The sequence below is a fragment of the Phragmites australis genome, chromosome 8, assembly GCF_958298935.1.
Source record: "Phragmites australis chromosome 8, lpPhrAust1.1, whole genome shotgun sequence".
In the NCBI taxonomy this organism is placed as follows: Eukaryota; Viridiplantae; Streptophyta; class Magnoliopsida; order Poales; family Poaceae; genus Phragmites; species Phragmites australis.
The window spans coordinates 34552956-34625044 of record NC_084928.1 but is presented as its reverse complement, the minus strand read 5'-3'; the positions used below and the strand labels follow the sequence as shown (position 1 = coordinate 34625044).

At 43.2% G+C, this 72089-nt stretch overlaps 1 protein-coding gene, 1 long non-coding RNA gene and 1 pseudogene across 6 annotated transcripts; 1 reads left to right on the top strand and 2 right to left on the bottom strand.

The window, feature by feature from the left end:
* The first annotated feature begins 23673 nt into the window (after positions 1–23673).
* Positions 23674–25291, top strand: LOC133925994 (uncharacterized). The gene has a single exon (XM_062371728.1). It carries the CDS (start codon positions 23957–23959, stop codon positions 25145–25147), a length of 1191 nt encoding a protein of 396 aa, XP_062227712.1. The 5' UTR covers positions 23674–23956; the 3' UTR covers positions 25148–25291.
* Positions 25292–40728: 15437 nt separating this feature from the next.
* Positions 40729–48946, bottom strand: LOC133927216 (BTB/POZ domain-containing protein At1g04390-like; annotated as a pseudogene).
* A 1338-nt stretch (positions 48947–50284) lies between these two features.
* LOC133927217 (uncharacterized) lies at positions 50285–54460 on the bottom strand. 5 transcript variants are annotated; one of them, XR_009911303.1, is made up of 5 exons: positions 54081–54460; positions 53663–53789; positions 53466–53589; positions 52721–53265; positions 50285–52412 (listed from the first exon to the last, which is right to left on the bottom strand). It is a non-coding gene; the product is annotated as an uncharacterized LOC133927217 (long non-coding RNA). The 5 variants fall into 5 exon arrangements; XR_009911304.1 differs by having other exon boundaries at positions 50285–52386; XR_009911301.1 differs by having other exon boundaries at positions 50285–51838.
* Positions 54461–72089: the final 17629 nt, after the last annotated feature.

Below are 72089 nucleotides of genomic sequence, written 5' to 3'. Positions count from 1 at the left end.
AGTACCTTTTATTCCAATTTTCAAGCATCTTTATGTCAGAAAGTACAGCCACCATTTACAGACACTTTGCGTATTTGACCAAAATACATGTATAAAGCACCTCGTTCTACCAGCACATCTCTGATCTCTTCTATATGACAAAGATTTGTACTACAAAAGCTACTGCTGAATTGCTCTGATGTCTGCTAGATTTTTTGAAACCAAGGTTGCCACTTAAACAATGTGAAGTAACCCCTGGCATTTAGCCATTTAAAACTGATAAAGTAAACGGGCCAAATCAGGAGCTAGTCTTTGAGCACCAGGACAAGACTGTTTGCCACTTGGTGTATGATATGGTTTGGTACTCATCGGCAGGTATATTCACACAGGAAGAACTCAGCTAATGGATGGTAGGTCGCACATGATGAGGGATGAGAAGAGAATCATTTCCAGATATGCAAAATCTTTTGGACCAATGGAGCCTGGAAATGAGAGTCAATGCAGTTAGGTGGGGGCATACGTGTGTGTGTGAGACTATATATGAATGAATAATGATGAAAAGCATGGAACTGTCATTCTGAAGGTTCATCCATCCATAGCTTGCTTACTAGTTGTAACCTTGATTTATTTTACTTCATTCGGGCAGATCATTTTTTTTCTATGCCACTTTTCATTTCAAGAAGGCATGAATTAGCCCGGTCAAATGATGCCAAGGTCGCAGTTGGAATATTACAGTTTGCATACATCTTTGTCAATAGCAACATATTTGAGAAATGGAACATTAGCAATACTGCCAAAACTCCTCCTGGTTTTGGGCTCTTATCCTTAGATGCATAAAGATATTTAATAATTCATAGGCTGTGCATCAGCAGTGGCCAGGATTGATGCAAAGACAGAGCTCAAGATCTCTACGATCAACTGATGGTTATTGCAAGGATAATATACTGGCTCTTTTATTAATAATGAGTGTACTATGTATGATATGACAAATCAATTCTCTCTCTGTCTGAGTCACCTGTAAGCTCAAGCGGACTTTAATTATTATATCTCAAACACAGATCCATCACTCTCTAGCAGTATTATCCAACTGTAGGTTTGGCAAACTCTGATCCTGCAGGGTCACTTGATTATTTGGTACCAGTGTAACAGACAACGACTGTTACCTACGCAGGAGACCAGCTCGACGATGCGTCTATGAAAGACTGAAAACTATAAGACTCTTCTACTTCGATCCCAAACTCTGAAATAGCTGAAATTGGAATATGAAACTGAAGAGGAGTCCGTCGTAAAATATAGAACGTATTAAGATTTGAAAAAATCTTTAAAAGTATATTTTAACCATTAATTTATTTTATAATATATTATTAATTTCTACAAAATCAATATCGTATTAAAAGATCTATGAAATACAGATTTATTAATATAACTTTTGTGCATTAAAGCATACGTATAATTTGACTAACTGTTGATTAAAAGTTACGAAGTTTGATTTTTTCAAATACTAATATATTCTATATTTTGGGACGATGGAGTACAGTACAGTACAAATTATTTGGCAATCTAGGTCTATTCAAGAAATAACTTGAGACAAAACTACTAACCTATACACACTGAAGTCTTTTGTTTGAGTGACTGTGCTTGGCTAACAATGATGCCAAGTCGTTAGTCTTTCTTCAGGTTCAGGGGAAAGAACAAGTGGCATGTTGCAACAGAAACCTGAAGCTGCCTGAAAGAATGTGGGCACAGCATGGCGCCAGTTCTGAAGACTGCCTTCCACACGAGAAGCTTTTCTATCACAATGTCGCGTTCGTGCGCCGATGAAAAACAAGGCATTTATTGGTAGAAAGCCGGCTGCAGGTTGCCTAATCCTGTAATCTGAAATGTCACATCTCTAGTCCTCTCTCCTTTCTCTGAAAGAGAAAAATTTGGCGAATGCTGAGGTCTCTCGGGGAAAAAAAGGAAAATTTGTCAAACAAAACAAATGAAAGGTTGAGAAAAAAACTCGACTTATAGGAGGAAAACAACACATGACATTGTTTTTAAAGGTCGAGAAAAGACATCAAAGATCCATCACCTAAGGTGGTATAGCTGAAAACGATTTCACGACCGCTCAGAACCACACTAAAGCGACACATAATGAGACGTTTTTTTAATGAGAATTAAATTCAAGCTATGGTTGGTAGCACCTACGTGTGACTTACCACCCTACGAGTGACACATAAAGAAGAATCAGCACTCCTCACCATTTGCAGCCCTACGTGTGAAAGTTCTTGATGTTAGGTGCCTACCGCCTTGAACTACTGACCCTGTCAATTCAGACAACCAGATCAAGCTCAAAGTACCTATCAGATGACATCACCATTCTGTAATCCAATCCTTCACTCCAGATGCTCTCTATCCAGAAAGCACTGCGCTTGCAGTCAGAGCATATAATATGACTGTATCAGCAAGTTGTTGACATCTACATGTTTGTTCTCCTGTCTACCCCAATCATCGGTGTCCATGCTTCGGAAGAACATTTTCTAGAAAAAAAAAAAATTTAGGAAAGAGCTTCAGAAGAACATTCAGTGATGCAGGTTTTGCGCCCCAGCTTAAGGCTTAAGCTCGCAGGGGGTTGCTGAAGAGCTGAGTCTGGGTCGATCACGCACCAGCGATTTGGGCTCGCTCGAGCAAGAAAGCCAAAGCGATCGCGATCGCGATCTCGATCTCGATCTCGATCGATCAGTTGCCCGCGATGGCGGCATGCAGCAGTACCTTGTACGTGGGGAAATCCCCCGATGAATCATGCTCTCTTGGCTACCTGCAATTTTAGCAGTTCTCTTGACTACCTGGGAGCTGGAGCTGGGCTACATCGGAACGTGAGGACCAAAGATGAAAGATGGGTCCAAGATGATAATATTTCAACGGACGGCCTAGTAAAGCCCGTAGCCTAAAGCCTAGCAATACTTGCTGCCTTCCTCTGTTGCGATTTTTTTTATATTTGTTCTTTAATATTTGCAAGAATATATACCTGTTTGGAAAAATAGTAGAAGTAGGCTACCGTGTCTATCCATTGTGTGAGATCAAATTCTCGTCCGATAAACAGACGACACCTTGTGAGCTCTGCCTATCAGGTAATAAAAAACCGATAGACATACAGAGCCCACAAGGTCTCGCCCGTTCAGTGGGCGAGATCTTAATCTTGCCTGCTGAACGAGCGAGCTCTTGTGTTAGTAGGCCCACAAAAATATATCGCCCACTGATAGGATAAGTACTTTTTGCATACACTGTTCACCCAGCTATGTCTCGTGTGTATGTTTGTGTGTTTCCATATTTTTAATTTAAATATTGATTTTATCTAGGAATATATGAGTGGTTTAAAAATTCTAAATGTTTTTATAAGAAAATTAGAGCCGACTAGCAACTTATTTTAATTGGTTTAATAAAAAACCTAAGCTAATATTTAATTAAAATTCTCCAAAACACCCTACTTTTATAACTTATAGAATTTTTAATGCCTTGAGTAAATTCCCAAAAATCAGGAAAAATTCACTAATATTCTTATCATATGATGTACTAATTTATAAAAATATTTTTAATCCTAGATTATTTGGTGAAAAAGTGAGTTACTTTGTAATGCTCCATTTATTAGTATTTTACAAACCTGGTAGCATAGCCACTAGACGTAGGTTAAAATGCATGCCATATTATTACATGTGTCACAGTTTACCGTGCTAACATATTTTCTTCGTTGTTCCATGTGTAGAGATTGACGATCTCTGGGAAATAGAGGCACATGATAGCTACATGAAGCTGCTTAGTAGGGACGTTAGTTAATTCCTTGGGTACGACTTCATCTTTGGACAGATTGTCGAGCTCGGTGCGTCGCAGCTACCAGGCGTGCCACTTCTAGGGACTTAGCCCTCCTAGGACGAGTACGCCACTCCACCGCCCGCTGACCGACCTGAGCGGCCGCTCATTCCATCGGACCGTCTGACGTACTCACCTCATCACTTTTGAGCGAGGAGGCGCAGGGTCCCTAGGACAGATGCGACCAGGGGTCTCGTACCTAAGAGGAGACGTAACCTTTAGGATTGTATGTCATTGTTAGTTTCACGGAGTTATATACTAGCACTTCGTGTTACTGTTTTATACGTACTTCGTGCTAGTATTTATATTATGTGGTTGTCATATCATATTGGATATTTATGTCGGATCTTTGTTATTAGCCATGTTTCTATTAAATGTGTTCTCAATCCATCCCAAAGCATAGCATCGTGCGTTCATATCCCCTTTCAAATCGTTCACTTGCAACTTTCGAAATAAAAAGCCTCCGCATAAAAAAAAAACCCTACTACTATAATACTTGCAACTACAATAAAATGTTACATGACGGGATACAATTTGTTTAATTGCGAACAACACGGTACAAGAAAATATAACAAAATGCTAAGGTAAACATTTTAGCATAAACATTATGGATGAAATGGCCCTTGAAGTTGTCTGTGGCCTTATCTCCCGATTCATCCAATAGTAATTGTATTCTGAGGATTTTGATCTATGTTGTGCTGGTGTATATGGAAAATAATCAAAGTTAGTATCCCAGTCATTTGCCCCGTCGTCCAAGAATTCACAACGACGTGGAGTTCTCTGAGGAGTAAGCATGAAATCATCATCGTCAGAACCAACCCATTTGGTTGTGGCGAAAGTGGTAGAAGTAGGTCCTCTTGTGGTGGTTGTCGAATGACCACCTCTTTTACGGTGGCACAAACCACCACCTCTATTGCAACGGCGTGAAGGTCTTGAATGACCACCTCCGCGTCTCCAGTTATGTCTAGTTAGACAGACGTCACTGACGAGCAGATGCATCCCTAAAAAGTTCTTGATGGGTTGGCCCAACAACCCTTCATCATGAGGGAATACCTAGCTAGTATACAAAAAGTGCATACAAAAATATAAACGTGTCGTAGAAGTGCAACCTAACAAATAACTCAGACATGTAATAACGATGAACGTACCTTAATATGCTCATCGTACGGCTGAGGGTGTATAAATATAGTATGTGCTCGCTTGCTAAAATATTTTGCTATGTCGAGAAATTTGCACACCCTGATATATCTCTAACGACACTCTAACAAATGCATCTTTAGGTCCATAGAGGCCACAAAGCTTACCATTCGCCGCCATTCCTCTGTGGTGAAATATGGACAACGGGTCATGGTTTGTCATTTTGACAGCACTTTGTTCAGATTCTCCTCCTTGAACACATCGTCACCTTTTGCCTAGGTCTCCCTCGTAGTCTGTAGGGCTATCATTGAGAATTTGAATGTTCACGAGAAATATCTACTTGAGGAGGCAGCCATGGTGTGGTATTAAGTATCAGATGCTAGTGGGTTTTTAGAAAATTGCGATGTCATGACCTTCTAGTTGCCTCGACCTCATATTTTATAAGTAAGGACTGATGATGTATGGACCAAGTGTAGTTATGTAATTTGGATATAGTGCATGCATTGGATGCCTTCCTGTAGAGCGGTCACTAGACTCTGAGTAGTCAGCGGTCATTTCGCTATGAAAAGGTGGCAGCGAGAGGTTACGTCAATCTGAAACGCTGACCACGAGGGATCGCATCTCCCTGAAAAGGTGGTAGCGAGAGGTGACTTCAATCTGAGAAGCTGGTAGCGTGATGTCACATGGGATTAAGAATTACAGTAATGATATTATAAGTAGTAACGTTTGAACATGTAATACATTAAAAAGTAGACGTGTCGTATATACCCTTTGTCACGTAGCTGATGAAGGCTGATCATCGGAGGGAGATATGAATATGTGGGGTAAAAAGGTATGTACAATAAAGGCCGGTGATAATTCATTTGAGTACGATTACATAATACAGTAACACTGCCATACAGTACAAATGCCAAAAAGTTACAATTTGATGTTCATGATGTGAGAACTAAGTTGTATTAGTTATGTATTACTTATATTCCTGATGTAAGGACTAGACGATAATTTATGCATAATAGTTATGTTTGATATTTGCAATTTTTAATGTGTTTCCGCATTGTTGGACGGGATTTATCATTTTACCAATACATTTTTTCTAAGCCCAATACTTTTATAGGATTCTCTGCCTTCCATGTAGAGGCAACAATAACTACTTACAGAATGACATGACCACATCAAGCAGCAACTCTCATAGAAAATATCTGTCAAGCATCAATGCCACAACTTTTCTAGCTTTTATAGGGAATCCCATGCTACAGCCCTAGCCATACCCATGTACTTAGTCTACGCACCAGCCCCCAGCCACCATAAATAACCTCACCCTCAACCATGGATAGACCACTCATTCCTCAGCTCTCTCAACTGCAATATCTTCCTCAGCTCCATCAAACCCACCCAAGAAACATGTAATGTTTATCAGTATATGTAAACTTCATACCGGGTTATATGATATTTGTGCTTCATAACTACTATTGTTCGATAAATTATATTTTGTATTCTCACAAAATCACTTCATAAAAAATTCCACACACTTTTACACCAACTAAATAAAGAAATATCGATAAAATAATATCCAACTAAAATTAAGGATAGAATGAACCGTTCGGATAATTGTATGCACAGCTAACATCTTTCGCCGAATGAATGTGCAATACTTTTTAATTTACCGAATACAAAATTTATATTAAAAAACTAATTATACATATATTTTTGTAATTAAATTAAATCAAATATATCGCCTGGTAGGTGGACGATACAAATATGTCGTCCGTTCAATGAGCGAGATCAAGTTCTTGGCCGTTGAATGAGTGAGATATTTATCTCTTCGGTTATTAAATTCGCTAGGAGCTAGGACACACAAAGTCTCGCCCATTCCTTATTCTCGTCCGTTGAACAAGTGACAATAGTGTAGACCTTATTATTTTTTCAAACTATATATATATATATATAATCCTCTGTTGCTCCCTTGCCATTTGTAAGGCCCAATTCAAAGAGTAAAGACTTCCGGATGATAATCCTGAAGATCCATGCCATGTACAGTATAAAACAGTACCATTTTCTCCACGTACAGTACATCACTGTGGAGTGCATCACATGGCAAGAGAGCTCGACGACAAGACAAAACCAGGAGAGCAGCGGAGCACTGAAGATTTGCGCCATCACCAGAAGCATGCATTACCGCCTGCCGTCCTGCCGCTGCCGGATGGCGACCAACCGGCGTGCAGTCCTACGAGCCTACGTACGTTACAGCAGCATGCAGCAGCAGTGCACTGTACCGTACGTACACGTACGGCCGTCGCAGTACTGTACATGTTACCTGGCACTGGCAGCTGCAGCCTGCTGCATGCATGGGGCAGGGCAGCGAGACATAAAACTATTCGCCAGCGATAAATGGAGAGGTCTTCGCCCCGTCCAGACAACACTGTCTCGATCGCCAGCGGCCGAGCGGCGAGCGAGAAAAAGATAACCAGTAGTAACTCTCGTCCTCGTCAGCGACGACGTCCAGCAGAGCAGGCCGGCCGGCCGGCTTCAGAAGCAGATCATAATTTTTAAGCTTCTCAGTTTCCTGATTGGCGCTGCACTGTGTACTGTACTGTAGGATTGCTCAGAGCTCGCATGTGAGATCCAACGCCGGGCCGAGTTTCCTATTGGATCGTATCACATATCCACATGTGACACACAGGCAGAAAATGCAGAGGGGGACCACGGTTCTCCAGCCGCTGCAGAGGGAGAGCCCATCTCACGATCTTAATCTAATCGTCGTCGATCCACCCCTTGGCTTCGTGCCGTTCGCGTTTGATCAATGCCAATTCGCGTTCGATCGATGTGTGTCGTGTGATCGATCAAAACTTCCGGAACGATCGAGTGGACAACGGAGGAGGCTGCTGGATCGATCTCACATGGCGAGCGCGAGTCCCGACGCGATTTCTTGTGCCCGGTCGCAGGAGGACGGCGCCGTTCGCGGCCATGCAGCTTGCAGGAAATGGTTGCCGAGGAATCTTGTCGGCGGGCACAGCTGGACGCCTGCACACTTGGCTGGCTCATCAGATGCAGAGCTCGTTGGGTTCAGGCTGGTCCAGTGCACAGTTTCGGCCTATGAATCCGGCACATGGCTTGGGTGGCCACGGATACCTAGCCTACGCAGCTAGGCGTGTATCATATGGTGTGTGCGCCAGTGTATCAGAATCCGAATTGAGAAGAAGAAAAAAAAACTTGGCTTGGATCCAGGCCACTGAATCAACTAGATGAATAGTATATACTACAGCCTAATCATGTCATCAAGCTGCTCTGTAGTTCTCGGTCATTAGTGTGTTGTGCATCAGTCAAATTAAAGGTTGTTGCATGTATGTGGATCTCTTGTTACTCCCTCCCTTAACAATGGAAGAGGTACAAAGCAACTCTACGTGGACTTGTAGATGCACGGCTTAGCTCAGCCATCTATAATTTCATGTGATGCAATCTCATCCGTTGATTAAGACATCGATCATATCATTTTCTTTATCTATTTTTTGAACATTAAGCATGAATCTCAACGCAAAAAGAACAAACATGAGAAGCCATGCGTGAGTGGTAATTTTCCTTCCGCCAGGGAACCCAGGATGGCAATGCTATTTTAGAGCCATTGAGTTGTCACACCTACACTTGCATTGGGAGTTCATGCTGCTGGTTATACGTACGTGCTAACTTGGCCTGCACAGAATTTCTCTCCTTCAAGTTTTTTAAACGGTCTAGGTGCTTTTTTGTACCGCTTTTGTAAAGGCAAATACAGGAGCAGGAGGAAAAGCTTCACAATGAGGCCAAAAAAGAATTTATCATGGCAACTTTGAGGGTTTCAGATAAGCTAGTTCGAGGGACATGGATATCAGGGAAAGAGATTAGCACATGACGCGTCCATGTTCTGCAGCCTGAAAGTGTGGTTGTCCCTTTTGAGAGCACGCAGTGGGTCAAATCTAAAGCATCTCTTTCTTATATCTTTTAACCACAGAGATCACATGGATGCGAGGGCAAAAATATTGGCGTGTAGGGTGGCTAGATGCATGTAGAGATAAAGATGGTGCACAGGTGAGACATGCAGGGGATTCAACTGCTTTCGGTCCTCATGCAGCACAAGGCCGTAGCAAATATTTTAAGATGCTGGTCGCCAAAAGGATGTACATACATACACCTTGGTCCGGAGTCCTGCACAGCTTCACTCACCTAGAGTGGTACAAAAGGCCAAAGGTTTGGTTCTTAATTCATTTTGGAGAAGTTGTATTTCATATTCTGGTTACTGTTCTTTTGGATTAGTTGTCAAATGGTTGCTGGTTTTCAGTGAAGAACGGTATATACTCCTGGACTAGTACTCGATCGGCTCTAGTGGTAGCCTATTCGAACTGTCTTGTCAATTGCTGTCAATGTTGCAGTTTAGCAAGGAGCACTGCCTCCATCATGTATAGCTGTAGACAGTACACTCTACGTACGTCCCTCTTCGTATCATATACATGCTACCACACACACTACAGTAGCATACAAGAGTACAGTTATAACTTATGAATGATTAAACCGTACCAAAAACATACTTCCATATATAATTCAGATAAACCCACACCCAGCTCACATAATCTCTTGAACATTCGTCGTATGGTCATAACTAGCAAGCAAACAAATTGTTAGATGCGCAAAATTGGTTTTGACCAACCAAAACCTTGTTATTTTTGTTATGCAGTAGTATTAGCATACTCCATCCATGTGATTTGGTCAAAACGTTGGTGTGTACGTACGTCTTTGTTACTGCGTCGAAGCTTCGCAGGAGAACAGCAGCTAGCGGTCATTTGACTTTCTTTTGCATGATTCGTATATATTTTTTGGTGCTACTGCATTCCTGTAATCTTTGATCGAATGAAGGACAAGGTAAGCGGCTTGTTTAGTAGCAACGAATCCACTGTAGCGTGTTTCGTTGAGTTCTAGGTGATTAGTGTCGACAGAAGTACCTTATCTTTTTAATAATGAAATAACTTAAAAGTATTATAGCATCTACATCTGATAATGTATCTAGCCAATTATTATTATAACCTTTTGCTACAACATAGACTTCTTTTACCTTTAAGATTACTTTCTCACTTATTACATTAGAAAGACATATGGTGTAGACTCCGTCTACAACATTACCACCTAACATGCTTGATATAAGAGAGACAAAATGACCATCACTATTTAAAAAAATTCTAATCTATTATTGAACCTCCACCGCTTGCAAAGATTTCCATTATAGTGGTCTCCAAAAATCGACACGTAGTTAGCATATTGTGCCTCACCTTCTCCTTTTGTAGTAAAATTCAGAACCTCATTCAGTAAATACCCCATAAGCATTATAAGAACTAGTCTACCTCCATAAGACAAGTGTTTACCTTTCCAGGTACTTAGTTTCTTTTCAAAATTTTCCTCCACCGATTAGCAATCGTTATTACATAGTGTTTTATGATGCATTGGAATACCTAGGTACTTAAAGGGGTAGGTTCTCATCGCACATCCAAAGATTTGCGAGTAGTTGTCCTCAAATTCTTTCGTTTCTCCATAGCAGAATAATTAACTTTTATGAAAATTGATCCTCAAACCAGATAGTTGCTCAGATGCACAAAGCAGTTGCTTCATATTCTTAGCTTGTTCTAGATCATGGTCCATAAACAATATTTTGTCATCCGCATATTGAAGAATCAATAGACTCTCATCAACCAAGTGTGGAACTACCCCTTTAATTTGTCCATCTTCCTTAGTCTTGCAATTAAAATTGTCAACATATCGACAACAATGTTAAAAAGAATTGTTGAAAGTGGATCGCCTTGTCCTAAGCCTTTCTTAGCCTGAAAAAAAACTGACATATATCATCATTCACCCTTATGCCTACACTACCTCTAGACACAAATTGTTCTATCCAACTGCATCACCGTTATGAAAATCCTTTCATTCTTAGTACTTGTTGCAAAAGGCCATTTAACCTTGTCATATACCTTTTCAAAAACTAACTTTAAGAAGAACCCATTCATTTTCTTCCTATGCATTTCATGAATAGTTTCATGTAAAATCACAACCCCTTCTATTATATTCCTTCCTAGCATGAAAGCGGTTTGTGTTGATCTTATTATATCATCAGCAACGCTCTTCAAACGGTTTACTCCTACTTTCATGAAAATTTTGAAGCTCACATTTAGTAAACATATTGGATGGAACTATTGTATTTTTTATGCATCCTTTTGTTTTGTTAACAATGTGATAATTTGAAAATTAAGGCTGTAAAGAGGCAACCTCCCTTTGTGAAAATCATTAAAAAGTGCCATTAGATCACCTTTTATAACTTCCCAAAATGTCTGGTAAAACTCAGCTGAAAAACCATCAGGTCTCGGTGCCTTATTATGCTTCATTTGGAAGACCACCTCTTTGACCTCATTTTCAGTGAATATTTCTATTAATATCTCATTATTAGTATTGGTTACATGCGGAATATCATCCCTCAAAGTCTCATCCAACGCAAAGTTCCCATTATATGGAGGACCAAAAAGACATTTGTAATATTGGGTAATATATGCTTTTAGTTGTCCCTCACCTCTAATGATCACCATGTTCAAGCTGATTTTTTTTTTTGATTTCCAATATTTTTCGTTAGCTACCAATTGAAAATACTTAGTATTACAATCCTCTTGTAACAAATTTGTCGTTTTGGAGCGTTGGTACCATTTAATTTCTTCTTCCTTTAAGAGATGAACCAGTCGTTCCTTCAAACAATGTTTAAGTTCAACTTCATGTGGTTGAAATATTGTAATCTCTGCCTTCTTATCTAAATCGTCAATACGTCTAGGTAGTTCTTGTTTCTCTTTTTTGTATGTACCACTGATATTTTGGACCCATCCTCTTAAGAATTGGCGAAGCCTTCTAATCTTATTTTGCCAAATTTCAAGAGGCGATTGACCCCTATGTTCTCCCTTCCACACCTTTTCTACAATATCAAAAAATCCTTCCCAGGTAAGCCAACCAAATTCAAGTTTGAATCTATGTTGATTTACACCCCGAGTAGCATTTCCAGTATTGAGTAATAAAGTGTGTGATCTGAGATTTCTCTTGTCAGGGTCTGCACACTTGATCTTAGAAATTTGAGTTCCCATTCTATACTTACAATAATCTTGTCTAGCTTTTCATATGTAGGAACCTCCCGTGTATTAGCCCATGTGTATTAGTGACCTGATAACTAATTCTCCCAAATCCAAGCTATTAATAATCACACATTAAATAAAAGGCCACTTGTTATCATATCTACCATTAATTTTCTCGTCTGGTTTTCTAATAATATTAAAATCCCCACCAATCAATATAGGTAATGACTCCATAATACAAGCATGGACTAACTCGGTTAGGAAACTCTCCTTGTACTCTAGTTGGGCAGCTCCATATACTGCAACTAAAATCGATTGAAACCCATCCTCTTTATTTCTTAGCTTAAACTTTATGTAAAAGTCACCATGAGCAATAGTTCTAATGTCAAAAACATCTAGGTTAACCCCTAGGAGCATCCCACCAGAACAACCATGAGGTTTTTCCCAACTCCATAAAAAATTCTTCCCCCCACAAATATGTTTTAACTCAATCTCCATAAAATCCTTCTATGTGTCTCTACTAAACCAATGAGCTGTAACAGCCCAATTCTTAAAACCAAGGAAATTTAAAACTTTTTCTAAAGAAAATAATTTGCAAAATTAAATAATCCTAAGTGCATATATGTGTATATATTTGATTGCTTCATTGATTGCTTGATTTTGTGAGCTAGTATGTATATATGTGGTATATATGTTGTATAAGTATAATATAGATGTATATATATACGAGAGGAAAAGGAAAAGCTTTTTTTGCGCTAAAAGGTTGATGCCCAACTCTCTCTTTCTCTCTTCTCTCTCAGCCCAGCTCATCTGCCGGCCCAGCCCGCTCTCTCCTCTCTTCCCTCCTTCTCTGCTCAGCTCGGTAGCGCAGCATAGTAGCAGTAGCTGGCCACCACTGCCCGCATAGTCGTCGTCGTGTCTGAGTCGGAAATTGACCACCCAACTGCCCAACGAGTTCACCAGAGCATCTAGAAGCTAGAGGCCACGCCGGTTTTGCTATAGCTCGAGCCAATCATGAGATGTGCACTTGAGTTCATCGCCGGTCGTACGAAAACTCAATCAAATCCGTGAGATGGAGATAGAGATGAGATACGGATCAAAAGAAGGAAGAAATCCAGGAGTCTTACGTGAGCTTTTGCCCAAGAGATAGAAGCCCGAGCGCGTTTGTATCATCGGAGTCGAGTTTGGATCACCAACACCGCCCCTTTTCAAAATCCAAAATGAATTGGAGATAGAAGAGCTGCCTGCCTATATATATATAGGTATCTATGTGTGTGTGTGATACTACGCCCTCCCCAGATCATCCCGAAGCTTTTACCCAACTTTTCACCGAGAGATCGGCGCCGTTGAGCTCCTAAGCTTCAAGCCACCCTCCACCGTCGCCAACCTCTCTGGAGCTTCACCACTGCCGACGTGTGCCCTAGATGCCAATGTTCAGGAGGAGCTAGAAGGTCTGCAGGATCAGGATTTTGAAGACCCAACTGAGTTCAGTGAAGGCAAGTTGTGTTCTTGATCATATATATCCTAGTTTTTAAAATTTTTTGTTTTACAAACATGCATACTAATAATTTTATTGAGAATCCTAAGAGTTAGGCTTTATTCTAGTTTTTCCTTATCATCCTTGTTGCCATAGTATGGTTTTGGGTTATGGAAGGGTAGATGATGCTTAGCCTTGTTTTGGGATAGAAGTCATGATAATTGTTCCATGAACATGATAATGGTCCTATACAACAATGATGAGATATGATGGAATAATTTTTGTAGCAACATGGTATAGGAATTTGAGCATGTAGCATGATCAGTATGTGATGTACGGTTGGAAAAGTGGTAGTCTTCTCAAATCTAAGGATCGGTTCGTGGGGTGATCTTTCTGTGTTTACAGTACAACTATAAGCCTGGTATAGGACAGACCTAGCCAAGTAATTTGCTTACTCTCAGCATGGTGTAGACCAAGCAGAAGAGTAGTGAATGGACGTTGTCTTGGGATCTAAAAGGCGCAAGAGGGGGCTTTCGTGTTAAGGTGGAATCACGAGGCAGTGAAATCTTAGCGGGTAGATATGTGCTTAGAGGGGGCATTGTAAAGGCTTTGTAGTGGATTCCTAACACATACCTCAGTAGTGTATAAGAGTTCTCCATCGGCCAACGGATGCTCTGCAAAATGGAATGGAACGTCTTGTGGATAAAGTACAACATCTGTAGAGTTAAAAACTTAATATTCACCCATGCTTACGATCTTGAGCGGCACTGAAAATCTACCATGATTATAACTTGATGTTTTGGTTAGTCGGGTCAACTGTGATGGTGTGAACTATGATTGAGGGTTCAACCTTAGTGGATGAAACTTTGGTTGAGGTGTTGGTTAGTTGAAAGTCAAGATGGATGGAATCTTGAGTTGGTTTGTTATTCACTTAATAATGATTTTTTAAAATGTTTTTACTTAAATGATGTTTTATGCAGAGGAGCCATTTAGCCATATTCTTGTTAAAGCATTCATATGCATACTATTTTCTTCACAATTTGTTGAATACGATAGGTGCTCATTCTTGATACCATCAAATACTCAGTTGGAGAAGATATCGAGGAGTACGCTGAAGGTGGATCGTTCTAAATTGCTTTCTACGTCGATGATGCATGTGGAAGAGTCGTAAAGGATTAGAGTCTTTGTAGTTTGTTTATTTATGCTGTAGTTTATTTGGTTCTTTGACCCTTGAAGGTCACTTTTGTAAGACGGTTAATTCGATTAATTATAGATATTGTAATGATTATCATCAGTGAAGTCATTATGTGTTGGGATTGACTCCTGAGCTCAGCACATAGATGAGATTGGTTTGTTTCTTGAATCGGACTCAACCTGAAGTCTAAGTGCTCCTCTAGTGAAATATCAGATAAAAAATGAGACTTAACTAGATCACGAAAACCTTGACATTTCTAGAAAACACCTTTCATGATGAAAGTTGTACTTGTTTTTTGACAGGGACACCCTTTTATGGTTTAACCTTTTTAGGAGAGTTGGATTTCTTTTTCCTAGGGACGGCTTTAGAATCACAAAAATGACTATCATCATCATCTATTACCTCCTCCATCAAGTCCCCACACAGATAACTAAGAGCATCTTTATGTATACCATCCTCCTCCAAATCACTTTCCTGCAAATGTATATATTTGTCCTCTACAAAAAGTTTATTTTTAGGATTTACTGCTAGCCTATCTCTCTCAATAATCTTAATTTGATTAATTTCAACGGTTAAATCATGATCCACAGAAACTCCTTATTTATAAAAATTAGAGGAAATACGCTTATCTGGAATTGAACGAATTGAGTTTTTATAAATACCCTCCATCGATGTGTCTAAATTGCGAATAGCCACCAAATGAGAGGCTCTAGAGAGGGAATCTTCATCGGATGTGTTTTGGCGACGCTTGCTCCTACACTCCAGCAAACGTGCAGACCCACCTCGACGAAGCACAGGAGTTTTCATTGCCTCCTTCGACTTTGATTCTTCTCATGTTTCTGCTGCTCTCCATTGTGATCAGTACAGTCTGGTTACAGTAGCTCCAGCGCACAATGTTGCAGCTTCTCAGAGCAAGACTCTTGCCTTTTCTTGGTTGTCACCTGACCCACAGATGCTTCACTAGTTTCCTTGGCATTGTTTGCCTCTCTATCATCCATATTGTCATCCTCATTTGCTGTGTTTGCATCATCATCTCCATTGGGGTTGTCGATGTTCATTTTCTTCTATAACTATGTCATAAAACCTATCTCCAATGACTACACTAATGACCTTCGGGACCAAATCTACATCGAGGATAGCAACACGAATCCTACCAAAATTGTTTCTCGCTGTCGTCACCATATAAATGGACAATGTAACTCCAATCAATGAACCCACTGCCAGCATAACAGAGAATGAGTTCAGCAGCTTCTTTGGTAGGTTAGAAACCCGGACCCATGCTTTTGTTAAATCAAAACCATCATCCTGTTCATGCCCTTCCTCAAAGTGTAGGCATATTCCATCCTTTAGCCTAGCCTTGCCAAAAGCAAGCGTTCTTTGTAAGTCTGCCTTTGAGGGGAACTTCACCAAAAAGCTATCATCTTCATGTGGCTTAGGTTCCCATGAACATTTAGCATGCACAAGCCTTTGGAGCTGCAGTACCAGTTGATCCACTGTAAGCTTTCCCCCAACCACCCTCACAAGAGCAAATCTACTATCTTTCTTCGCTTCTACAACTGGTGCATGAGGAATATGGTAAAATCCTAAACCGTCAACTGCATAGCCCACTGCTTGAGCCACCATCTTTGGGCCCTTTAGGATACTGCATCTATGAGTAACAAGCTCATTACTTTCACAAATTTCACATGACAAGACCATTGTGCAGTCTGCCATACCATGCTCTTGTGATAGCATCTGAAACAAAATTTCAGTTTGAAGTAGTGTTACCCGTCACCTATTGATCACTTGAGGAACCACCTCTACCTTGCTCTTGCCAAGAGTGGATGATCCTTAGGAATAACCTCAAGCGTAACATTTGCATTGTTTCTTGCTGCTTCAAATTCCTCTCCTTGCCCTTGGGAACCTTGTTGTCCCCCCCACAGCAACCTGCTGATGAGCAGTAGGCACCTCCCTTGCCGCTGCCCCACCCTCTGGTGCATAAGCATGTCCACCCCCAAATCGGCCACCAGCATAACCATCAAGACCAGCCCTGCCTCAACCGACAAAACCAATGCCTCCTCCATGTCGACCACCATATCCTGGTCGACACCCGCCGAAACCCCGCGCACCCTGATGATTGTAAGAGTTTGCGCGAGGTCACCCTCGACAGCCATAACCAACATAGTCACCACGTCCAAAACCTGCACCATAACCCAGGTAAAATCCCGACATGTCACTGTAGTATCCACCAAAACCACCATCATTGCCATGTCCAAAGTATCCTCTACCACCATTGCCAAAGTCAGATCCCTGATTCATGCCACCACACCTGGCATCAACCCCTCTCCCATTCACAACCCCACGGCCAGCAGCACCTCTCTTTTCCACATCTTGCGCCATTGTTCTCCGCACGACCTCTGCGTAACTTGGGCAATAGGCAACAGGAAGAACAGCCACCGTAGAAGGATGAGGGATATAAGGTTGTGACATGATTAACGTGGGTAGTTGTTTAGGTCTTCCTGGTCGCATGAAAAGAGTTTTGAGGCCAGCCAAAACATGAAAGAAGGCCATCTTGCTTCCATTAAGGACCAACACAACCATTAACGAGATTAGCCCAGGTTGAAGCCTAGGACAACGTTGAGACTCATGTTTTGAATTTGGCATCTCCAGCTCCTTCGGTGCATGCAAATCATGATCCACTTTTTTCTCTCGTATGAATACGAAATTTGAACTTGTGGTCATGCTTGTGTCTCCTGCAACATCGTCATCTCTGTTTCTGGTGATAACAGCCTGGCTGGAGTCACCAATAAAAGATAGAGGTATAGAACATTATCTCGCCATCACTAATCATTTATCCCGGACAATTGCATCACCCAAAGTCTTTGAAGGTTAAATTCGTGGAGGAGGCAAAGGACCACACCATGGCCTTAAGCTCTGATGCTGTTACACAAACGTATGCGCATGCGTGCTAGCCAAAGAGCCATTCTCAGTTACACCCGGGCAAGATTCGGACAACTGAATCTCACTTGCTTCCTGCCACAATTGTTCCTCAGCGACGAGCACCTCCGTCATCGTGTAACAAGCCTTTACCGCCGTATGATAACTTCCACTGACGTTGGTGTTGCAATTGCATCATCATCAGACCTTCCATCCCGTCGATTATCCTGCCAACTATGAGCTGGTGTACGTACCTCATTCGATGGAGACAAAGTACTCACCATCAGGCTCCGTTCGTGGCGTCCGGGAAATCCCAGCCACCTCGAGAGTCTTCCTGTGACAACAGAACCTCCGATGAACAGAGTTGTTGAAGCGTTGAACCCTCAGGTGCGCCGCACCCTGGCGGGCCGGTTGGGCGCTGCAGGTGCACTGCCACCGGCACTGGCACTAGCTGATGGACGTAACCTCGCTACCGCCGTGCGATGGTGTCATGTGTCACAAAAAGGGTTGTCAAGACAGATAGCACATATCCTAAACCCAGATGATCACAATATGCATAATGAACTGTAATACTATAATTTATCACGCTTCTTAGAGTTTAGGCGCCTAAAAATGCTGAAGATCTGAGGTGACAGTGTGAACACCGACAAGTTTAGGGGAGTGAGTTATGGTTTGGGGTTTTGGGGTTTACCGGCGACTTCGGGGGTTAAAGGGAGGCTAGGGTGACGACCAGACCAATGGTGGTGTAAGGATCAGAGACGTCCTAAGAAAGGGGTGAATTAGGACACTTAAAACTAATCGTCTCCAAAAACTTCACAAGATAAACTTATATCAATTTTTATCTAAATGTGTTATAAATTTATCTAGTGTGTCTACTCTACCATTAAAAAGAGATTGCAATCTATATAGAAAGGTAAATTGCAAGCAAGTAAATGCGGAAACGTAAACAAGGTACAGAGAGCAAATTCGGCACAATGGATTTTTATTATGTGGTATCGATGGTATAAACATCACCCCTAGTCCATATTAGAGATCTACCAAAGATATACTCTCGGATAGCACCCAGTCACAGCTCTTGAGCCGCCAAGGCCTCATGTGGGTAGAGTCACCAATGCCTCAAGTGGGTAGAGCCATCAAGCCACCAAGGCAAGACCTCACCATAAGCCTCTCTTCTGATCACTTGCTGTCATCTTCACTTCAGAGCTTGAGTCACCAATGCAAGAGTATCTGCATCCCTATACAAGAGTCTTGCCGCTGCTCCACACTAAGTTAGAGGGTCAACAAGCTTGAGCCACCAAGGCTCAAGGTTCCGGCGAGTCACCAAGACTCTAAGGTACTGGTGTACCACTTGTTACAAGTTAGGATCACTTTTTGATCCCCTCTCTATACAGCAACACCTAGACACAACTCTCTCTAGGTCTATTTACACTAATCACTCTCTAATCATGTGATTAATTATCTTGGATGATCATATTAAGTACTTTGGTAGCTTGGATGTCTTCACTATTGTATATTAGCTTCCTCTGTACTCCAGCACCTTCAAATGGTCTAGTGAAAGGGTATTTATAGTCTTAACCCCATAGACTAGCCGTTGCCCCAATAACTCAACTTTATTGTATACACAGGATGATCCGGTGTAAACAACATTGCACTCACCAAAATATCCAACGTGTACATCATCCCAAAAACTAGCCGTTGGAACCCCACTCAAACCTTCTGTGAACACTAGATTTTCCGACGTGTTCACCAGACCATCTGGTGTGTACACTGCTTCTGCCAATCGAACCATTTTCTTCTCTGCACAAAATACTCCGGCGTGTATATCATCAGTGCACCGGACCATCCAGCGTGTTGATCTTCAATATTTATCACTTGCAACCTTCTCTACAAGAAATACTCCAGCATATTCAATTCCATATTGCTGGACCATCTGACATGTACAGTTTTTCTCCCTATTGTCAAAAACACTCCGGCATGTATTGGCTTCATGGGCCAAATCTTCCGAGGTGTACAATTACCATGAGCTGAAATGATCTGACTTGTGCAATCTCCTCTACGCCGGACCTTCTGGCGTGTTCACTTTCTCTGGGACTTCTCTAATTTGATCAATTTTCGTCCTGGCTTTGGTGACTTCTACATATATTGCATCTATGAAACCTACTAAAGCATATACTTGAAAAATATGTTAGTCCTATTGACTATGTTATCATTAATCATCAAAATCATGCACATACCCTAAATATGATTACTACAAACTCCCCAAGGACATGTTTGCTACAGGTAGCCTACAATGTTGTAAGGTGACGGCACCGGCGTTAAGGGCGGTAAGCTGGATTGGCGGTGGGGGCGATGAAATCGGAGCGGTTAGTGTGGTTGCGGGTTGTGGATGTGGATTTGGCAGCACGGTGCCGCGGGAGACGGATGGGAGGAGGGGCAAGGCGAGGGAACGAGCTGCACATCGTGAGGAAGAAGAAGCACAATACATGTTTGGAAGAAGAAGTATTAAGGAAGAAGAAAAGAGCAGAGGCGTTGAATCAAGATCGGACGGTCTACACCAATCACCTCAAGATAACACGTTTTCAGGAACTTGATAAATAGCAGTCCCATACTTCATCGAAACTTTGACTTCATTCGCGGAAAAAAAAAGTAGCTACATGATCGAAATAGAGTTAAATTAGATCCAAATCCTCTAACTTGGAAGAGTGATTCGTGAGTGGTGAACAGTAGCCTAACATCGGACACTGCAGCAAACAGATTGTAACGAGTCTACTGTTCACACAAAACACTATAGCATCAAATCCTATCCATCCATCTCAGATCTAATGGCTCAAGGTAGAGTAAACTCACACTCTACCGTGAAGTCAGAGGATACCATTTCAATCAAATTAACGCAGACGGACAATCAAATGAGCCAGGTGTTGCGCGTGTCGTTCATTGCTACATGCGTCATACGTGGTCAATGTGGTGTGACCATGCCTGCTGCTTGCTAGCGCGCTTGCTGTGGCCAGAGCCCGGCCTTCCTCGCTTGCTCTCTAGTGGCTGGGGCAAGCATGCCCTGGCTCGGGTACTGGTGGAACCCATACATACCCCGCCAACTGGCGTGGTCACCGATTCGTCACACCATCAGCGATACACCATCTCGTTAGATTGGACCCCCATCGGTTGGAGCCAGAAAGCCTTGTTAATGCTGCAGCAGCAGCCTTTGTAGGCAAGTATCGAATGGAAAGAGATTTTTTGATGTAATTGCATCGTGACGTAGTTATTAAATATAGATTAATTTTTGTTAGATCTTATAGGTCAGTAACGAATTCACACTGTACAATCACCTCACATGGGAAGCCCCGGTCCATGGGCTGTGGGTACGTAACGGCTATGTCCACATCGCACTTAACGGGTACGTCCAGGAGGACAGCAACAAGAAAGGGAGCCGGCTGCCTCGTCACATCAGTGGCCACATGACCAGCATCGTACGGCGGGCATGAGGCCATTCACATTGCTAGATTCCGCGCAGATGTCTACCCGTATTGCCCCTCGTCGTCTGCCTCCTGCATTCTATTCCCTTGTTATGCCACTGCCATTGTTTTTGTGCCTGGTACCACAAGATAGGGAGCCGGCTACCTCGTCGCATCAGTGGCCACACGACCAGCATCGTACGGCGGGCATGAGGCCATTCACATTGCTAGATTCCACGCAGATGTCTACCCGTATTGCCCCTCGTCGTTCGCCTCCTGCGTTCTATTCCTCTGTTATGCCACTGCCATTGTTTTTGTGCCTGGTACACAAGTACCAGCGAGGAAAACAACAAGCAAGGGCAGGACAGTCATTTTCGCGGAGGTTCAAATGATTGCCGCCTCTCGCGCCAACCAGCCAGCCAGGCAGCTTCTGTGCTGAGCATGGAGCGCCTGCCAACGCACATTGCCATCTACAGGCCGCGATCTCGCCTCGCCGCTCGTGATCCTGACCAGAGATTTCAATTTTATTTTATAATTTATTCGTTCACCGCCAAGACACTGAAATTTATAGTTTTTCATCATTTACTCTGTGGATCTCACGTATCTATGAAAGAAAATTTTAGAATTAGATAGTTCGTGCAAAGATCCATCAAAATTTTGGCAAAATTTAAATTTGAATTTGGCGCCGGGAGGGGGGAGGGCTCCCTCTCAGCTCTCGCCCCTGTTTTCGTTGACTGGTCTCGCTTCTCGGTCTCGGACGTGCTGCTGGGCGTGGGCGCTGACGAGAGCTTTTCAGAGCTGATTTCCGTGAAGGATACCCGCTAAAGATGGACCAGAATACTGCGCCGGCCGGCTCGGAGTGTGCGCGGTGGCACAGGGGCTCGGCTCGGCTCGGGCGCGGGGTGGTCAACGTGGGGGATCGAGGAGGCACGCGAGCAAAGCAAAGCAAAGCGATCGACAGCCGAGAGCGCCTTGTTCTTGGTCTGCACAAGCCGTCAGTTAACGAAGCTCGGTGCTGTCGAAAACCGCACGCACTAGCGTAAAAAGAGGTCACGACTAGATACACTGTGCACTCGACGCCAACAGGAGGAGGATGAAGCTACCTTGGAAAGAAGCAACACTGAAACGTTGGGCCCTGTGGCTTGAACCAGCTGGGTCGTAGCTTCTCGATCCGGTCTTGTTCACCAGTGATTTCGCCAGGTTGATTTGTACTCTACGGACAACTAACTTTTCAAATTTCCTATATAGTGACGGATGCAGACACAAGTATATGCAGTGCAGAGCTAAGACAGCTGCAGTGCCTCCTTTGAACTTTGCATTTGCACCGGAAGATCCGTGATTCTTTGGGACGGCAATCATACAGTACTCACTCAGTAACTTCCAAATTGTATGCGCTCCCAAAATCTAAACATGGAGCTACATCCGCCCTTTTTCTGTTTAGCTCGATCGCGCACTGTCATATATATAAAAACACACCCGTGCTGCGGCATTCAGATGCGTCTTTTGGCCTGCCTTTTAGTGTTGCTCATGCGCCATGCATGCAGTTGCCTCCAAAGTTGTGAGTATATAAAATTCACAAAGCTCCCTGCCAAAGTTCTGAAACGGTGCAAGTGCATCGCCCACCTGATCCTGTACTGTACATTTTACAGCAGGGCGTTTGCGAGGAAGATTCCTAAATTCACCCAAAACAACCCACATGTACTTGGGGAGTAATATAAACCCTGTGTCTTCGTGTAGAAACAAACCACTCTCGTGATCCAGTCGTTAGCCTTATAAAAAAATGACGGAAATCTGGCAAGAGCTCCGCCTGTCATTAAAAAAACAAGTTTTACAACGACAAAGCCCCCTATTTGCCGAAAGTTAGTGAGAGATAAAATGTAGGCATGACCCAAACCTAGGAAAAGTAAGGTGGTTATTGCATTAGATGGCGACTCTTATGTACAAATCTAGCCTGAACCCCATCGTCCAATTTTACCCTTATCCCACTCGCTATCTGCAATCTCATCTCCGATCCATGGAGCACCAAACGTTTCTAATATCTTTTAATTTCCCGTTGCCGTAAGCCATGGTCCTAACGAATTGAAATTCCATTATTTTATAATAGAAATAGGGTCTCCCCATATAAAAAAAAAGCACCAAACACATCTCGCCATTCAGATTCCACATTGATAGGGTATTCAAATCAGCCAGCAATTACAAACGCAACACAAAACTATTGAACTATAATCCCCATGCTGATGACAGCAAAGGCAACTTCACATGAGGTGTAAACACACGAGTTATCTCGTCCTCTCGTTCGACCATCCCTCTTACCTAATATTTATTTATTTATTTATTCTCTCATTTATTCCTTGATTTTTCATCCACTCTCCCATCACAAATCTGAATTTTTTCCCTTCCGTTGGTGCCCCTCCCTCTGCAATCCCCTGTGTCTGTATCACCCCTGGGCGGTGCCGTTACAAAAATAAGCCCGGAAACCGACGAGCTCCCACCACCCCCTCCCTCCCTCCGCTGCCTCTGCGCGCACCCGGAACGCCCTCCTCTCACGCGTCGACCATCCCAAGGGCCAGCGTTGCCGCCTGCGTCTGCGCCTGCGCGGCTCCATCTGCTTCCACGAACCGGCCTGGGCCTGGTCCCCAAACCATTATGCGTTTTACCCTTACCCGCTCATATATACGCGCCTTTACCACCGTTACCCGTCTCGCATTGCTCTGCTCTGCTCTGCTCCCCGCCCACCAACGCCACAGGATTTCGGGAGTGCCGTACCAGTTGGAGTGCCACTGCGTAGTGCGTAGTGCTCTGACTTTGATGCGCTTAGCCACAGCCGGACATGGCCTCCGCCGTCGCGAGTAACCTCCCTGCCGCCGCACCCCCCGCCGTTTCTTATGGCTGGCTCAGTCCGCGCGTCTCGTTCAGCCGTGATGCGGCGGCTGAGGAGTCAGTTATGCCGTCTCCGGTTGTGGGCGCTGTGGCGGTGACCACGGTCACGCCGGAGCCCGCGATCTCGAAGGACTTTATTGACTTCGAGTTCAGTCTTGGTGGCTCCGCCACTATGCTCCCGGCGGACGAGCTGTTCGCTGATGGGAAGCTCCTGCCGTTGAGAAAGGCGGAGCCTTTGCCGGATCCGGAGGCCGCGGCGCCCCCGCCGGCGCAGTCGGAGACAATGCTAGCTCCGACGGAGCCGATTAAACCCCTCCGCGCCTCCGCGGTCGCCGCGGCCGATGGCGCCGACCCCTACGTGTTCTCGCCGAAGGCACCCAGCTGCTCGAGCCGGTGGCGCGAGCTGCTTGGGCTCAAGAGAGCGGCCGCGCAGAGCCCGAGCACGAAGCCCTCGCCGTCACCAGCGGCAGCGAAGACCCCCGCGAGGGCGACGAACTCGGCGGCGGCGAGGTCCCTCAAACTCCTCCTCCAGCGGAGCAATGGTCGCGCATCGGGCGCCGCGGTGTCGGACCTCGCCTCGGCGCCGCTCCTCCGCGACAGCTCCGACTCGGAGGCGTCGCTGTCCCTCGCCTCCTCCCGCTTCTCGCTGTCCTCCTCATCGTCCTCCTCCGGCCACGACCACGACGACATCCCCCGCCTCTCCCTCGACTCCGCCGACCCCAACCCTCCCCGCATCCGCCTCGTCTGCTCCACCCACCAACGCCACTCCACCCGCGCCGGCTGCAGCCCCTCGCCCCCACCGCCCCCACGCTGCCTCTCCGTGGACTCCCCGCGCATGAACTCGTCCGGCAAGATCGTGTTCCAGGGCCTGGAACGCAGCTCCAGCTCCCCGTGCAGCTTACACGCCGCGTCCAAGTCCCGGTCCCGCGCGGTGGACCGGTCCTACTCTTCCGGCGTCCGCGTGGCACCGGTGGTGCTCAACGTGCCTGTGTGCTCGCGACCGGTGTTCGGGTTCTTCAAGGACAAAAAGGAGTCCATCACAGCGAAGGACTCCACAGCGGCGGCGAGGTCCCGGTCGTCGCTGGGGCGGAAGGCGCCACCGCAAGGGTGGAGCGGCGAGCTGCCGAGATCCTCCGGCTAATTTGACTCTGTTTGACCGGGACCTTGTTTGTCTCGTTTGCAAAAGGGTTGTCATTATCAGAGGATAGCTTGGTTTTAACTGATTTTTGTTTGTTCTTTGAAGATGCTGAGAAGGTCTAATCAATTAACTGTTCTTCCTTTTTTTTTTTTTGCTCGACTGTAAATTTCGAGTTTTGTTCTGTTTTTTTTTTTTTTTTTGCAAGAACATGAAAAGATTCCCAGAATGCTGTTGTTGAAAACCTTATGCTCCAGTTACACTGTTCAGATCGGTTACTGTTCCTCTGGTGGTTTGAAGTTTGAACAGCATGCAAACCATGGCAGCATTTTAGGGCAGAGCGATGGAAATCCGTTCACCTGCAGCAAACCCTCGTTGTCTGCGCTTATCTGCATCGGAGTCAGCAAATGTCGCCGGCAGATGACGGACGGTTCTGTCGGTTCAGCGAAGCGTAGGCAGAGACCAGCCAAGCCCGGTTGGTCCGATCAGACCGGCCCCGGCCCCGGCTCCGGCATGATCCGTTCTGGATCCAGGCACTGTGCCGCATGTGCCCGCCTCTAAGGACGTGTTTGGATCAAGGTTTCATTTACCGACCGGAGCTCGGTTACCGAGCTCCGGCGGTAACCGAAAATGCGCGATAACCGTGGTTACCGGTCAAAAATTCAAAAAAATTCGGAGAAAATTCATTCGGCAAATTTTAAATTTTTGCGAAAAAATCATGTTTTTGCCCTCTCGGTAACCGAGCGGTTTGGGTCGGTTACCGAGCGGTTTGGGTCGGTTACCGAGCGATTTTCTCGCATTTTTGATTCGGTCGGTTACCGAGCGGTTTGGGTCAGTAACCGCTCGGTTTTCTCGATTTATCGAGCGGTTTTATCGAATTTCAGCGCAGTTCAACAAAAAACCTAAAAAAGGGTTCAATCTTGTAAAATCAATAACTAATTCATCTGAGCTTCAAATCAAGTGAAACAAATTTTGTTGGCTTCCTTGTAACATGATCTACATGATAAAAGTATTTATACTCATAAAAAAGTTCAAAATTTTCTGTGAGAAATTTTATTTGTTAAACCAAGGTAAATGCATAGTTTACTCTTTGCTAATCCAAAAATCATGAAACTAATTTTGTTAGTCTTCTTACATGATCCTATACCTTTTAAAAATATATGAACTCATGAATTAGTTATTGTAACATGCATGATTGTGTAAATGTGTTGCGACTAGATTAATTCATAACTGACCCATCACACCTTAAAAATTAGTGAAACCACTTTCATTAGCTTATTTATATTATGATTTACATAGAAAAAATAATAGTAGACATGAAAAAATTAATTACAGTGATGTTTCTTAACATATTCACTTTATGCTTGTGAACTTTGTAAAAATCATAGAGAATTTAATAAAACTCTAAATAAAGTGAAATCAATTTTAAAGATTCTCTTAAAATACGTTTTATACAAGAAAAATATGTGTTTGCATGTTACACTTTTCCTTAACGTGAGTTAATAATTGAGCCGCGCGCTTCAATTTTTTTCATTTTTTTCAAACTTTCTCCCTATAGAATATGATGCAAACGACATTATTTTTGAAAAAAAATTTCACAGAAGTTCTTAGAATTATGTCTAGTTTTTTTAAAGATTTTTTTTGAATTTTTTTAAATTTTTTTATTTTTTCGAATTTTTCGAATTCAAATTTCGGTTACCGAGCGGTTTTTGAAACCGGACCGGACCGGGAAGGTCGGTAACCGCGATTTTTGAGCGGTTACCGACGGTTTTTTGAACCCTGGTTTGGATGGGTGGCTCAGCTCGTGCATGCATCCGTCGAAGCAGAACACTCACAGAGATTTTTGTTTGGATGTCTGGATTAGCGCTGGAGTCCTGCACCCGCTCATACAGCTGTATCCGTCCAATCAGACTTAGGGAAACATCGAAATCGGTTGTTTCCGTCGGACCTGGTTGGGAGATGTAAAATATTGTGTATATGAATTTTTTTATTCAACTTTCAATTTTATTTAGAGGTCTAAAAATTCTAAATGTTTTCGTGAGCAAATTAGAGGCCACTAACAACCCATTTTAATTAGTTTGATCTAAAAAGCCTAAGTTAATATTTAATTAAAATTCTCTAAAAATCATAAAAAATTCACTAATATTTTGATCCTGTGATGTACTAATTTATAAAAATATTTTCAATATAAGTTATTTAGTAAAAAAGTGAGTTTCTTTGTAATACAACATATACTCATGCAGACAACTAAACACAATCTCTTCTCAATCAGACCGAACACATGTAGTCAACCAAACAGACTCTACTACATCTTCTTAGCATATCTCAACTCAACCTGTATAACTCATACAGTCAGACTGAGAGTATACGAACAACCAAACAGACCCTAAATATTTGCGCAGAGGCATACGCCACCGGTCCCTTTTTTTTCTCACGGCAAAGGCGTCAACGCGATCGGCGCGGCAGGCACCGCTGAGGCTACCCGCCCGTCCGTTGCCGCCACGGCGTCACACCAGAAACCAACGCCAAAAGCTTCGTCATTTCACTCGTGCTCACGCGCGTCTGGCTGGCCGCTCGGTCGCCGTCCGGTCCGCCTCCCGATCGAGCTCGCGCGCTTCGGTGATCGGTGCCGTGCGGTCAGCGCCGCGCCGCGGGGGCCCGTGCATGCGCTCGCGTCGCCGCTGCGCGCTCTGCGTCTGCCGTGTCACGCTCACACCCCTCGCGAGGATGGCGACGGACTCGGCTGATCCGCTCGTGATCGGACCGTTGGCTGCTTGCTTCGTCTCACTCTCGGTCCCTGCTGGGGCTCGGTGATGCGGTGGTGGTGATAGCCCGGGATGTGCATGGGCGCGGCGTTCTCGTCGTCTCTTTTTCTGCAGCGGTGCAGGTGCGTAGGCCACAGCACAGATTAATGGGCATGGACCGGGGCCTACAGTTGCAGTGTTCCAGAGATGCCATGAGTGTAGGTAGTGTGGTGCAGCTGTGCGTTCTTGGTGTAAGTCGATCCAGTCCATTGATGGCATGGCACAGAATATCTCTGCTATATGATGGGTGTATATATGGTGAGGTTATACTCGAAGGTAACGTATAGTCTGCAATGAACGAGTGTAAGAAATCAAGTTGGTATGTGCCTTAATTTTTTTTTTATGAGTGATTGATATTGTTATTTATTTGGTTTAATGATTTTCGGTTTTGCATGAGTTTTGATGTGATTTTAATTGATTTAAGATTTTATTTGAGCATATTGATTATGGAATAATTGGAATTGGAGTTGGAGATATGTGTTTGCTTGTCTCATAGTGTGCAAGTGATGGATTCAACTTGACGGTCGACGGCGGGATGATCGGGGCCATACGGAGTGCTTGGTGCCAGACGATCAAAGAGGCCAGACGGAGTAAAGGGTGATCCTAGCTGAACACGTGGAGGTCAAACAAAGCATTAAAGGCGGATGGAGACGGCGTGTTGACAAAGTCAAGCGAAGGGGATGTCGGTAAAAGTGACAAGACGACCCAAGGGATCGGGAGTGGGAGAGACTTGCTGGCGGTTAGGATTGCATGACGGAGTACACGTATCGACATCGAAGCGTTTACTTAAGGTGTAAGTAAGGCGGTGAGTCACGCTTTGAGAAGCGTGCAGGAGGTTTCGCTGTTTGGCGTCAAAACCGTAGGAGGACTGGAGGAGTATGTGGTACCATCGCGAAACTTGCGTCGAGGCGAAGCTAAGTCATGAAGACGCCGCAGTCGTCCGATGAATGGAGAAGAAAATGGACCAAAATACCCTCAGTGGTAAATAGGAGTGCACTACAAGAGAAAGTAATATTTTAAGGAAAAGCTAGGAAACTTAAGTGCCAAGTTTCCTAAGCCTATAAATAAAAGGATAGGGCTAGAGAGAGTTTTGAACCAGCCACTTGAGAACCCTTGTGCCACCCATTTGAGAGCCTTAGAGCAAGGGTTTTAGAGGAGAGAAGGATGAATGCTTAGCTTATGTAATAGGTAAGAGTTTTGAGAGATAAATCTTTGTAATCCACCTAAAATAGGGCTGACCTCTTTGAGTAATTAAGTTTATGTTTTTGCATGTGCTTGAATTCCCCTCCTTCTAGTTTCCCTTTATTGGTTCCCTTGCAAGTTTGCAAGTTTTTTCGGTTTTTGATTTTGATTTTCGTTTTGGTTTTTGGGCTGAAATTTCAGCACCTTGTGAGATCATTCTTTTTGTTGTTAGAGACATAAAAACTCACATACGAATGTATGCTCATGGGTCTTGAGTACCCTTACCTCTAGATCATCAGCTTGGAGAGGTTCCTTGCTCGGAGATCTTTTCCTTGAGCTGTAGTTTTTCACCTTTGCAGGGTTATTTTTCTTGATGCTAGTGGCTTAAACACTAACATACTCATGTTTTTGAGCGGGTCTTGAGTCCTCTTACCACTAGACTATCATCTTGGAGGATAACCTTGTTCGGTGTCTATTTTCTCTAGCTTCTTTAGAAGTTGCGAGTTTTTGTGCACAAAGACATATGGAATGGTCTTGAATAGAACCTATGGTTCATATTCCATCTGTGGAGTCATATTGCCATGAAACTAGTCTTATTGCTTTGTCTCTCTAATTCTTTTGCTTCCGCTTGAGTGTTTTGAGGTACGTTAGGTGAGAAATAGGAAAAGACCATCTATTTCGAAATAAATTTATTGAGACGCCTATTCACTTTCCTCTAGTCGTCATTCTCATTCTTACAGTGAGAATTACTGCTAGCTAGCTAGACTTCTGAATGAGCTTAATATGAGTAGCGTCATCGATGAACTTTCTATCCAGAGGGCTTATGGGAGTGATTGCAATACCGGAAATAAATTATATGCAACGGTGTTACATATATCTCCTCATATAGCATCATTGGATGGTCACTACTTGTTCTTAACGTAAATTTAAAAACAGTGAATTTCATTCAAATAGAAAATTATCATGTGCTTATTACTTGACATTTATTATGATTAACGTGGAGTGAATCTTACTACTACTTTGAGATTCACGTTGAAAATAAGTAACGGCTATACAGGTGGTGCTGTATAAGAATCCATCTGTAGCACGGTTGCACAGAATTTATTCCCCCAGCTGATTGGCGTGCAATATGCATTTGCTGATTGTGGCAAACTCAAACAAATGGAAGAAAAGACCAAACCAAACGTACTCCGTCGAAAGCTGAGAGCCTGAAATGCACAACTTGGCATGTAGTGACGACTGAGACCAAAGCGGAGCCATCATGGCCTGAATATAAAGCTGGGGAAATCATCAAAGCCACACCTGCGAGTGAGCGATGAATTCAGAGTCTGTGCCCCGCTGAGAACGCTCGCATTTCCGGGCGCGCGCGCCAGTTTTTCGCCTGCGCTGCGCAGCTGAGCCTGAGCGCCCCGCTGCGTCCACCCAGCACCTGCAGTAGTCGCCTCGGCAGCCTTAGGTATCTCTAATGGTCACATGGTCACAGGTAGTTATTATTATTTAGTTGAGAGAGTATATTTTTTAAAATTTATATAGATCATATCATTCACAATTCTTTATATCTCACGGTGAAAAAAGGTGCTGAGATGACTTGCAAATACTAGCTTTTTATCTCTTCTATTTAAAAATTGATACTTGCTCTTCTCTCTGTAAAATATAAGAAATCATACTAGTTATAATATTAACAAGTACGTTATCTCAGCTAAGATAGCAGTTATATTCCACCATTGAAGATACCCTTATCCCCCGCTGCGCCGTCTGATGCCGCGACGCGACGGCCATTTGACGGCCACCGTCCCCGCTCCCGCGCCGTGACTTGCTGCCCCATCCCGGGGAGGCAGTGCCCCTGACCGCCTGCCATAAAATACTTAGGCGCCAGCGCCACGCTGATTAAACAAAAAAACCAAGGTTAATTAAGAGCAATTATGTCGCCGAAGTTGGCAGCGACCAGACTGGTGCTTTGTTTATTGAACGCTAGTTTGGACGCTAGCGGGAGGAGGGGAGGACAACCTGTCCTGGCCTCTGCTAGACTGCTGCTCCTGCTGCTGCTAATCTAGACTGCTGCTCTATTTAGTGTTGAGAAAATGATCAATTCTATAACTATATATGGTAGTTATTTGTTCACGTCCGTTGGGAAGATGTCACTCCACCGCACCCTTCAATTTGTATCTAATTCATTCCCTTGATTCTTGAGTTCTATTCTCTATTGTCTCTGTTACAATTACACTGCAACACGTAGCAGTAGTGTCCGTTGTGATGCGGCTGGCGAGCTGAGTGGTGAGCTGGATTCAACTTCAACTGTGCCACTGCAGCAGGTTGGGTCGTCGATCCTCAAATCTTTGCAGTTTTTTGTGTACCGAGGCTCTGTTTGGAACACAATAATTTCAGAGGAATCCTGGGGCCTAGGTGAGTAAGCATAAACATCTGCGCAAGAATATGATTTAAACATTGTTGACACATCCAGTTCACAGAGGCCAGCAGGCTTAATGGATCTGGAGAGATCAGCATGAAGTCTGTCAACCACTGAAATGACCTACTATGTAGGTCTAGCTCACAGTAATCGGTTATAGTACACTCGTTTTTTTAATCGACCTTAATAGTACGCTCAGTTTTTTGAACGACCTTAATACTCCTTTTAGTTGTAAATATAAGTCGTTTTAGCATTCTCAACTATTCTCTGAATATAAATCATTCTCGAACTTCTATGCATTTTTTCTTTTTTATTCTTATTTAATAAATACTACCACTCTCTTAAATGAATGAGTTATCTTTTCTAATACATAATAAATGAAGGATAACAAGATCATTTGATCTACTTTCTTAATTCTTGTGCATAAGTCTAAAACGATCTATATTTATCACTACCGGAGACGGCGTCTTTGCCGAGTGCTTTTTATCGGCAAACATCTGGCACTCGGCAAAGAATCTCAGCAAGGTTTTAAGCAACTTCTTCGAAGATTCTTCGGTTTGCAAGCATCGTACGTGATAACTTGCTTAAAATCTTCTCAAATTTTTATGACAGCCTCCACATATGATATCATGATATCTTGACAAGTTTCAAGATTTTCGGACTTTGTTTGCTTTTTATACAATTTAAAAACAACTCGATCGCAAGTTCGTGGTCATGTTTCGTGACCTTGATATTCGAAATTGGTGGTATGTTCCTGGATACGGCCTCACATTATACTAAATAACATGAATATCATTTTTCCATTCATTTTTTTTCATTATTCGAATGACTAGCAGTTATAATTTGAATTATCCAAGAAAATTCAATTAATTGAAATGAATTAAAGAAATATAGAAAAAGTCCGAGAAATGTGCCACATTGGAACATGGAGTACCAGGTACTGTATGAGAACTGTAGGAAAAATTTGGAGGCCAAAAGGGGGGAAAAAAATTAGGGTTTGCCGAGTGTTAAAAATTACACTCGGCAAATACCCTCTTTGCCGAGTGCCATAAGTCTGGCACTCGGCAAAGCGTGTCTTTGCCGAGTTCCATACTTCTGACACTCGGCAAAGACCCTGAATTTTTTTTAAAAAATCCCGGTTTTCTTTGCCGAGTGCCAGATCGGGGGCACTCGGCAAAGAATTTGCACATGGTTTTAAAAAACCCCTCTTTGCCGAGTGCCAGATCGGGGGCACTCGGCAAAGCAGGGATTTAAGTACCCGGCCCAGCCGGCCCGCTCGCACGCACGCACGCACGCACGCGCACCCGCCGCCGCCGCTGCCCGCGCCCGCCGCCGCCGGCCCCTGCCGCCGCGCCCGCCAGCGCGCCAGCGCCGCCCGCGCCCGCCGCCGCCGGCCCCTGCGCCGCCGCCGCCGGCCCCTGCGCCGCCGGCCCCCGCGCCGCCCGCGCCCGCCGCCGCCGGCCCCTGCGCCCGCGCCGGCCCCTGCGCCCGCGCCAGCGCCGCCGCGCCCGCCGCCACGCGCCGCCGGTGGAGGAGGAGAAAGAGAGGAGGAGGAGGAGAGGAGGAAGAAGGAGGAAGGGAAGGAGAGGAGGAAGAAGGAGGAAGAAGAAGGAGGAAAGAGAGGAGGAGGAGGAGAGGAGGAAGAAGGAGGAAGGGAAGGAGAGGAGGAAGAAGGAGGGAGAGAAGGAGGAGGAGGAAGAAGGAGGAAGAGAAGAAGGAGGAGGAAGAAGGAGGAAGGAGGAAGAAGAAGGAGGAGGAGGAGGCGCTCCGGTCGTCGTTGTCACGTTCCCGACGTTTCCGTATCACTAGGTATGCCATACCGTCGTCGTCGTAGTATTACTAATGGTTGCGGTAGTAGTAGTGGTAAAGTAGTTGTGGTGGTAGTCAAAGTAGTCGTAGGAGTGGTTGTGATATTGTTATATATATGCGGTTGGATATAATCTTGTGGATGTCGGCCATCGTGCCGTTCATATATATGTGCATGTCGGCTATCGTGCCGTTGGTTTTGTTGCAGGTTTTGGAAACCTCACCGTGCAGGGGAGGTGCTGCCGAAATTTTGTATTAACAGTTTTATATTTCTTTTTTGGCAGAGAAGAGCCAGTCGGAGCGGCGCCGGAGTACCTCGGCGACCCCGATCGCCTTCCTTGGCGCTGCGAGACTGCCTGCACCACGTCGCCTGACTCCACCGCCACCCTAGGTATAACCCCTCTTTCCGTATCATGTTGTAGATCATGTAACCCAGTTAGGCGTCTCCCGTTCGAAAGAGATACGGTTGGAAATATGCAGATATTTGCATATCTAAAACCGTATCTGTTTCGAATTGTCCACGTTTTTTGGACAGCACGCGGATGCGTAGGTGGGGTTAGTTTTCATGATCTGCTCCGATCGGAGACAGAGTTTCGGCATCATCTCCCTGTTGTTCTCCGGATACACACTCTCCCTAGCAGGACGTGTATTTGGAGAACAGCGGGGAGGTGCTGCCGAAATTCTGTCTCGAATAGGAGTAGAGAATGGAAACTAACCTCATCTACGGATCCTCGTGTGGGATTAGGACCTAACCTCACCTATAAGATAGTAGGAACGTCGTGTAGATGCAATTGATGTTTATATTACTCGCCGCTATATATGTTAGAGTATGGAGGACCGTGAGTGGATGTACACGGGCCGCGCAAGTCAGGGTCAGGTCACCAATGAATGGATCGACAAGACCGATGCTTTCTTGGAACGGGCATTTGGCGTGGCTGCTAAAGGAGCGAGTAAAATTTGCTGTCCCTGCAGCAAATGTGCAAACAGGAAAAGACAAACGAAGAAGGTAATGGGGGAACATCTTTGGAAGAATGGATTTACGGCAGACTATACCCGGTGGGTCTACCATGGTGAAGCCGATCGTACGAGAGAGGAGGTGGTGAGGCCACGCGTCGAGGATTATGATGCTGAGGCCGGGGTAGCAAACATGTTAAATGACTATCACGAGGCACAGTTCGCTGAAGGACGTACGGAGGAGGAGCCAGAGGCAACCGCAAAGGCGTTTTACGACATGTTTGCCGCGGCACAGAAACCCCTTCACGGCCAGACAAAGGTTTCTCAACTGGATGCCATTGGACGCATAATGGCGTTGAAGTCCCAGTATAGCCTGAGTCGAGACGCCTTCGATGGTATGTTGACAGTTATTGGCAGCCTGCTTCCGGAGGGTCACCTTCTGCCAAAGAGCATGCACGAGTCACAGAAACTCCTTCGTGCACTTAAGATGCCGTATGAGCAGATACATGCTTGCCCGAAGGGGTGCGTCCTATTTAGGAAAGAATACGTGGAAGCAAAGTACTGTCCAAAGTGTAAATCATCTAGGTTCCTGGAGGTAGATTCTGGTGATGGCCAGAAGAGGCAGCTTGACATTCCCGTGACAATCCTACGGCACCTTCCGTTCATACCGAGGATCCAACGGCTATACATGACCGAGGAATCCGCGAAACAGATGACATGGCACAAAAATGGCAAACGATACAATCCTGACAGGATGGTACATGCATCCGATGGTGAAGCATGGACCCACTTCGATGGCATTCATCATGAGAAAGCTAAAGAGGCTCGTAATGTACGTGTTGCGCTGGCAACAGATGGGTTCAATCCTTATGGAATGATGGCTGCCCCATACACATGTTGGCCCGTGTTCGTTATCCCCCTCAATCTCCCCCCCGGCATATGCTTTCAACGACAGAACGTATTCTTGTCGTTGATAATTCCTGGACACCCGGGGAATAATATGGGTGTGTTCATGGAGCCTGTGATTGATGAATTGGTCCGTGCTTGGGAGGAAGGGGTATGGACATACGACCGAGCTACAAAGAAAAACTTCAAAATGCATGTTTGGTACCACTACTCCTTGCATGACTTCCTGGCGTATGGGATATTCTGCGCCTGGTGTGTTCACGGGAAGTTCCCATGCCCAGTATGCAAGGAAGGTCTGAGGTTCATTTGGTTGCAGAAGGGTGGCAAGTATTCATCGTTCGACAAACATCGGCAATTCCTCCCTCTTGACCATGCATTCAGACGAGACATCAAGAACTTTACGAAAGGTGTCGTAGTGACAGACCCTGCACCACCGATAATGACTGGTGCCACGGTTCGTGAACAGATAGATGGTCTCGTGGTCAATCCAGAAGGTGGTTTTGTGGGATATGGTGAGCAACATATGTGGACTCATAAGTCGGGCTTGACTCGGCTCCCCTATTTCGATGACCTTCTTCTTCCACACAACATTGATGTAATGCACACTGAAAAGAATGTTGCCGAGGCACTTTGGGCAACAATCATGGACATTCCTGACAAGTCAAAGGACAACGTTAAGGCTAGAGTGGATCTGGCAACGATATGCGATAGACCAAACCAACATATGAAGCCTCCTAGTCGCGGCAAGACATGGAGAAGGCCTAAGGCCGATTTTGTCTTGAGCAAGCCTCAAAGGAGGGAAGTACTAGAATGGATCCAGACGTTAATGTTCCCTGATGGGTATGCAGCTAATCTGAGGAGGGGAGTGAACTTATCTACTATGCGAGTCTTAGGGATGAAGAGTCATGACTACCACATATGGATTGAGCGGCTTCTTCCGGCGATGGTTCGGGGCTATGTCCCTGAGCATGTCTGGCTAGTGCTAGCAGAGTTGAGCTATTTCTTTCGCCAGCTTTGTGCCAAGGAGTTATCTCGGACCGTGATTGCTGACTTGGAAAGAATGGCACCTGTGTTGCTCTGTAAGTTGGAGAAGATCTTTCCACCCGGCTTCTTCAATCCGATGCAGCATTTGATTTTGCACCTCCCGTACGAGGCACGAATGGGGGGGCCCGTGCAGGGCCGTTGGTGCTATCCAATCGAGAGATGTCTAAAGGTTCTTCGAAAGAAATGTAGAAATAAATGCAAAATCGAGGCTTCCATTGCAGAGGCATACATTCTGGAGGAGGTGGCGAACTTCACAACAACATACTATGGTGACAACCTCCCTAGCGTGCATAATCCACCCCCTCGTTACAATGCTGGCGAAAATGAATCGAACCTCAGCCTTTTCCGAGGCCAACTCGGAAGCGCAAGTGCATCGACCCCCAAGACCTTGAATCATGAAGAGTGGCACCATATCATGCTATACGTGTTGACCAACCTTGACGAAGTGGCACCGTACATGCAGTAAGTTCTCAACGAACTTGTTAAATACGCCATCACTATTCTGCATCCAACCCCCTTGTTTCTCGTTGGTACAGGGAATTTCTTCATGAATTCTGGCGTCAATCAAGGGATCCTACCCCGCAGCAGGTAGATACCCTTCTTAGACAGGGTGCGGGAAATGGAATGCCCGATTTCATTTCTTGGTTCAAACGGAAGGTACCGTCCAATTTAGCTCGTACGTAGTTTGACATTCCAAGTTACTCGTATGTGCGAATAATATAACGATGTATCCTGCTTGAGCTTGCAGGGCCAGAGGGATGCGTCTATGTGTGCCGAGTTGAGACAGGTTGCCGATGGCTTTGCCTATAGGGTCAGGTCATTTTCTGGTTATGACGTGAATGGATATCGCTTTCGCACAACAAGCTACGAGCAGAGTCGGCCCAATCGAAGAACCACAAGTTCCGGAGTTTTTACGCCCGGTGTTGATGAGGTCGAGTATTATGGAAGAATTGAAGAAATATACGAACTCAAGTTTCATGGTTCCAAACCTTTTAATCCCGTCATATTTAAATGCCATTGGTTTGATCCTGAAGTAACGAGGCGGACATATTGTAATCTTGGGCTAGTCGAAATTCGACAGGATTCTGTCTTACCAGGAGACGATGTCTATATTGTGGCCCAACAGGCCATGCAAGTTTATTATCTCCCATATGCGTGTCAAACCATAAGGCATCTTAAGGGTTGGGATATTGTGCACAGGGTATCGCCACACGGTAAAGTGCCTGTCCCAAACGATGAAGATTACAACTTAGACCCAAACACATATGACGGAGAGTTCTTTCAAGAAGAGGGACTAGAAGGGAGGTTTGAGATAGACTTAACTGAAGCGATCGGAATGGAAGTAGACAATGAAACGGTTATTGAAGAGGACGTTGGAGATGAGGTGCAAAATGTGAAGGACTTACAAATGCTTGAGCGATTACATTTAGACAATGACAATGGCAACATTGCTCATTCGGATAGTGTTGATTATTTCGACATGATTGATAGTGATGATGAGACTTATGATCCAGCTAATCCCGATCATGAAGATTATTTCTAATACATGTAATACTATGTTATTTTGTAATTACGTTTTGTTTATTTTGCATCTCTTTCTAAGTACTTCCTGTTTATCTGTGCTTATTGGTTTACTCTTTTTAATTGCAGGTGATTGAACAAAGATGGTGGGCGGTGGGATGAGGAAGCTAACGTCCTTGTACCGAAGGACAAGGAGGAGCAGCCGCAGGAGGGAGTCGTCGCCTGCCGCCCCGTCGCGTGAGGAGGAGGAGGAGGAGCAGGTGCCCCAGGAGGACGCCGAGGAGGCGCAGGAGGACGCGCAGGAGGAGGCGCAGGAGGACGCGCTGGAGGAGGCGACAGCAGGGGGTTCCGCTTCCTCTAGTTCGTCCAGCGTCTACTTGCGAGGTCCCGCGAGCCTCCCTCAGCGACCGATACCTCGTGAGAGACGCCCGCTGATTCGACCCGAGGGGGAAAAGTAAGTAACTTTAGATGTTATCACTACTTTATATGATATGTTGAATATCAAAATAGAAATTGGACGATTGTTAATCACTTGGGCAGGAACTGGACGATTGTGGCGAGTGGAGGTGCTCACACACGCCAAGTCAATGGCATCCTCGGTCTTCTGTGCAAGGAGCACTTCCCTGGCCTGGTTGAGTACGCCGGAGTGACGGGGCCGGCCTACTCGTTTGACCACTACGCCGCCGCCCCCGATGCTGCAGATCGGGCCCACAGGGTATTCAACAACAAGGCGGAGCGGGTGAAGCAAGAGCTGTGGGTAAGTCTTCCTCGCACTACATTGCTCAATACATCGTATTTATTTGACATTCTTGAAATAATGAATGGATACATCGTGTTTGTATGCAGGATTTCTTTAGATGCCAGGACGGACATGAGGCCAGGGCGGATGCGGTGGCTACCAAATGCTGCAAAAAACTCGTCGTGGACATGCATTACGAGGCGCGCATCCAGGCCGTCGTAACTTACCACGGGACCGTCGTTGGAACGAAGGTCACCAAAAGGGACGCAAGAACCATGACGCTGACCCGGGACCAGTACCTGCAGGTAAATACAGAACATTAATACTGATTCCTTTTGAGATTAAGTAGGCTTAATTTCATCTTCTGATATGTCATGTACTTGATGGCCTGTAGATGATTCCTTATTGGTGCGCCGCGCATCCCCAGTGCTGGGAACAGATGGTGGACAAGTGGTGCTCACGCGAGTGGGAGGAGACGCACAACTTGTGCCGGGAGCGGCGTTTGATGATGCCAGGTGTAGCACACCATCAAGGCAGCCGCAACCTCAGCGGATACGCAGAAACATGGGTACGCGAATTCATTTATTTATTCTAACGCTCAATTCTGCATGATTTCTAATCATCTTGCTGTTTTTCTCGCAGTCGGCGTCACATGGTGGCCAGCCTTGCTCCATCTTCAAGGCATTTGCTATGGCCCACAAGGGCAAGGCGACGTCCGACGTCGACTACAACCCGGAGGACGGGCCCGAGGCGTACAGCAATGCGACCGTCCACAACCGCCTTAGTGAGTACACATCGATGGCAAGGGAGGTCCATGGGCCAGAGTACGATCCGAGCACCGAGGACCTTGATGGAGAAGTCGTCATGAGGGTGGGAGGAGGCAAGAAGCATGGGCGATACTGGATTGGCGACGGCGCAATCGACTCGGCCGCTACTCCCAGTCTCTCCCAGATTCGAGCAAGCAGCACGAGCACGAGCCCGGCCATACGACCTCGGAAGGACACTTCACACCACCGGGTGGAGGCACTCGAGGTTATTCCTGGTTTATTCGTCGTTCATTGTTTTTTTCATACCTTTCCTTTGCATTATTGTAACATTAGGGTGAATATATTGTAGGCCCAGCTGGAACAAGAGAGGAGGATACGGGAGCAAATGCAGGCGACGATGGAGGCCGAGCAGCGGAGGATGGTGGAGATTCTTCAGTACATGCAAAGTATTGGCGCCGCTACGGGTGTGACTCCGCCACCTTCGCTATTCGCTCCACCTCCACCTCCACCTCCTCACTATTCTACTCCTGTGAGTATAAATGTTTTAGTTTGTATGTTCATGCTTACGGTCAGACCTAGTGGAGTATGAAAATTTTATTCATGTATGGTATATATTTATCTTGTCTCACACATGCAATCTCTTCTCCTTTGTGCAGAATCAATCGGCGGCATCGAACGATCCTCATGCTTCAGCGAATCATTCACCAAATCAGTTTCATTGACCATCTTGGTGATGATACTTGTAGTTGTTAATGGTACTTCTATTTGCAATTATGGTTGTAGATGATGGAGCACTTGGATTACTTGTGAACTTATTTGTGATATATTGTGAGACATGTGATGTTTGTGATATATATGTGTTGTTGGTGATATGTATGTGCTGTTGATGATATATATGTGATGTTGGTGATGTTTGTTATATATATATATATCTGTTTGTTTGGATGGGATGTCAAAAACAAATAAAAAAGGCTGTTTTCAGTCACTTTGCCGAGTGCAATGGCCATGACACTCGGCAAAGAGGCCTCCGCTTTGCCGAGAGCCACGGTCCAGGCACTCGGCAAAGATGGCCTGTTTGCCGAGTGTCCTCCAGGTGGCACTCGGCACAGACGCCACCTTTGCCGAGTGTTTGATTCATTGGCACTCGGCAAAGCATTTGCCGAGTGCCCGATAAATTGCACTCGGCAAAGAGGTCTTTGCCGACAAATTTTTTACCAAGCGCCCTTTGCCGAGTGTAGCACTCGACAAAGCCTTTGCCGAGTGTATATCGTCCTTTGCCGAGTGCCTGAGGCACTCGGCAAAGAAGCTGTCTCCGGTTGTGTATAATCGGAGAGAGTAGTAACAGGCTAAGTGTACTGCCGACATGGCAGGGCTCTTGTGAATTGCGACATGTTGCCAGCCAACATGGACACAAATGCTGTGTATACCACCACAACAGGATGGCCATTTTACGCGTCCATAACGTACTGTACAATCTCCGTGACAAACATGCAATGTACGGACTCAAGCGATCTTGCTAAACTTATTTCGTGTACCTTGTCACACATAGTGCACGATGACAGGTGCAACAAGAGTTCAGTTACTTTCCACCGCCGTGCTGCGAATACCGAACATACTCTGTTCGTAGCATGTTGAGCACGTCTTCATCGAGCTGTTCGAGCTGACCTTCGGGTAGAGATGAGCCACGCTGCTGATGGCGGCCTCCACCAGTTCCCACTGGCCCAGGTTAGCTGTGACGCTGATGAACTCGACAGATGCAGTTGTGCTAGAGTTCAGGCAGGAGGTAACCACTTCAAGGCTCTCTTCCTTGACTCCATCCAGGAACCAGAATTCAGCCAGAGATGACAGCTCTGCGTAAGGTCTCAGATGAGATAGTTGCTCTTCTACGCTCAGATTTTTCCATCGGCAATCCGGTGCAACCCTGGGCAGCTCGCCTGAGTAAAACCAGCGGACTAGTTTATCCAACGCGTCCCACCCGAGTGGAACTCTGATAACCTCTGAGAAGCTGCACGTATGTTTCTAATCAATCAAATGAAACATGAATGATACATGAAATACCCTTATAGATAACTAACAAAATGAGTGTGATTCTAGATATTGAGAAATAAAAGGCTAACCTCTCATGCATCCCAGATTGAAATAAAGCACGAAGGTAGTCGCAGCTCATGCACAAAACAATTTTATGGCTATGAACATGTGGAGTCAGTTTCTTCTACTTTGTGTCCTTTGGGATAAGAAGAACAAATGTAAATGGAAACTCGTTAATGTGTATGGAGCTGCTCAAGATGAACATAAGCATGAGTTCCTATCTGAACTTGCACAATGTTGTACCCAGTCTGATCTTCCTATGATGATCGGTGGTGATTTCAACATTATTAGATATTCATCTGAGAAAAATAAACCTAACACTCTTTCTACTTTCTCTCATATTTTCAACTCTATCATCCTTGTGAGTGAGCTCAAAGAGCTGCATATGCATGGAGGGATGTTTACATGGTCTAATAATAGAGAGAATTCAACTCTTGAGAAGCTTGATAGAGTTCTGGTTAACAATGACTTGGAACAGCTGTATCCATTGCTGTCTGTTCAAAAAATCCCTAGAGACATGTCTGATCATAATATTCTTTTGGTGTCTTCTCCTGTTTCAAATAATATCAAAAGCAAACAGTTCAAGTTTGAACTTTGCTGGCTTGAGGTTGAATCTTTTCAGAAGAAAGTTGGTAAAATTTGGAGTGAAAAGGTTGATGGTAATAGCCTTGGTATTTGGATTTCCAAATTGAAAAAATTAAGAGCACACCTTAAGGGTTGGGGTGGCCATCTGGCAGGCCAAATAAGAAAAAGGAAGGCTCTTCTTAAAAGTGAATTAGAGGATATTGAAAAAATGGAGGAATTGTCCGGTTTAAATGGGGTCATTGCTAAGCGAAAAATTGAAATTCTCACTGATCTCCACAAGATATATACGGATGAAGAGCTTTATTGGCTTAAGAGATCTCATGCTAATTGGCTTTTGAAGGGGGATAATAATACCAAATTCTTTCATAGCATTGCTTCTGGTAGAGTGAGAAAGAATAATATTCTATACTTGATGCATGATGATACCAAAATTTATGGTGATATTGAATTGTTGCAACATGTTACCAGTTATTATAAAGAGTTGTTTGGTCTTGCTGCTGAAAATTTTTGTCCCATTAACCCTGCTTTATGGAATGAACAGGAGAAATTAAGTGTTGAAGATAATAGATTTCTTGATGCGTCTTTTTCTGAAGATGAAATAAAAAAGGCTCTATTTCAGATGAAAGAAAACAAAGCTGCAGGGCCTGATGGCTTTCCTGTTGAATTCTTTCAAAACTGCTGGGATATGATTAAAGGGGACTTGATGAATATTTTCAAGGATTTTTATCTCGGTAATCTTGACATAAGTAGACTCAACTATGGAGTCATCACTCTTTTGCCTAAAGTACCTGGTGCTGATAGAGTTCATCAGTTTAGGCCAATTTGTTTGTTAAATTGTTCTTACAAATTGATTATCAAAGTGCTGACCCTAAGAATTGAACCTTTTATGGATAAGCTCATAAGTAAATGTCAAAATGCCTTTATTAAAAACAGAAACATTATGGATGGAGTTATGGCATTGCATGAGATCATGCATGAAACTAAGAGAAGGAATGAAATTGGAATTTTTCTTAAGCTGGATTTTGAAAAAGCTTATGATAAAGTCAACTGGGACTTTTTATTCCATTGCTTGCATATTAGAGGTTTTAGCAACAAATGGCAATCTTGGATCAGGAATGTTGTGCACAATGGCACACTGAGCATAAAGATGAATAACCAAATCGGCCCTTACTTTAGAAGTTACAAAGGAGTCAGGCAAGGTGATCCTTTGTCCCCTTTCCTATTTAATCTTGTTGCTGATTGTCTAGCCAAAATGATCTATGCTGCCCAGAAAGCCGGAAGTGTTGGGGGCCTGATCTCTCATTTGGTTGATGGAGGTGTTGTTATGCTCCAATATGCTGATGACACCATTTTGTGCTTACAACATGATGTTGCTAAAGCCAACAATCTCAAGCTTTTGTTATACCTTTATGAACTTATGTCTGGTTTGAAAATCAACTTTCGGAAGAGTGAAGTGTTGGTCATTGGAGGGGGCTCTGATATCATGAACTGCTATGCTGATTTGTTCCACTGTCAGATTGGTTATCTGCCAATTAGTTATCTTGGTGTTCCTGTAAGTCCTAGTAGCCTTCACATAGTTGATTGGATCCGAGTGGAGGAGAAAATTTTCAAAAAGCTTGATGCTTGGAAAGGTGGAATGTTATCCATTGGTGGGAGAATCACTTTGATAAATGCTAGTCTCTCTAATGTTCCTACTTACCACATGTCAATGTACTTACTTTCTAAAACTGTTATAGCTAATATTGATAAAGCTAGAAGGAAGTTCTTTTGGCAGGGTGGTGGAACCAAAAAGAAATATTACCTTGTTAAATGGAATGTCATTTGTAAACCTAAGAAAAAAGGGGGTTTGGGTATTAAAAATATTTCTATAATGAATATTGCCCTTCTTTGCAAATGGTGGTGGAAAGTAGAGAAGAAAGAAGGCTTATGGCAGGAGATTATTAGAAAGAAGTATCTTCAGTCCTGTGTTTTTGCTGGGGTTAAACATAAGCAGGGTGACTCCCCGTGCTGGTATGACCTTCTTAAGGTCAGAAGGTTTTACCTTCAAGGGAGGAAGATCAAAGTAAATAATGGTAGAAACACAAGATTTTGGGAAGATGCTTGGATCATGCCAAAACCTCTGTGTGATCTTTTTCCTGTTCTATATAAGATCTGTGATGATTGTTATATTTTGGTTAACAATGCTTTTCACAAGAATTGGGTTCTGACTTTTAAGAGATGGCTTTCCACTGAACTTCAGTCTCAGTGGAGTTTTATTCGAAGTCTTTTAACCCCAATTATTCTAAATGACTATGATGATGAAACTGTGTGGGCTTTGGAGAGGAATGGCAATTTTTCGGTTAAATCTATGTATAATTGGTTAGTGAGAGGATCTCCTGATATATCTTTCAAACATATTTGGGGTGCTAAATTTCCTCTGAAGATCAGAGTTTTTATGTGCCTGTTAGAACAGAATGCCCTACTTACTAAAGATAACATGTTAAGTAGGAATTGGTGTGGTGATGGAACTTGTTATTTTTGCACCCAACAGGAGTCCTATGTGCATTTGTTCTTCTTATGTCCAGTAGCTAAGGCTTGCTGGGGTTTTATTACCCTATTTCTGGGTGCTGATTCCATCCCTAACTCTGTCAATCAGTTCTATAACTGGATTAACACCTTTTTACCTCAAAACAAAGATTTTCATGTGGTTGGCTTGGCCGCAGTTTGCTGGGCCATCTGGAAAGCGAGAAATCGTGCTTGTTTTGAGAAACGTGTGATAAAGGATCCTAGTGAAATTATTTTTCATATGTGTGCCTTTCTGAACATCTGGGCAGATCTCCTGAAGGGGCTTGGCAAAGATGATCTTATGCAGGGTGCTCAAGGGCTACTTCTTACAGTTTTGAATGCACTTGCTGGGCATCAGCTTCCTGCTCCTAGAACCCTTCCCAGCAACCAACTGATTATCTCGGAAGAGCAGTCTGATGAAGATGAACCAGCTACTGGAGATGATGCTGAGGAGACCCAGTGATTTATGCAAGTTTTTCTCCTGTGTGCGGATCTATTTTGGTCAACGGGTCTGTAACCCATTTTGCTTTTGGATATATCTTTAGTCCTATCAGTGGTGCTTTGTGAAAACTGATAGCTTCTTTGTTCGTACTGATCGTCTCTGTTAGCATTCTAGCTTGCTCATCTTATCCGTCTGCCTGGCTGTAAGATACTCTTTTGTTGGTTCCGTTACATAGTAATGGAGAGGGATTCATTCCCGTTATAAAAAAAAAAAAAAGAACATGTGGAGTCGATAATTGGCATGAGCCATGGAGACACTCCATTTTGTCATTTGATTGGGCCTCCAAAATGATGTCCCTGAAATTAACATGAATCAAATAACTCACGTAATGTACTATGGCCTACTGGCTAACAGGTTAGAACAATATAACAGTGGAATATGCTTACACGAATGAATGTTCAGCTGGTTCAAGTGCTGCAGTAAGATCATATCTGGGACAATCAGAGTTCCATCTGGGTTGCACCTTCTGAAGCATCTCTTGCAATGATTTCAAGTGACAATATTTCGCAAGTGTTTTTATGGGCTTAACAATGTCATCATCTACCGTGACAAAACCAGCGTATGCATACTCCAAAATTTTCTTCAGGGCATGACTATCTACATGATCAGACATTCGAATATAATAAAGTGATCTTCTGGCCTGTTCATCAGTCAACTTTCCATCATCGACGACAGATTTTGTGGATGGCAACAACTTAGGACACCTTGCTGATAATATAGCTGCATGAGCATTCAGAGATACACCGTTTGCAAGCAACAGTTCTAGGTCAACTAGCTCATTATCACATAATGCACTTCTCATCTTCCCTCCCAACTTGCTTGGAAAACCACAAAGGCCAAACAAACTCAGAATATGTGCAATATATGACTTGGGTCCTGGGCTCAAGTTTTGAGCCAAGGCATGTTCAAGGACTCTAATCAAACCTTCAGTATAATACTCTCTGCAATCATGGCACACAATCCCCGAATCCAAATTCCTTTTACAGTGAACACAAACAAAGCTGGTTCTCCTCAGCAGATTATACAACACCATGAGGCCATAAAATAAAACAATATTTTCACCTTCACACTCTTCAGCGAGATAGCAACATGAACTTCGATCAAAACAAAATTGCAGATCAGAACTGATGTTTGACCTCGTAATATATAAATTATTGTGCAGACATTCCTTTATAATGGTGGATAGTACATCTATAGCATTCCTCTTATTGGGACTATGGTTAGATTGTACTATCACCAAGCATGCTAGATTCATGAGGTTGGTCATTATTTTGACACAGTCAAATGATGCTGTAATATTTCTGGTAACATTTGATTCTAACGATGACAATAGAATGTTCAAATAATCATCACCTAATGGTAAAACAACCACAAATCTATAACTTGCCTCAGAAAAAACGTATTGGCTGGGAGACAGAAGCATCATAAGAACTGCCCTCAAAGCCGGCTCCTGCTCATCTTTGGAAAATTTTATGGCGCTGTTTCGGTGCATGAAATCTGTTGCCAGCGAGCTGCACAAAGAAGCAGGCAGTAGCGCAAATCAGATTACAGGAAGAAACTGTAAGTTCCTAACAGTACTCAAGAAACATTATAGGGAAATAGCATTTTCGAATGTGAGAGTACCTAGAACCTACCAAGCACAAGATATTAGCACCTGCAAGAAACAATTTTGCTGTTTCCTTACAGATAGATACTCATTATTACAATGCACTGCTAGATATCCAAGTATATCCCATACATAGGGATGTATATTCATAACATCTTTGGAATCTATGTTGAGCATCTCGTCATGGCACAAAATCTGATGGGCTTGATGTGAAGAGATGCAGATCCCAGAAACAATCTTATATAATACTTATCAATAGCATTAGACCAAAAGCATCTATGATGATTCCCAGAATAACGAAGGACCAATAATGCAGTACGACATCCCTCTGTTACTAATGATTTATCATCAGTGTCAGACATTGCTTCGATTATGCCTTGAACAATAGGCTGACAATGTGAAGTCATTAACAGATTACAGCCCTTTGAAGAGCTCTGTTGACAACAAATCAACTTTCAGATTACTAAAAAAGGAAAAGACAACACAACACAAACATAGCAGATATGTCATATTAGTCAACCATCAAATTTCTGTCAATATAACTCTTACCAGAAGGACTTGGCAGAGCTTCAACGCTTCAATCCTAGTAACACTAGGATGGGACTTCCCCATAAGGTCACTAATCAGCCATCAACTCTTCATTCTTGAGAAGGATCATCGCTCCATTGCCACACAAACCTGAATTACATTTACAAGTTTTCAGGTATTCAAAAGGAAACTGAACAAGAAGAAGCAAAAATCTTTGCAAATCTTAACAAACAAGTCAAAGAGGATAATTATCAAACAGATGTACCTAGAGCAGCATACAGCTTAAGAATTTTTGCAGCAACTGTTGTTTCGGTGCAATGACAGTACTGTGCCAGCTTCCCCTCAGGTTGCAGTTACTCCACACGTGGTATCTCGAAGACGGCCAAATCCATAATATGATTCTTAGCAGTGATATCATTTCCGTCAGATAGCTTAGTGGATGGACATCATGGATGTAATTTTGCAGAGCTGAAACAATACTTGCAACTGCATTGGTTTTCTCCAGAGCCTCCCAAATCTCTGTCTGAGTTGAAGCTCTCGCTGTCACTAGGCTGTTCAATATGCAACTCATTGCACTTGCACATGACATAGGTATAGGTAGCTATCCCGTAGACAACTGGCACGAGAGGGATGAAACCATCTCCAAAATTGGGGATTGGCGAATATAATTGCCCATACCGGAAACCAACTTTAAGCTCACATTTGCTGCTTGGGTCAGAACTGAAACGTTCTTTGTCTTAAGAATACCGTCCAATGCGACGATTATATCTGAAATCGACTCCTGTTTAACGAATAATATGGTCACAATCAAAGCGCATGATTTTTAAATGTTCGCTGTTACACATACTACTCAGGAAGAATACATCATAAGAAAAACAATAAATTGACTCAGAAAGAGACGGTTAGAACAGCTGAGCCGGTCCTAGTAATACAAACCGAATCAATGGGGTTTACCTTTATAGGAGGATGCCTCAGCATTTCATTCGATAGACAACCGACAAACACAGCAATAGCCTTGAGTGCATGAGACTGTATCCCAGCATCACCAGACTGCCATTTCTTAGCACCGTGTCCATCAGACCTGACATATGCATAGAAGATCAGAAACAGAGCGAAGAACACACACCTTTGCGAAATTAAAACACAACCCTTCAATTCAATCCTTTTTGTCTGTCATTTGATTCTATTTTTTTCTTTCTAAATCATAAAATAACTATTTTCCGTGTGATATTACCAAACAGCAGTACGATTCTAAACACATCCGTTTAATCCTTTCTCGTTTTGAACTTTGGGTTAGGTTGCCAAGCTATTCATCATCAAAGTTGCATCTCTCCCCAAGTGACTGAACAGGAGCTAACTAAATCACCGGCGCGCACGCTTGTTTATGTACTGGAGAAGAGCTAGTTCCTCAGCACGCTCGTAGAGATGCTCGAATCCGGAGGAGGAGGAGGAGTGTGCAAATTAGTAATTACTTGGTGAGGCCGAGGCCGATGGCGTCGTGGAGGCCGGTGCGGAGGGAGAGGGCGTGGTCCGTGAGCAGCTGCTCGGCGGCGGCGGCGGCGGCGGCGGCGCCCTTCCTCTTGCCCTTCTCCCTCGCGGACGGCGACGGCCTGGAAGCGGAGAAGGCTGGTCGCATCGCGCCGCGCCGCGTTGAGACTCTGGGACTCGCTGTCGCAGGAGCACGACGGAGGAGGAGCGAACTCAGCGAAGTGCTCTTCTAGCTCGGTCGGGAGGCGGCGGTTGGGTTGGGCCAGGGAGGAGAGGCAAGCAGGCGTAGTTGGGCCAGGAAGTGTTCTGCAATCTGTTTTTTTTATTTCCTGGAATTTTTTTTTTTTTTTGTTTCATAGCAATTTTCTGATATGTTTAATTTTCTGTAATCTGTCTGACGCATTTTTTTTGTTTCAGAATTATGTTTTTTTGTCTGACTTTTGTCCGCATATGACATGTTCAGTTACTAGTCTAGGTGGTTAGATAAAGATCTTTGTTAATTTTGTTTCTTAATTGTTATTTCCATTAATTTGTTGGTACCAGTGATTAAGTTATCAATCTTGTATATCGAGGAAAGTATCATGAATATTACTACGTAAATGTACAAGAATGTATTATCGCTTATTGATCGTACTTATCATGGAACTCATATGTGCTTCTGGACCATTATTATTTCTGCAGTTATGCAGTAATTAAGGTTATGTTTGGCAGAGATCTAGCTCCGAGATTCATAAATGATTTAGAGTTTGTAGTGTAAAATAAAATAATTTGAATATCTATTTCTAGTTCAACATAAGAATAAGATGTCTCAACAAAAAAACCTCGATCTGTCTATAACTCAAGCTCTAAAAATTTATAGAGCTAAGGATGATCAACTTTAAGAATTTTTGGAGCTGGAGCTCAGTCAAACAAGCTCTAACATGAGTACATGACAGCTCCAATGTTCTTGCTACTGTTTTTCTTGCTAATGCTTCTGTCATATTATTCCAATATAATATTGCATCTGAAATTTTTATGTTTTGGTTCAATCCAGATTCAGTCAGATTTTGTATCGATAAGAATTATCAAATGATCAAACTCGGGTGATAATGATTCTAACGTGCTGACCCTGCAAACTTGATGAAGATCACGAAGATCTATTAGCCAGATGCCTGTGATCCTATCATTAAATTAGCAAAGCAAAGTGGTTTAGCGTTATGACATAATTAATGTGTGTTGCTAATATGTTTCTTGAATATGTTCGTGATAATATGATAATATTTGTCATTTTGATATATGCAATACACTCATATGAGTGATATTGTGTGGACTGACATTTAATTAAGGTGAGAAGAGCTTTGCTCGGAAAACAGTTTTGTGGTTTGATGATATGCATGTGTCTTGAGAGTGAACATAATCTACACTGGTGGATTGGAACTAGGTTTGGAAAGAAACCAAGGTTCTAGCCATTAACAATGTCATGCGAAAGTTCAGGTTAGAGAACAATCCACGTAAAGTCAATGCTGCAGGTGTGCATACAAAAGCACTAGAATATAGCGCGCCGTTGGCGTGCCATATGACCCGTTGCAAGGTAGGAGTGTGCAATAAGTCTATTCTATTTTGAAGAATGAACTTACAAAAGAGGAGCACAAGCAAGAAGCTCCGCAAACCAAGGTTTAATTGGATGTGCATCTCTGAGTGGAGTTCAAGATTACTTGCACACATATCGAACATAAGTAGAACCATCGTCACAGTAAGAGTATAAGACTGCTGCTCCATGCACCACTTGATCAGGCAAGGTAGCATGTACTGGCGCACTATCGCTACGATTTGGCATAACCACTATGTTTTTTTTTTTTTTTTACAAACTGTTTAACAGATTGTATAGGAACTTCTATTACATACGCAAAGCTATAGGCAGCTACATACAGAGCTAGCTAGCTTACAAGTTCTTGTTGTCAGACTACCATGCAAATGCACCAGTTCAGTTATAAAGAAGTAGCTTTGTTTAAATCAAAACATGAGACCACAGAGATACCAGGCCCCTTCGCCTCTGCGATGTTGCTAACGTCTTTAACACCTGAACATCGCCGTGTGAAAAAATATAGCAAAAGCCAGCCGCTAAATTCTGCATGTTCTAGTACTCCGATATACTCGTGCACATCCACTGGAAATTTTCTAGAGCCGCTACTGTCTACTAGAGTTCAAACCCAGTATTGTAGCTGATGGCGTAGAGCAGCTTGCTCCTTAGCATACTTGACTGCTTGTATGTTGGAAGCTGAAGGTAACAAAAAGGGTGAAAAATAAAACAGAAAAAAGCGCTGTATACGAGGAATCCAGGATGACTGCTCAATGACCAGTTATCCCAAGAAATTTGGCTTGTAAAATGATGAACTCAAACAAATTAAAACAGCAGAAGAGTGATGATACTGAATCTAACAAATAATACGACTGCTTGTCCGGTGGTTGTCCCAGACGAGCACCAGGCAGCCAATGAGTGCATGCATATATTGTGCAGAAAGGATACTTGCATTCAGCAATAGAAAAGAACATGGTTTCTACTTTTCAGAGACATTGCCTGTTAGATTGGTTGGTCAAAATAAAACTGCGTTGTAGCTAATCAGTAGAATGGGTTTGACAGGGGAATTGAAAGAGAATCTAAATTACTGATTATTTAATACTAACATCTCAATTTTTAATTGCAGACATATGAAGAGAAAGACACCAATAATATGTAAATGAACTTCAAGAACCAAATGGATTTCATCTGCTGCACACAAATGAATATATTATAGTAAATGTGTTAGCTCTATATGCCATCTAGACTCAACGAATTATGCTTTAGGTCACATCATGTTTTTTCATAGCCACAAAACACAAATAGGTATTGCCCCGGGATGCCTAGGCTCCATACAAAGTAATGACCATTTGCTTTGCAAAACTGGAAAACTGTGGTAAAAGGAGAATAAGAGAGGAAGCATCAGGAGACGAACCATATACAAAACAGAATTAATACTCCACCTTTTAATCAATTCTATATCTATCAGTCCTTTTTTTGCCCATAACTGATCAACATATAAAATATACTAACAACGGTTCCACCATATTAACCACTTCACTTGGGGCATTGGCAAATTCAAACTCACTTAGGCAATTGATGGAACAGGTAGTGAACGTTCCTAGTATGCATGAGGAATTCATGCAAGCACCTGGGCATTTCTTTCTTCCTCGAGAGTATGAGGTCAACCTTGATACATGAGGAATGCAGAGAATTGCAATGGTCAATCCGACAATCAGATCACCTTTGAACTTTGCTAGATTTTTTGCATAAAATGGAATAACAGGCTCTTTCACATGGTTACAAATAAGGGAAAAATTAACTGTATACTCATTATTTGCTACTGTACAAAATATTTTCAGTACGCTTCATGTTAGATTAGTCAAGATTTCTGTTGAAAACATCTTTTTTGTATTGGGATATAAATATGTTTTGCAATGTCCTGCAGCCTTGAAAGATTGCCTCACAACTCAGTATTGGATATGCCATATGGGAAATCAGGCAGCAACCTAACATTCCTGGGAGCTTCCAGATGAGTATCAAATCCTGCATTCGCCATGGCACCACCAAGAGCGATTAGTTCGGGGGTGTTAGCTCGCGCGTGCATGCCTGCAGTGAGGGAGATCCCACATTCCTGGGAGCTAGTGCACCCACATCGCGACGACCGGGAGAGGAAGGGGAATCAGGTGGCTGTGGCGGCGGTGAGGACGCGCGGAGGGCGGAGGCGCTCGAAGGATCTGGGAGCGGAGGCGTTGGTCGGAATCTGGGTGGCGGCGAGGGCAAAAATCGCTGAATTGTCTCTTATACTCCAACTGAAGTTCAGGTCGTTCTTTATTGTGCAAGATGAAAGTATATGCTTCAAATAGCTTTCGTCAATCAATTTTATGGCAGATACAAGGTGGATACACATGATGATTTCTATTAAATTATCTTGCATGAACCCTGCAATGTTCTAGTATCGACCCAGCTGATTTATACTACATTAAATTATATTGCATGACGATGGTGCATGGCATATATAGCTAGTATAATACCCTCACATTGCATGGGAAAATAGGCAGGTGAACTAACCTTAAGAATACCTTTGCCAAGATAATCAGATCTTCCATCCCTTAACTCCAAGGTCTCATATACTCCTGAAGTCAATTTTTCAAACATAAAAATGTGAATATTCTGCATGTAGATGTGAAAAAAAGGCACATGGAATTTGAATCAACAACAAAAGGCGCTCTTCTTATCTTAGAAAGAAAAAATGCTGGCTATAGTTAAAACCGAAACATTGCAATACAAATCTATGTCTGATGAAACAGGTCATTGAAAACTACCACATCCAGCATGACAAATCTTTTGCTTTTTTGTGTTGCTAACATGCCAAAGTGATGAAACAATGCCGTGGTACCACAAGTCAATCTATTTCATGAAGAATTATCCAGTCAAGGCCTCAAATCTCGTGAAAATTTCAATGTGACTTTCAGCTGGAAAATGACTTGAACATCTCGCGAGAATTTCTGCTGCGTCAGGTTAGCTCTGAAAGTGCTCTGCTCTCCATTCTCTTCGCGGTTAACCTTCCAACCAATACATGTCCTCGAATCTTAGCACTTCTGCCATAAATTAAGCTGTAAGAGTCAGATTATTTCAGAGTTCAGATGTAGTCCTCGAGAAAAGAATTTCAGAGTTCAGATGCAGACTTAATTAGTTACCAGGTTGCTAAAACTTCACTGCAAGTACTAATGCAGCCGAATATAATCAACAATTATAATACTCAATTCCTCATGCAATTTTGACAAGTGAATTAGTGAACAGTAAAGTCACTTACTATTAGAGCATTTGACCATTTTTATGAATTCCTTGCTTGCTCATATTCCCTTTTCTCGCTGCTGCTACCTCCTGGGCTGTGCCTCTGCTTAGGGCCTCAGGCGGTCATGCCAATCAACAATCTGCTGAAGCAAAAAACAGTAAATCAGTGGACATTGGCTCAAATTGCATACTTACTTTAAGTGGTTGGCTTTTTACCAGTCAATATTTTGCTGTTATTGCCTGTGCAGGGGCTGCTGTTGCGACTCTTGATTTATTTTATGCACGTAAGGCAGACCCACTAGCCTCCCTTCTTCTAAATAATCAAACTTCTAATTTCTAAAGTCTGAATCAAATCATGAAAAAAATTAGTGCCAAAATCCCAAATCAGTGAATCGATCCCCTACCCTGTACATGAAGCTAGCAATTGAATCAAGGCCGGAAATTCATAAGTAGGCAAAACTAAAATGTGCTACTTCAAGGCAATGAAAATCATGGGGAAGTATACGAATTTATGCAGTATTGCAATGTTACATAAGTCCATGCGCCGACTACCCACCCGTCGTGGGGAGGAGAAAGGAACAACGGAAGAGGGAGAGGAACGTGAGCAACAATTGATGGTTTCGGGCAGACGCACCAGGAAACAGATGGGGCGCTCATGGAGGTAGCATGGTGCGAGCTTGGCCTTGAGGATGAGCTGGCGGAGCTTCTTGAGGTTGATGTCCGGGTGCGGGTACAGGCCCTGCGGCCGCGTGTGCCACTCCTCCACCGCCGGCCGTCCTACGCCGCGCGGAGCGGAAGCGGTGGCGACGGCAGTGGTGCCGCTGGTGGTGGTCGCAGCACCAGAGACGGAGACGCTGGTGTCGGTGGTTGCGGCTACACCGCGCGGAGCGGAAGCGGTGGCGACAGCGTGGCGGCGGGATTGCGTCTGGCTGAGTTCAGCCACTCTGGAATGTACAAGGGCGAAGTGCTGGGAACCTCTTCCTCTTCTTTCCCCTCCTCCACCTTTTTCTTTCAACGGTGTCCCATCCGGTAAGAGTATCTTCAACCGATTTTTTATATTTGACTATATTATTTTTGTATAGAGATTTTTTCTATTCAGATGAATTCCTTATTTCTCCGTACGCTCTAATTGATCCTCTAAATTTGACCTCCTGTATTTCACTCACTCATATTTTACTATTATCATATAACTACCAAATTAATTCTAACGACTATATTTCTAACGATTTATTTCTAACGGTTATTTTTTGAACAGCTATTTTTTGTCCAACGGCTATATTATTCCAACGGCTACTTTTTCCTAACGGCTACTTCTTCCAACTCTACATATACCCAGTCAGTCTCCTGGTTACCATTCACCAAGTCTCACTCCCTTGTAGTTCCCTCTCTGATCGAAATGAGTTATCGTTTTCTCTTAAATTCATCGTCGTCGTCAGAGGATGACGACGACGAAGTCATTCTTGCTACACTACACTAAGCACACACTCAATATGAGCTTACGAATGCTACACGACCTAACGGTTCCGTGCCTGAACGTCAGTATATCAACCGCAACAGAGAAGCCGGGCATTGGAGGCTATACGAATACTACTTTTCAGATGCTCCTACCTACGGTCCAACTTTCTTTCGTCGTGGGTTTGTAAATGGTCTGTTTTTGTTTGTTCGTCATTTTTGTTCATCCTCTTGGGTTTGGCTGATTCTTATTACTTTCTTCAGGTTTAGAACGACTTGTTCTCTATATCTGCGCATACTGCAAGCTGTAGAACAATATGATGAGTATTTTGTGCGTAAAAGAGATAGAAACAGACGTCTTGGGTTATCTCCTTTGCAGAAGATAACCACAACATTTAGGATGCTAACTTATAGAGTAGTAGCAGATCCTACTGATGATTATATTTGGATTGGAGAAAGTACTGCTATAGAGAGTCTTAAAGGTTTATGAAAGCTATTGTTTAAGTCTTCGGTGATGAGTACCTAAGATCCCCAAATGATAATGATACAATTAGATTACTTGCAATTAGAGAGCAAAAGGGTTTTCCCAGTATGCTTGGGAACATAGATTGCATGCATTGAAAGTGGAAGAATTGCCCTGTAGCATGGCAATGTTAGTTTATCGGCCATGTGCACGAGCCCATCATTATTCTAGAAACCGTTGCTTCACATGATCTTTGGATTTTGCATGCCTTCTTTGGTTTACCCAGGGTCTCACAATGATATTAATGTTCTTCACCGTTCTCATCTATTTGCAAAGCTAGCTGAAGGGCATGCTGCAGAAGTGAACTACACCATCAATAGTCATAATTATACAATGGAGTATTACCTTACAGATGAGATATATCCTCAATGGGCCATATTTGTTAAGCCAATACCATCTCTACAAGGGAATAAGAGGAAATATTTTACGAAAGCACAAGTAGCGGAGGAGCCAGCGCGGGGCAAGAATACATGGTGTCGTCGCCGTAAATGTCTATGGCGGGAAGGAGAGGTCGTTGACAGATAGGGGGCCGGCAGCGGTTCCTAAATATGAGGGTCGAGGGAGGTGAAGTAGGGATCCCTAAAAAATGAGGAGGCCGATGAGCGATTGGTCGGAGAGCGTTTGAGCGTTTTTTTCCTAAAAAATAGGGTGAGGGGTGAGATGAGGGCTCGGTTGGAGATGCACTAAGGGGGTTTTCAACGATGTTCCATCCACTAGGGAGGTTTTTGTTGGAATTAGTGGACACGTAATGTGAAAAAACCCTCCAATGCGAAGGAAAAAAACCACAGGAGACAATCTCAACTATTTGGTACATGTTTACATGTACAGGGGTGACCTATATTTATACACAAATAGCTTCTTTGACACATTTTGTAGCTGTAGTGAAAATGGTCCTATTAGGTCATAATTGTGATTTTGGTGATTAATGATAACATAGTCAATAAGACTAACATGTTTATAAAGAATATATGTTAGTAGGTCTCATGGATGCAATATATGAAGAAGTCATCGAAGCCGAAATAAAATTTGAGTGAATTGGAGAAGTCTCAGGAAGATTTGCCTCACCGGATTGTCCGGTGTTCACTATGTTGAACTCACCGGAGCATTTCTGATAAAAGGGGACAGAGGACTGAAGACCTCACCAGATGGTCCGGTGATAAGCAAATGTGCTCACCGGACTAATTCATGCAAAGAAGAATTCAAGTGCTGGAAAATGAAGATGAACTCACCGGATAATCCGGTGTTTGGCACTGTTTTATTGTCCAGTGAGATTTACAGCAGAGCAGAAGAAGTTGAACCCACCGGATGGTTCGGTGACCAGAGGAGATACACACCAAAGTAATTTCAGTAGAGAAGGTTTCAAGTGCTGAAGAAGAAAGATTAACCCACCGGATAGTCCGGTGATAAAGTGATGTGCACCAGATGCTTACACCAGAGTAATTCACACAAAGAGGCTGCATAAAGTTCGGATGGCTCAAGATAACTCACCGGAAGGTCTGGTGATGGATTTGGAGGTACACCGGAGTGTCCGGCGTTCACAGAGGCTTGGAGTAGGGTTCCAACGGCTAGTTTGTGAGAGTGTACTCACTGGATGATCCAGTGTTAACAACTTTTCTGAACCGTTGGGTTAACGGCTAGTGCACTGGTTTGAGACTATAAATACCCCTCCACTTAGTCATTTGAGTGTGCTAGAGTCTAGAGAAGTTCATATACAACTAGGAAGACATCCAAGCCACCAAAGTGCTTAAAGTGATCATCCAAGGCGATTAAACACACCATTAGAGAGTGATTAGTGCTTATAGGACTAGATAGTGTGTTGCTAGGTGATTGCTGTCTAGAGAGTGGATCAAGGAGTGATCTAACAGTGTACCTCTTGGTATGCCAGCACTTTGGAGTCTTGGTGACTCACTGACAAACTTGTTGACCCTCCGACTTGGTGTGGAGCAACGGTAAGGCAATTGTGCGGGGACGCGGAGACCCTTGCCTTTGTGGCTCAAGCTCCGAAGTGATCACGGAGGCGAGGAACTGGAAGAGAGGCTAGTGGTGAGACCTTGCCTTGGTGGCTTGGTGGCTCATCCGGGTATAGACATTGTCTTTGTGACTTGGTGGCTCAAAGGCCGTGACCGAGTGCTGATCAGGAGCATATCCTTTGTGGAGCTCTAACGTGGACTAGGGGTGTTATTCATGCCATCGATACCACGGGAAAAATCCTTGTACTTAGTTTGCTCTCTCTACCTTATTTATGTTTCCGCATGTGCTTACTTGTAATTTACCTTCTTAGATAGGTTGCAAGCGCTTTGATCGGTAGAGTAGACATACTAGATATACCTAGACCATATTTAGATAGAATGTGATATACGTTTATCTTGTGTTGTTTTTTTGAGCCGAAATAGTTCTAAATATCCTAATTCATCCCCTCTTAGGACGTCACCGATCCCTTCAGTAGTTAAAATATATTCAGTTTCAGTAGTCAAAAGAGCAGTAACAGACTGAAATAAAACTTTCCAACTGACGGCTGAACCACACAGAGAGAAGATATAAGCAAAAATATACCTTTTATCAAGATCACCAGCATAATTATAATCAACAAACCCTGTAACATTTTTTGTCTTCACCTTATTCTTATCGAACATCAAGCCAAAATGAGAAGTTCCTTTCAAATAACGAAGAATCCACTTAACAACATTCCAATATTCTTTGCCAGGATTATACATAAATCTACTAACCACGCTAACTGCATGTGTGAAATCTGGTCGAGTGAAAATCATAGCATACATAAGATTTTTAACATCACTAGCGTAAGGAACACATGACATATAGTCTTTGTCTTCTTCATTAATAGGACGTTGACTTGAATATAACTTAAAATGTGAAGTAAAAGGTGTAGAAATAGGCTTGACATTATCGAGATTAAATATGTCAAATATCATCTCAATGTATTTTTTCTAACATAAAAATAATTTACCAGCCTTGCGGCCACGCTGAATTTCCATACCAAGAATTTTCTTTGCAGGACCAAAACCTTTCTTTTCAAATTCATAACTAAGTTGAGCCTTCAACTGATCAATCAATGAGTTATCATGAGAAGCAATGAGCATATCATCAACGTAGAGCAACAAATAAACAAAATACTCATTGGAAAATTGCTTGAAGTAAACATAATTATCATAATTGCTGCGAGAATATTGTTTTGTACCATAGGAGCTTGTTTAAGACCATAAAGAGATTTTTTTCAAGTGATAAACTAAATGCTCTTTTCCAGGAGTTCAAGTTGTGTCATATAAATCTCCATGTAAGAAAGCAGTTTTAATATCAAATTGCTCTAATTCCAGATCAAATAAAGTAACAAAAAAGTATCACCCGAATGGAAGAGTGGCGTACAACAGGAGATAAAACTTGATTGAAGTCAATACCTTCCCTTTGGTCAAAACCTTTTACCACTAAATAAGTTTTCCATCTTGTATGTTCAATTCTAGAAATACCTTCCTTCTTCTTATAAACTCATTTGCACTTTAAATGTTTCTTACCTTTTGGAAGCTCTGCCAAATCCCATGTGTGATTTTTATAAAGGCTCTCAATTTCTTCATTTATAAGCTGTCAACCACTTAGAAGAATTTTCATATGAGATAGCTTCAGAGTAAAAAGAAGGTTCAATAATATCATTAATATCTTGTGCAGCAAGAAGAGCATAACACACCATATCATCAGTGTCACGATATCTAGTGGGCATCGAATATTCATTCGTGTTCTATCTCAAGCAATGCAATGATCAATATTATCAGAAGATGATGAATCGGAAACTGATTATGGAGTAGGAGTAACTGAAGAATCATTATCAACTGTAGGTAAAACTACCTCAAATTCTGCACTCCTTGTAATATCTTTATCAATTTCAGATTCAATTGTGGAAGAACCACCCATATTATCATTACCCAATGAGAGTAAAACATCTTCATTAAAAGTAACATCACGATTAATGATCAATTTGTGAGAATTAGAATACCATAAGTGATATCCTTTGACACCATATACATAACCAACAAATATGCATTTTCTTGCTCTAGGCTCTAATTTCCCAGTGCTAACATGAGCATAAGCAGGACAACTAAATATTCTCAAATTTGAACACTCAATTGGTTTACCTGACCAAATCTCTTTTGGAATTTGAAAATTAATGATGAAATTTGAAAAGCGATTAATCAAATAATAAGATATAGAAACAGTCTCAGCCTACAAAGCACGCTTATTTCATAGGGCTGCAATAGAAAGCATGCAATGGACATACGCTCTGCCATGCTATTCTGCTGAGGGGTTACTGGAACAGTCAAATATCTTGCAATACCATGATTAGCACAAAATTTATCAAACTCACCATTGCAAAATTCCAATCTATTATCAATTCTAAGTTTCTTGATTTTTCTGCCAGTTTGATTTTCCACCAAAGCTTTCCATTACTGAAACACTAAAAGAGCTTCATTCTTATGTTTCAAGAAATACATCCAAACTTTGTGAGAAAAATCATCAATGAATGTTATCATGTACTCACATCCACCAAGAGAATGAAACATAGATTTGCCCTAAAGATCAGAATGAATACAATCAAGAATTCCTTTAGTCTCGTGAGTTGCAGTACTAAAATTGACATGCTTTTGTTCGCCAAAAACACAATGCTCATAAAAATCAAGTTTGCTAATATTATTTAAATGACCTTTTTGCATAGAGATGCATACATTTCTCACTCATATGACTCAAGCGCATATGCCACAGCTTGGTAATGTGAGGATCCGATATAATAGTAGAAACAGCTGCAATGCATGTAAATGCAGATCTTTGCAAGTGATAAGTACTGTTGATTCTATTGGCTTTTAATACAACAAGGTTGCCTTTTGAAATCTTAAAAACACCATTTTCACCAACATATTTATATCTTAAGGATTCAATAGTTCTCAAAGAAATAAAATTTCTTTTCATTCTGGGAACATGACGAACATTTGTAAGAGTCCTAACAGTGTCATCATGGGTTTTAATTTGCATAGAACTGATTCTAGTAATTTCAAGTGAAGACTCATCACCGATCACACTTCACCACTTCCAACATAATTATAAGTAGAGAACCACTCTTTATATTAACATATATGAAAGGTGTAACCGGATCAATAATCCAAGCAGTTCGATTCCTCATTCTAGCGGTGCTGATTAAAGCCTCACCATCAAATTTGTTTTCAACCAAACTAACCTCAGCAAAAATTTTCTTTTGAGATTTATTCCTCTCTTCCTTCTTTTTCAATTGAATGCACTTAGAAATATTATGAGTGTTTTTCTTACAGTAATAACAAAAAAAAAATGGATTTATGGTCTCTTGATTTAGATCTAGAAGAACTGCATTATGTGATGATTTAACTCTAACAGTTAAGTCCTCAGCCTTATCTTTAGAACGAGAATCACATCCAATTTTTCCTTAAAAAACAAATTTGATTTAATATTATAAAATTAAAAGTGTCATGACCGCCATAAAAGGGTTTAGTCTGACTGACTAGATCCTCCTGACCGGCGGCTGGCTTGATCCATGTATCAAAAGTACAATTTTGACTGTCACGGATGGATTCAGTGACAGATGGATGGATAGAATAAGCAACATCCGTGGCGTGTGGACTGATGGTGATGTTTCAACCTCGAAACAAAGCTTCCTTTGTTCTGGAAAAATAGGACGCACAACAAGCGTCCGGCAAGGAGCAGAGTGTTGCAGACAAACTGGGAGGAGATGACTTGCGGGGTAGTTGCTGGCTTGCCGCCCGCGCGCGCATGACGCGCGTGACTCCCACTCCCAATGTTCCATCAGTTGTACTAGGGTGAGCAGTAGAGCGCGTGAAACTTCGAGGAAGCTGCCCTGACGCACGGTGGGGTCCAACGACGGCTATATAAGCAAGTAAAGCGTGCACTTCGCCGAACACCTCGATCGCGTCTTCCTCAGCGCCGGGCCTGTGCTCTTTTCACAAGCTTCTCCGTTCGGGTATGCCTTACGAGATGGTGGCTCCTCTTGACGACCCGGTGTTCCCGGGCCCTCACGTCGGCGATCACCTTGAGCGCCTCTTCCTCAACTCCGGGCGCGGCCTCGTGCTCACCGGCGCGCTCACCGTCGTCTCAACCGTCGGCAGCTCGACCCCTGACGGCGCGACTGCCTTCCTCGGCCTCTCCCTCCTGCTCTTCGGCGTGTTCTTCCTCATGCTGTCGCCGTTGGCCCACAAGATCGTCCCAAGAGCTGCGGGTTAGCACCGCGTCCCCGCGCGGTGAATGGTGATGACAAACTTCTTCTCTGAAGGTTCCGGTATGGTTTACGAGTTTCCCATTCCTGCATAAACATGTCTGTGAATCTATGATTCCTAGGCTGCGTTTCGTGTGTCGATATCTTCCTCGCTTTGCTTGCCGCGTTATCTATGTCTGTTTCGTCTGGCCTGTGTGTGGTTTGCTGTTTGCTATGAATTGAACAATATGTTGTTCAACTTGAGTGATGTGTTGATGCATAAAACTTGAAATAAACGAAGAGTTTGGTATTCTTTCCCGCTGTTTCATCAGTTGTTCTTTGCACAATTTCGTATGCCATTCGCAGCTTGTGGATTTAGGTGGGCCTTTGGGGGGAATTTCTTGAATGTTCTTGGTGTGTTTCTTGGATGAGATTTCTGGCGGCGTGGCAGTTGCACCAATGGATCTCTTCCTCTGCCCCGCCCGAAGCGCAAGAGGTTGTGACTCGGCACCTTCGAGACTGCCGAGGAGGCCGCCGCCGTCTAGGACAAAGCCGCGTCGATGGCTCCAGCGTCCCCGAAGGCTGGGACTTTCCGCCGGCGCTTCGGTGGCATGCGGCTCCGACCGTGGGCAAGTACGCGCGCGGTGGTGATCCGCGATCTGAGCCAGCGCAAGCGGCTGTGGCTCGGCACCTTCGACACCACCGAGCAGGCCGCCGCAAGATGTCGTCGTAGAAAAAAACCTTATGAAACCAAGGTGCATAATATTTGGATTGAGCGAATCTAATTAATTAAAATTAAATCAAAATAAGGACTTGCTAAACCTAATATTGAAAGGTAATTTTATATCTCGTCATCAATTTAATCCATTCTTTTGGGTGGTGCAGATTTTTCATAACTGATGCTAATTACTCTACTTTGAGATTCATAAACCTAAAGTAATCATGAAAACGCGAGAACGGAAGACATTGATCATCTCAAGAGTTAGTTTGGACTTTCAGTGTTTTCGTATTCTATTACCGGTAAGTCCTGAATGTAATCAGTCAATGGGGCTTATAGTGTTAAAAAAAAAAACACTTGTCTAAAGCCCGAACTATGTGGTCTGGGCGTCTGGCTATCCTGATTCCCAAAGGTTATTTTCTCGGCAATGCGGAGAATCGTGCTGGGGGCTTCCGCTGTTCCGCTCTCGTCCACGCCGTCGCCATCGCTGACCCCAGCCTCGGGGCCAGCCACACCCTGGCGCTCGCGGGCTTTCTGCTGTGGGAAGGACTCACACTGTTGCTGCTCACTCTCACGGCCGGTCGCTTCCCCGTGGCCTCACGTCTCGCACCTCGGCTCGTAGAGACAGCGGTTGTGGCTGTTATAAAACTTACTACGTATACTTGTGGTTTCTTACCAAAACACGGATTCTTAGTAGGACTCCTACCCCTTAGTTCTATATATACGAGATGAGATGAGAGGAGAGGAGATGAGAGAAACATTATACCAATCATTATATTGAAATAATAAGAAAGATAACATCTACCTACGTCTGTGCGCTCTTATGTTTGTATATAGTATTTGCTTTGTTGATGATGAGAGATGAAGAGAGTAAGATTCTAACTGCTGGCGACGGAATTTTACAACACATTATCAGCACAAGGCTCTACCTCACCGCCGTAGTCGCCTGCTTTATCGCTATGGCAGATGCCTACGCCACCTCGTCGACGTCACCGTCGTCTACTTTGACTACGCTGAGTCGACGTATGTGTCTACTTCGACTACGCAAGACACGAGCTATACGATCAGTTTTAGTACAGAAATAGCCGGGTGGTTCGTTGCCCAATCAAATTATTCTCTAACACGTACATGTAAATGTCTCATGCAAGCATATCCAGTTATTTTGCCAGGCAAAGAACTAGCTGAACTGTTCGTACATGGCACAAGCGGACTCATCCATGCATCGATCTATAGGCAAGCAACCATGTTTAGGAAACAGACTTGGTACAGAAAATGTGATGTGAACTACTAATACCTAAATAACACGTACGTGAACTTCTACCTAAGAAATTCAAAATTAAGATTTAAATATTTCTATCTAATTGTATATATGTATACAAATCGACAATTTAGAGCAAAATAAGATACAACTATCTTTGTCTATACTAACGGGAGGATCTTTTAGGAGTCCCTGTTAATTTTTGGTTGGAAAAAAAGTTAACAATCTTACATTAACCTGAGAAAGAAAATGCTGCAACTCTCATATTAAACTAGAAAACTGACCCTCGTCGGTGGGAGTTGTGTGTGTTGGTGCCCGGTGGGGGGAGGGGGTACGGGCCAGGATATAAGATATATCCCTTTGACTTTGGTTGCTGTCGGATTGCGGATCGTTGTTGTGCAGCCCGTAACCTGTCTCGCAGCCTTGACAAATTTGATTGTTGCCATGCACCACCTTCAATATCTATTCTTGATGATGAGCTCCAAAGAAGCCAGCGATGAGGCATTATTGTCGAGCAATCTTGAAACTGCCTGTAGATGGTGGACAATGTTATTACCCTTGTGCTAAGATATTTTCTATGCTGACTTGAATACAGTGGACTACATAGACAAACCTCGATTCTCATCGACAAAGTTGTCTTCTCTGATGATAGAGACTCAACCTGAAAAGAGAAAGAAAACATTCGAATCTTGTAGTTAAGTAGAAGAGAAAGGTAATGTCGATCTACATTAAAGACTATGTCAGTAAATCTGGAAACATAGAGAGTAGCTTCTAACATTTGCTAGATTATGTGGAGGCGCAAACAAAAAAATAGGAAGCAAATCAGCCACCTAATTTTTATGGATAACAAAACAGAGGCAACTTTTCTTGCGTGCAACAGAAAAGAAATATGGGACAGCTGGGCATGCAAGGAATATGCTTGGTACAAATGTCATGAAATCTAACCAATGCAACTGAGATGAGATGTAAATAGGCATAAGGAAGCGGATCATAAGCTAACTAAAATGCCGATCTAGGCAACAGAATAAGGGATTTCAAGTATTAATTGATGGATTTGACTTTCAAACAATTATCACATAGCAATGCATATATCTCAGTATCAAATCGATGGAGTGATCATCAGTGATTATTGGTATCTTATTTTGAATAGATATATGCTCTATAAAATGATAATTATAAAGAAACTAACCTATGCTATTGTCTTGCCTTTTTTGCTATGTGCAGAACCTTTTTTAAGGAGAAAATGGTATTGTTACAATACCTGCACTGTTGCTGCTGTCAGAGTGTCAGGTGTAGTATTGGAAGTATAACTGTTTGGCTTCAGCCTAATTCTCTTTGCTTCAATATCAACTGAAGTTTTCGCCCAAAATGTAAATATATTTGAATCCAAAATCTAACACTACTGCAGAAACCCTCATCAGTGTTGGTTCAAAATCATCATTAGTGGCAGCTTTTGAACCGACATTAAAAATCACTATCAATGCGGGTTTGTTTTTACCAACTGGCATTGATAGATATTTCCCGCCCTTTTCAAAATATAACGGCTGCCACCAATACCGTGGCATTTTCAAATTTTGACCGTTGCCGGCAATAGTATATGGTATATTTATAGATACGCATATATAAATTTAATTTACGAGACGTCAAGTTTTGTCACATCATATATACACAAACACATATAAATTTCATTTCTAAAATATCAAGTCTCGTCACAGTATATATACACCGCATACATGTGAGGTCTCATTATAACAATAAAAAAGAGTTTAAGGTTACTTGCTAATTGAAGGTTGTGAACTCTGCTTTTTCTTGTTGGACGAAGGTAACGAGAGAGATGAGCCAAATTTATAGAACTCGCAGGTTGGACTGATGACTTAGTCATTGATGAACCACCTGACAAGTTGTTCTTGAAGTGCGTTGATTTCAATGGGCAAGAGTTGATCTCTGGACAGCTCAAGGAGCTGCAATTTCAAGAATTGAAGAAATCAATCCTTATGAACACGTGTCGGACTTGAAAATTAGTCATAAAGATGTATGTCGCATACCTCAGCATCGGCCACCTGGTATGATGCGTCTCTGTTGAATCCGTGCATGAATTCTATTACATAAAAACCACATAAATTATTGCCCGGGCCTTACTTTCTACAAAGAAAATCATGTCAGACTATCCATTCTTTCGCGAATGGCCGGTGTCTAACACTCTTCTTGATGTATCGTAGATACACTCTGCATGTGTGTGATTATTACCGTCAGTAGACTTAGATTCAATCAAATCAAATATTACAAGAGCAATAACGAAATGGTCGGGTTTTACCTTTGTAGCAAGTCAATGACGAGTTGGTAGGTTTCTTTTGGATTATTTTGTGAGTCGTAGACAACAATCTTGCTACTATCTGGCTGGATGACAAGGAGGATCCAGTGATAACTGCACATAAGTCACCATAGGTTAGTTGGTCTTAATTTCTAACAATGTATTGCTCAAAAGAGTAGAACATTCATGAAGGGAAACACATACCCAAAGTGGTGAGGCAAAAGTATGTATTTCTTCAATTGTAGCTCTAGAATACACTTCCATGCATAGTTCTCGGTTCATTTTAGATTGGATTGCATTATTGTCGGGTTTACATGATATGGGTCGATGAATCCCACATGGTCGATGCCCTCTGTCCTACATCTTTATACCTCTATTCTACATAAGGAATAAGTTAAGATATTCAATCCAATGATACATGAATGTATATTGTGAATTATACGTATATGACACTTACAGAGTCCAACAACTCAAGATAGACACGTCGATACCATCTTGCTGGTACAATCGATACATTTTCTCAAATAATATATAAATAAAGCCATCCCCGTAGAGGAAATCTCGATCCTTGTATCTGACCTCGAACATTTCTCTACCCTCCCGCGACTCCTTCATATACCACGCATGGAATTTTCGAAGTTGATATGTCAGTTTGTCCCACACGTTTGGCGTGACCAACAGTTCGCCCAGCTTAAATTACCATCTCTCGGCTGCTTTTGGTGCCAAGGACTCGTCTTAAAATTGCTCTTTTGTCATTTTAGCATCTTCAAAAAATCTTTCTAAATTCTGTTCTTGTCGTATCTGTTCGATAGAAGACTCCTTTAAGTATTTCTTACTTTTGATGCACGCGTAGTCTGATTTACTCTTATGCTCAACAGGTTTGGCCATCTTCAAGAAAAACTTCTGTGTTTCTGCACGGATTGGTATTTTTTCTTAGGCTCTGACTTTTGAAAGAATTTCTTGACACTGGTGTCCACTATCGCTCTAGTTTCCTCTGGTGTTTTTTCATAAGGCAACTTCTCAGGTGTTTCCACCTTGTTAGGTGGCCTTTGCTTCTGGGATGAAGTCAACTTCTGAGATGAACTCAAATTCTTAGACTGTGCACATGTTGTCAACTTCGGAGGGGGAAGAGTTGGCTCTCTTGGTGGTGGTGGATGATGAGGACGATGCTCTGGTTCCCGCAGACTGGAACAATCCAAACTTCAACAATCTTGTGGTGAATGAGGGGAATCAAGTGGCCTGAGAGTATATGCAAAATGAGGTGACCTAAGGTGCTAGGTATTCTACCAATCAAGCTATGAAGGATGCTGTGATTCAATGGTTGACATCGCTACGACGACAGTTTTATGTTATGAAGTCAAGCAAGAAGGAATATGATGTGAAGTGCACCAATGAGGGTTGCCAATGGAGGGTGTATGGCTTCAAGGGAAAGTGGGTTGACTATTGGGAGGTGTCGATTGTTGTCGGGCATACTTGCATGATGGACGAACTTGAGCTCAGTCACAGAAACATCACCTCAGCCTTTGTCGCCAATGTGATGTATGCCCAGATTGTGAACAAGTTGAACTACGAACCCAGGTCAATAATCAGGCAAATCGGGGAGGATTACAAGTATATTATCAACTACAACAAGGCATGGAGGGTGAAGAAGAAGGCAATTGAGTGAAGTTCGGGATCTACGAAGCATCATATGACAATCTGCCACATTTGCTGCAGACCATTGCTCGAAGGAACCTGGGGACGTATTACGACATTGATAAGTACTCATTGCTGTCCAAACCTGGCAAGTATGTCCTGAAGCGATGTTTCTTCGCATTAGGGGCATATATCGAAGCTTTCAAGCATTGTCGGCCTATCCTGTGCATCGATGACACTTTCTTTACCGGCAAGTTCACGGGACAGATCCTGACAGCTATTGGGGTTGATGGGAATAATCAAGTTCTGCATTTGGCCTTTGCATCTGTGGAGAGTGAGAACACCAACAGTTGGTACTGGTTCCTGTACCGTGTGAGGATTATAATTGTTGGTGCTCAACCGAACGTGTGCCTTATACATGATCGGCATGCTAGGCTGCTCGCGGTAATTATGGATCTGCAAAATGGATCCGACGATGGCTTAATCGGACTTGTGTGGCCAAATCTCCAGAGTAGGTGGTGTATGAGGTATTTATGTGCAAACTTCTTCCGCTAATTTAAGAACAAGAACCTCATGAAAACGTGCTACTTTCATGGTGTTATGTAATTGTCTTTGTTCATGCTACTATATTTGTATTATTGTCATAATATCTACCATTTCATAACAGTGACCTGACAAACTTGTGGACGGAACATACGATGGCATATACAATACCCCTAGTGGTGTACTGACGCATCACCTAGCATGCCTTATGAAATGAAAAATTAGTACACAACAAATACGACATCAACAGCTCTGCCTACCTCTAGAACACAGGCACCTTGCACGAGCGATGTGACTGCACGCTGCCCACTACTCAGCGTCCACCGGCCCCTCGATGCGCGACATTAATCCCTGGGACCCACCCTGACACCGCAATAGATCGCTCGCTTTAAGCATGAATTGACAACCCCTCATAGGGACGCCACCACTCGCTTTCACCTTTTTCAGACCGAAGTGACCGCTCGCTGCAGTAAGGTATCCAATGCTTGCACAGTCTCGACCACGACCTTATCCCTTCTTCTGTAGTACCAAGACTATTTCTCTCTCTCTGTCGGCGCACGATTTCGACATACGCTTGCCACAACCACTGACGCTTGGTTCCAATGTGGGGGTAAGTGTGCATGACATCCTATCGGTATAGAGAATATCATCTAATTCAGTTGTTTCCCTCCAACAGTATAACAAACCAGGTGCACGTACAAATGGTACGCGAATAAAGAAGAGTACGAGAACATCAACTACGACTACGATAAGGTTGAGGCAATGAGGCGCGCGGATGTTGAATGGCCGAAGAAGTGGCTAAAGGAACTCAATGAAGAGTGGTGGAATAAGTACCTAACTACATGCGGTAACATGCAGGTCCTTCACATTGCGTGTGCGGCTTATCGGTAGTGCCGGGGCCTGTGGCACATGGAATGGCACAAGGGTACATGTGCAGCAAGCCATACCCCATGGATGCAACTTCCAAGAGCTCCACTGAGAATATCTGGATGAGAAGCCTCCATCTTTTCCACCAACACAATAGATATTGTCTTGCACACGACAGTCTGTCTTTCCACAATGCACGCTTCGCTTAGCGATGGAGTACTACATGTCGTTGTAATGTGTCGTAGATTGTGTGCGAGTAGGGTACGAGTCGGTGCATATTGCCTTACGTATTGTAGCCACAGACAGGCAATAAATTGCTTACGATGACCCTTGTATGTGATGTACTTTAATTTCTTCAATAAAATAGCCGGGATTTATCACTCTGCAATCATGTTATTTCTAATCCCAATGATTTCATAGGATTCCCTGCCTTCCATGCAGAGGCACTAATAACTTATTGTTGAACTTTTACAGAATGAAATGACCACACCAAACATCATCTTTCACAGGAAATCTCTGTCAAGCATCAATGCCACAACTTTTCTAGCTTTCACAGGGAATCCTATGCTCCAGCCTCTTGCCAAGCTCATGCACCCAGTCCGTGCACCAACCCCCAGCCACTATAAATAACCCCACCCTCACCCATGTGTACATCACTCCTTCCTCAGCTCTCGCAACAGCAATATTTTCCTCAGCTCCACCAAGCCCACCCAAGAAACATTGAGGGATTTCCATCCCCCAGGGGGTCCAACCGCTGATGTGCTTCTGTGACGACCCTCGTAGGCTTCGCAAGTCTCAGGACATCTCCTACACCTATGGCCTATGCTTCTTCATGTGTGCCAACTACCAGTACGACAAGCATCGATATAGACCGTACGAGTACCCACCGGTAGAGTGGCATAGATCACTCATGTGGTACTTTCCATTTGATTTCATGCAATGTCTTACTAATCTCTCATCTTCTTTTGTTTGTCAAGTCGTCTCCACCTATATGTGACTTCATGGAATGACTAGACATGGAGCAAGATGAGCACTAGAAGCGGTGGGTCGACATGAGCATGCGCTGGAGGAGGAAAGCGTACGAACGCCGGGAGTACGAGCAACAACAGGAGGAACTTCGGCTAAAATATCAGGAGGAGGAGCACATAAGACAGGCAGCAGTGGAGTGCACCAAGGCTGAAGTACGCGAAGCAGAGAGGGAAAGGAAGCGGGAGAGAGCTCGTCGGGCTAAGGAGCAGGGCCCCGATGTCCTGAGAAAGGGAAAATATCATATGTGCACTCAGTAGAGAGCATCTACTGTAACCGGCTTATTTTCATTCTCTAAGGCATGTTAGGTATAATAGCGGAACGCTATTAGGTTAGTCTTCAAGTGTACCGTACATGTCCATATTTATTGTCGCGATAAACTCCATATCCCATAAAATGTTTGTCAGCGTATGTTACCTCCGTGCCGGATTTTTTGCTAAATATGCACTATTTTTCAAATTTTCGTCTAAACAAATTTATATGCACATATATAGAGATTACAAATAAAATTTCCTATATATATGCATATATCGCTCATTCAGTGGACGAGTACAAGATGTCACCCGCTGAATGAGCGAGATCACATTCTCGCCCGTTCAGCGGGCGAGAACTTCATCTCGCCCAGTGAACAAGCGAGATCTTCCTCTCTCCGATTAATTAAATCGCATAAAAGCCGTAGACGGCTGAGCCCATAACATCTCGCTTGTTCAACGGGGTCTCTCCCGTTGAACGGGCGATGGTAGGTTAGATATGAGTTTTTTTGGAACAGCCGTGTATTCTTAAAATTATTAAGAAAAAATATATTAAAAAATTCAGCGAGACGATTCCGGCAGTCGGCTGCTCATCTGGCCCAGAGTCCATCTGCACGCTGCCGCCTCACAGCCCAGCCGCGCCCCAGAGTTGAATGGCGCTACCAGCTTTGGGCGTCCTCGTTCTTGGAAGGTCTGCTTTTGTTCCTGTTTTTGTTCTACTTTGTTCCGCGCGTGCCCTGATTCAAAGCTTCCTAACGGTGAAGACATATGTTCCTGTTTTTAGACTATCTGGATTGTTCGCGCAAGGTCAAGTCAACTCATGTAATCCGTGTTGGAGATGATGTGTAATAAAGGACACGAGTGAGCTGCCAATAGTCCCTGAAGATATATGGGCTACTGCAGCAAGCTACCCCGTATGCCTTTGTGATGTGGCCCGGCCATACTGGATACATGAGCTCGAGGTAAGGCCCATGTAGCGGAACAGCAATGGTATGGTATCCAGTTAGGCACAATTGATATCAAAAGGTTTTCCTCAAAAAATTGCTATCAAAAGGTTTTTTTCTTTTACATAATTCATATGAAGTGTATTATGGTCCATGAACATGGTGTTTGTACTAGTTTGTAGGCAGTATTCTACTATTTTGGTGCCAATTTTTCTAGCAGTTCATCAGTTGTGCTCCCTAGTTAATTAATGCCAATGTTTCATCAGTTGTCCTTGTGTGTTCATTTAGTTCATGATCAATTTCCTCTAGCTAGGTGTATCTCTAATATTTCATCGTAATTTAGTGTTTCACTTGTTATGGTGGTGTTACATTGGTAGTTTAGCGTTTCGGTATCGGTGAGTATATATGTTATTTATCACTGAAAAAATTACTGTCTTAGTGAGACACACAATGAGCACATTTGAGATTTAATTCCCTGATGAGTAAAGATACAACCACCTCTACTAACCATTCAAGACAAAACTTGATTATCCAATCATATTTTATTCATATTCAATAATACCTAAACTCTAGGTGAAACAGCATGAATACCGAACGAGGCAGAAAACATGTGCGAATGTGTAATTATCTCGAAGATCTTACGGTAAGAAACACACGGGTGCAAGTGGATCAGAAAATTGACAATTAATTCGTAGTTTACCGAATTTTGCAATTTGACATTAACAATTGTGGAATGAACTTTGGGTCCAACAGCACCAATACGTAAGCAGCCACGGCCCCGCTATAGGCCGCGCCACCGGATTTTCTTGAAACTATGTTATATACAATTTTAAAAATATAAACCTCGAACTTAAGCTTTAGAAATGAACTTTTT

Coding starts and splice junctions, on each gene's coding strand:
- LOC133925994 (XM_062371728.1), top strand. CDS start 23,957: ATGGCCTCCGCCGTCGCGAGTAACCTCCCTGCCGCCGCACCCCCCGCC.